Genomic DNA, 70,473 nt, shown 5'->3' with positions numbered 1-70,473 from the left:
TTCCCTAATGATCAGCGATTTGTACCTTCCTTGAAGAAATACCCGTTCAAGCGTCTTGCCCTTTTTTAATCAGGTGTTTGTTTCCTGTGGTCAAGTTGTAAGAATTCTCTATTTATTCTGGACATTAGACCCTCATCTGATACATAATTGTAAATACCTTGTCCCATCCCGTGGGTTTTCTTCCACTCTGTCGACAGTGTCTCTGACGCACAAAAGAACACTGTGTTTGGTGAAGCCTCATTTATCTGTTTCCATTCTGCTGCTTTGGTGAAGCCTCATTTACCTGTTTTCATTCTGCTGCCTGCTGGTATCACGTCCAGGAACTCAGCACCAACGCACTAACAGGAAGGTCTCCTTTGGTTTCTTCTAGAGTTTCTGGTTCAGCTCTCTGTCTAGGCCTTTGACCGTTTGCAGTCCATTTCTGTATATGACGTCAGGTAAAGCTCCAGCTCCTTCCTTCACCCGTGACGTCCGGATTTCCTGGCATCATTTGTTTAGAAAAATCGTCCTTTCCCCGTTGAATGGTCTTGGCACCCTGCTGGAAACCACCTGGCCATCTCTGTCCAGGGCCTGTGCTTCTGGGCTGTCTGTTCTCACCTGTAGGTCTGTCTGTCTGTTGGTCATCGTGCCACACTGCTTGATTACTGCAGCTTTGTAGTAACTTCCAAAAACACTGTGAGTTCAACTTTGTTCTTCTTTTTTTAGATGGTTTCAGCTATTCTAGCTCTCCAGATTCCACATGAGATTTAGGGTAAGTTGTTCTTTTTCAGCAAAAAAAAAGAAGACGCTGTGATTTTAATAGAGGTTGCACTGAATCTGCAGGTCGCTTTGGGTAGAACTGCCCTCTTGAAAATCTTCAGTCTCCCAAGACGTGGACACAGGGTGTCTTTCTGCTTATATCTTTGTCAATTTCTCTTAGCAGCATTTTGTTCAGTGCATGAGTCTTCCACCGCCTTGTGAATTCCTAAGCACTTTAATCTTTTTGATGCGGTCATAAACGGAATTGTTAACTTCCTTTGGATTGTTCACTACTGGTGCACAGAAACGCAGCTGATTTGGGGGTGCTGATTTTGCATCCTGCAAATTTGCCAAATTTATGAATTTTAAAAGAGCGTTTGTGGAGTCTTTACAGCTTTCTACATTTAAAATCATGTCACGTGCAAACAGAGGTTAATTTTACATCTTCCTTTCCACCTCGGGTGGCTTTTATTTCCTTTTCCCCCTAATTGCTTTGGCTGGTACTTCTGTGCTATGTTGAATTGAAGTGATGAAATTAAGCTTCATGACTTGTTCCTGATCCCACAGGAAACATTTTTATTCTTTCTCCATCAATTATGATGTCTGCTGTGGGTCTTCTCATACGGCCATTACTGGGTCACGGTAGTTTAATTCTGTTCCTAGTTTGGCGAGTGTTTTCCTCAGTTAGGTTTTTTTTAACTGAAATATAATTGACATACAATTCTGACTTAGTTTCGGGCGTACAACATAACGTTTCACATTTACATACAAGGTGGTCACCATGAATGTTGCGCGTCTTCACCGAGAAAGTGCGCTGAATTTTGCTGAACACTTTCTGCGTCCATTGAGATGGTCGTGTGCTCCTTTTTCCTTTCTTCACTCTGCTCACATGGTGTATCTTGACTCTCCTCCACAGCAGGGTCGCCTGAACACTGGCCAACTGGGCTTTGCCTCTGGGACCTGAGCAGTGCCAGCATCACAGCCACTCAGAGCACAGTGGTCCTTTCTCCAAGACCAGTCGTGTGTGCCAGCTCTGTGGTCGAGGGGTCAGAGCAGCGCAGAACAAAAAGCCGCAGAGAAACAAGGACATGGGAGCCAGGGCAATAGGAGCCAGGACCAGCGTCAGTCCACGTCCAGAGGAGCACAGACGGGATCACATAACCCTGCTGAGGCGAGCTCCAGAGGGACAGTGCCCTGGAGGTCCAGGGCAGGAGCCACAGAAAGACCCCCGAGCCTCCCCACCCCCAGCCATCTGCACCCTCAGGCTGGGTCAATGCATTCCGGCATCTCAAGAGCTCACACCTGCACAGGTGTGGACCCGCATGTGCCAGTTGGGTGATGAGTGGAGTTTAAAGACATTCCTCAGGGCCCTTCACCCCAAGAGACCCCAGAAGACATCAGATCACAGATGACCCAAGAAAGAGGGCGGGTTGAGGGTCTCATGGCAAAGACTACTTCCAACTGAACTGTTGAGGGAAGTGTGTCCTGAGAGGGGCCAGCCCCTGGGGGCCCGGAGAAGGAGGTGGCCAGCCCCGAGCAGGGCCACGTGGGACGACCCTCGCCCCACCCGAGTCTGGTCCCCGAGAGCGAGAGGGGCACTGTCCACGGTGCTGAGCAGCCCATCTCCAGCTGCAGGAAGTCACACACAGTCGCTCTGTAAAGCCTCGCGGGTGACACAGGGCTGGGAATGTTTAGCGATGGACTCGGGGCTCACAAGGACATGCCAGCAGGGAAAGAGGGGTGCTTCCACAAGGGACAGGGGGACGATGGGGCTCACACAGACGGGGATCCTGCTCAGCCCCCGTTCTCAGGGTCATGGGGGCTGAGGAGTGTAGGCACCGCCCAGGAACTGACGGGACACAGCTGTCTGCCCACAGCCACCAAACTACCAGCAACCCCAAGGCCCTGGCTTCCGTCGCCTTCGGGCGAGGCGCCCATGAGGCCTGAGCTCCAGCGGGGGCAGTGCAGCACTGGACAGAGCCTGAGCAGGGGGCCAGCAGTGGACAGTTGGGGCTTCCAGCCACGTGAGAGGAAGGCCACAGGAAGACGAGCGGTGTGCATCCGTGAGCACTGGCAGCGAGGGCCCAGGGCACTGGGCAAGGAAAGGGGGGCCCCTGGCTGGGCAGCCTTGCTGGGCTTCAGCTCGGGGAACGAAGACACTTTCTGGATGACAGAACTGTGTAGAAACAGACCAGGAGCTTCTGTGAAGGAGCGAGCTGCCTGTCCGCTCTGCAACTTCAGGAGCTGGCAGAAGCGTCCACATTAGGCCGCAAAGAAGGGTGGGTGCCACCTGGAGGGGCAGATGGGCCACGGTGTCCTCGCCCCAAAGTCACCCTTGACCTCTGGGGCCTGCGGCCTGCCTGCACCCCGACCCTGGAGCCAAGGTTCTGCCGCTGTTGACAGGAACAGTCTGCAGCTGTGTGTCTACATTGGCTCTCCAAGCCCAGCTATTTATAACGCCTTCCAAACGGAACTATAAGGAAATGTGTTGGCAATTTTGTCTTTATTTCATAAAACACAGGATGAGGCCAAATGAGAGTCGGTTTCCGAATGAGCACAATTACAGATCTGAAAAATCGAGTTCACTTTTAGCTGCAAATATTATTTAGAGGAAATCTCTTGTTTTGTGAAAAGAAGCTGCGTGTTGACAAATTTATTTGCTCAAATTCTGGAGGGTTTAAAGCTCCCAGAGTCAGGGCTCTACCTTGAGCTTGGGGCTTGCATCCCACCCTCTGGGGACCCTCTCCCCTTTGGGGCTGGCTCAGGGTGACATCACCAGGTCACACGCAGCTGGAAAGGAGTGCTTCTCCCCCCAGCCCACTGCCCCTGGAAGACCAGCCCGTCCAGCGTCAGGTTCATGAGAGTGCTCCTGTCCCCCCACAGCTCAGCCCCCGGCCCCCCAACGCAGGTACAAGCGGCCCCACCCACCACCCGGAGACCCGCCAGCTGCCCCCTCCTTCCAGACCCGCAGTCCAAGCACCCTGCCCCGCCTCCGCCTCATAGGACCCCCGAGGGCCCCGGGGCTCCACGGGCTCCTCCTCTACTTGGGACAAAGGCCCTCTGTCCTCCATCTCCTCATTCCCGGTGGTCCCTCCTCAAACATCACCCCCTCACAGCCCTCATCTGCCGCCTGAGACACAACCGCGCCTGCTCACACCACTGACCCGCCAGCCCTCGCCTGTGTGTTTCCCGCCCCAGGAGCTGCATCCACCCTGCCCATCTCCCCACCATGTCAGCTGCCTGTCCCGGTGCCAGCTGCAGCCCAGGAAGACTTCCTGGAGGCGGCATTTTCAATGTCAACCTAGACACATGAAGAGAGTGATCACCCTCTGGGCTCAGGCTCCCCTCAGTTGTGGGGCTGGGATGCAGTGGCCTGTGGGCATGTGGCTGGACCATCCTCCCCCGTGGACAGAGACACCTGGGGCCTAGGCAGGCGAAGGGACAGTCAGAGGCCAGATGAGAGCCCAAGACTGGAGGATGGGTGGAGCTGCCCACCACCCACCTCTCTGCCAGAGTCAGACCCACCTTCGCAGGACCTGGGACCCCTAGAGCTCCCCAACTGCTTGCCCTCCTGCTGGCCTCGGGGTCCTGGCCTCGGGGCCCGTCGGCATGTGGCCCTACGTGGAATTTGTCTTCAGCACACCCTTGAGGACCAGCAGTGTGTACAGGAGAAAGCCACCAAACACAGGCCCCAGGTCCTCGCTGTGTGACCCCAGGCAAGTCAGTGAACTTCTCTGGGCCTGTCTCCTCTCCTGGAAAATGGTCAGGAGGGCAGCTCTGTGCTGTGGTTTGAAAAGAAGGGGCTGCATGGAAGTCAGCTGGCCAGGTGTCAGGAACGCTGTAGCCCTTAGTCAGGTGGCATGAATTAGCAGATGCATGGGTGGGTCATCAGACAGTGGAGGAGAGGATGATGGGTGATGGATGGTGGGTGGGTAGATGGATGGATGGGTGGATGGATGGATGTGTGAGGCGAGGGGTGGATGGATGGATGGGTGGATGGATGGATGGATGTGTGAGGCGAGGGGTGGATGGATGGATGGGTGGATGGATGGATGGATGTGTGAGGCGAGGGGTGGATGGATGGATGGGTAGATGGATGGATGGGTAGATGGATGGATGGGTGGATGGATGGATGTGTGAGGCGAGGGGGTGGGTGGATGGATGGGTTGATGGATAGTTGAAGTGATGAATGGAGAGATGGATGGATGGGTGGATGATGGGTAGATGGGTGGATGGAAGAATGGACGGATGGATGTGTGAGGCAAGGGGTGGATGGATGGATGTGTGAGGCGAGGGGTGGATGGATGGATGTGTGAGGCGAGGGGTGGATGGATGGATGTGTGAGGCGAGGGGTGGATGGATGGATGGGTGGATGGACGGCTGAAGGGATGAATGGAGAGATAGGTGGTGGGTGGATAGATGGGGGATGGACCAAAGAAGGAGCATCCCACCCCACCACACCGCCATCCCATCACAGCACCGCCCCCAAGAAGGTGCGCTTTGTTCAGAGGCATGAGGTGGCCAGCTCGCCTGTGACCCCCAGGTTTCCACAGCACTGGACACCCAGAGAGCCTGGTCCTCCCGCACAGCAGCCCGCGGGGCCTGGGCTGTCTGCTCTGTCTTTGTTCTGGGGCGAGAGTCTGGTGTCCCTGCCAGAAGAGAGGAGAATGGCCAGATCACGCATACGCACAACCTCACCGCCAGGCTAATGAAAAGTAGCGATTAAATACTTGCAGGAATCAGAGAGAGATGCACAGCTATCCCCAGCTCCAGCCCTTGTCTTTAAAATTATGGTTAGTAATTAGCAGAGAATTTTGACTTAAGAAAAACAAGAGTAATAAGACATTTAATGGTTTCCAAACTAATTACAAATATGGCCATAATTGGAAAAGCAGCTCAGTAACAGTGATAACTTGGCTACAGGAGACACAGAACGTGCGCGGCCCGTGGATGTCAGGCCGCCTTTAATCTCCAGGGCCCAGAGGCTGGATGCCCTCCAGTCCGTGCCCTTCTGCTCCAGCCTCCGGGGGGCGGCGGGGCGGGTAAAGGAGCTTTTAGTACAGGTCTCGTTTTTATACTTAATGGCTTTATTGAAGTATAATGCACATATTATTCAACTCACCCATTTAAAGTGTACAATTCAATGCCTTTTAATATATTTATGGAATTCTGCAACTACCGCCACCTCAATTTCAGAGTATTTTCATCAACCCCAAACCCCACCCCCGGCTCTTGTGAACCACTAACCTCTGCCTCTCATAGAAGTGTCCACTCCGGACGGTTCGTGTACTGACTCGTACAATACACAGTCCTGGGATCCTGGCTTCTTTCCCAGAGCTTATCGTTTTCAAGGTCCATCCACACCGTGATGTGTCGTTATTTCATCACTTTTCGTGGTCGAGTAATATCCCGTTCTACGGCTACACCACGTTCTATTTATCCGTTTATCCTCTGACAGACATCGGGATGGTTTCCATTTTTTTGGCTGTTACAAATAATGCTGACGTGCGAGTTTCTGTGGGCATGTTTCCTCTTCTCTTGGATGGATACGTAGGCGTGGAATTTCAGGGTCATCTGGTAACTTTACATGTAACCATATGAAAAAGGGCAAAAGTGTTTTTCGAGGTGGTTATAGCCTTTGTCGTTCTGATCAGCACAGCGCAGTCTGTGCCTCTGTCCCTAGGTGCCGGCCATCCTCCTGCTTGGAGGTCGTGTCTCTTTGTGGCTTTGATTTGCTCTTTCCTGATGACTAACATAATAATGTTGAGCATCTTTTCATATGCTTACTGTCCGTGTACATATCTTCTTTGAAGAAGTATCTTTCGGATCCTTTACTCATTTTTAAATTAGGTATCATTTCTTGCTGAATTGTAATGGCACCTCAATGATAATAAGGAGAAGGGGAGTAGAGGATGAGATGGTTGGATGGCATCACCGACTCAGTGGAGATGAGTCTGAGCAAACTCCAGGAAGCAGTGAACGACAGGGAGGCCTGGCGTGCTGCAGTCCACGGGGTCGCAAAGAGTCAGACACCACGGAGCGACTGAACAACAAGAACAATGACACTGTATATAATTCTTACGTATTCTAGACACCAGTCATTACCTGATGTGAGATCCGTAAATCTTTACTCTAGTCCTCTGGGTCGTCTTTTTATTTTCTTGATGGGGTCCTTCGATACACAAATCTTTTAGCTTTGGTGAAGTCCAGCTTATCTATGCTTTCCTTTGCTGCTGTGCGTTTGGTGCCATATTTAAGAAACCATTACCTTATCCAAGGTCATGATGATTCATACCTATTTCCTTTTAAGAGTTTTACAATTTTAACTCTTACAGTTGGATCCTCGATTCATTCTGGTTTAATTCTTGCATGTGGTCTGAGGTAGGACTCCACATTTATTTTTTGCACACACATGTCCTGTTGTTCCAACACTATTAGTTGAAAAATGTTCTTTTCCTCCCAGGACAGGTCTCGGCACCTGTCAAAAATCAGTTGACTTCCAGGGTAAGGTCTTTTTAACATTTTGGTTTTTTAATTAATGTATTTAGTTTTGGCTGTGCTGGGTCCTTGCGCTGCGAGAGGGCTCTCTCTGGTTGCAGCGAGCGGGGGCTGCCCTCCAGCTGCGGGTGCGGGCCTCCCGTTGCGGAGGCTTCTCCTGCTGTGGAGTGCCGGCCCCGGGCACCAGGCTCAGTACCTGCGCTGGACGGGCCTACTGCCCCCAGCACGTGGGATCCTCCCAGACTAGGGACTGAACGCGTGTCCCCTGCATTAGCAGACAGACTCTAAGCCCTGGGCCGCCAGCAAGCCCACCATGAGCTTCTCTGCTGTTTCTGGCTTTCGTTTGTCTGTCCGCACGGCGGCGCCACGCTGCCTCGTTCACCGCAGCCTTTAGTAAGTTCCGGGAGATATGACTGAAGTAAGGCGTATCAGGAGATATGACTCCTCCAACTTTGTTCTTCCTTTTTCAAGATTGCTTTACCCTATTCAGGGTTCCTTGAGAGTCCATATGAATTGTAGAATGACTTTTCTGTTTCTAAAAAGACGTCAGCTTAGATTTTGGTCGGCATAACAATCTGTAGATCAGTCTGGGGGTATTGCCATCTTGGGCTTCGCTGGTGGCTCAGGTGAAGAATCTGCCTGCAATGCGGGAGATGAGGGTTCGATCCCTGGGTGGGGAAGATCCCCTGGAGGAGGGCATGGCAACCCACTCCAGTATTCTTGCCTGGAGAATCCCATAGACAGAGGAGCCTGGCAGGCTACAGTCTGTGGGGTTGCAAAGAGTCAGACACAACTGAGCAACTAACACTCACATTGCCACTTTAATAATTTTAAATTTTCTGACCATGAACACGTCTTTGCATTTATTTAGATCTAATTTATTTTAACAATGTTTTATAGCTTTCAGAGTACAAGGTTTGCTCTTCTTTTGTTAAATTTATTCCCAAGTGTTTTGTTATTTTGATACTGTTATAGGTGTAATTGTTTTCCTAATTTCATTTTCAGTCTGCTCAGTGCTACAGTGGAGAAATACAATCTCCTTTTGTGTTTGGCTCCATGTCCTGCAGCCTTTCTGAACTTGTCTGTTAGCTCTAATAGATCTCCTCCCCGTCTGTCTGTCTGTCTGTCTGCCAAGCCGCCCACCTCCTCAGGCATCACACCCAGCCTGTGAGGCTCAGCTGATGCTCTGCTGCTTTCCCTGCTGGGTGGTAGGGCACTCAGCAGATAATGCAACTGAATCCAGGCAGGGGCGATGCTCAGGCAGTCTTTGAGGTTTGCTCTTGCTCTTTCCATGGTTCCTTCTAATGGCCCATGGGGTAGTGAGTGCTATTAATTAAGAAGAGTTACTCTTTTCCAGTTGTCAGAGGACGCCTTACAAATAGCTGTGAAAAGAAGAGAAGTGAAAAGCAAAGGAGAAAAGGAAACATATACCCATTTGAATGCAGAGTTCCAAAGAATAGCAAGGAGAGATAAGAAAGCCTTCCTCAGTGATCAGTGCCAAGAAATAGAGGAAAACAATAGAATGGGGAAGACTAGAGCTCCCTTCAAGAAAATTAGAGATACCTAGGGAACATTTCATGCAAAGGTGGGCATGAAATGGTATGGACCATTATAAAAGAGATGGCAAGAACACACAGAAGAACTATACAAAAAAGATTTTCACAACCTAGATAATCATGATGGTGTGGTCACTCACCTAGAGCCAGACATCCTAGAATGCGATCTGGGCCTTAGGAAGCATCCCTATGAACAAAGCTAGTGGAGGCGATGGAATTCCAGTTGAGCTATTTCAAATCGTAAAAGATTCTGTCAAAGTGCTGCACTCAATATGCCAGCAAATTTGGAAAAGTCAGCAGTGGCCACAGGACTGGAAAAGGTCAGTTTTCATTCCAATCCCAAAGAAAGGAAATGCCAAAGAATGCTCAAACTACCGCACAATTGCACTCATCTCACACACTAGTAAAGTAATGCTCAAAATTCTCCAAGCCAGGCTTCAGCAATACGTGAACCATGAACTTCCAGATGTTCAAGCTGGTTTTAGAAAAGGCAGAGGAACCAGAGATCAAATTGCCAATGTCTACTGGATCATCGAAAAAGCAAGAGAGTTCCAGAAAAACATCTATTTCTGCTTCATTGACTGTGTGGATCACAACAAACTGTGGGAAATTCTTAAAGAGATGGGAATACCAGACCACCTGAGCTGCCTCTTGAGAAATCTGTATGCAGGTCATGAAGCAACAGTTAGAACTGGACATGGACCAACAGACTGTTTCCAGACAGGAAAAGCAGCACATCAAAGCTGTATATTGTCACCCTGCTTATTTAACTTATATGCAGAGTACATCATGAGAAACGCTGGACTGGAGGAAGCACAAGCTGGAATCAAGATTGCCGGGAGAAATATCAACAACCTCAGATATGCAGATGACACCACCCTTATGGCAGAAAGTGAAGAGGAACTAAAGAGCCTCTTGATGAAAGTGAAAGAGGAGAGTGAAAAAGTTGGCTTAAAGCTCAACATTCAGAAAACAAAGATCATGGCATCTGGTCCCATCACTTCATGGCAAATAGATGGGGAAAAACAATGGAAACAGTGGTTGACTTTATTTTTGGGCTCCAAAATCACTGCAGATGGTGACTGCAGCCATGAAATTAAAAGATGCTTGGTCCTTGAAAGGAAAGTTATGACCAACCTAGACAGCATATTCAAAAGCAGAGAGATTACTTGGCCAACAAAGGTCCATTTAGTCAAGGCTATGGTTTTTCCAGTGGTCATGTATGTTTGTGAGAGTTGGACTGTAAAGAAAGCTGAGTGCCGAAGAATTGATGCTTTTGAACTGTGGCGTTGGAGAAGACTCTTGAGTCCCTTGGACTGCAAGGAGATCCAAACAGTCCATCCTAAAGGATATCAGTCCTGGGTGTTCATTGGAATAACTGATGCTGAGGCTGAAACTCCAATACTTTGACCACCTCATGCGGAGAACTGATTCATTTGAAAAGACCCTGATGCTGGGAAAGATTGAAGGCAGGAGGAGAAGGGGATGATGAGATGGTTGGATGGCATCACTGACTCGATGGACATGAGTTTGGGTAAACTCTGGGAGTTGGTGATGGACAGGGAGGCCTGGCGTGCTGTGGTCCATGAGGTCGCAAAGAATCGGACATGACTGAGAGACTGAGCTACTGAACTGAACTGATCTTTCCAGAGGCTTGAATTGTCACTCACTCTGTTTCAGATGAAGCTGGTTCCCTTGGGGAGCCTTTGGTGCAGTCTTCTCGAGGGACCCCCTCTCCCCTGGACAGTCTCTCGGCCACACTCTGGGCAAGACGTGACCTGTGGGCATCAGGCTGGCTTCTCATGGAAGCAGGGGTGAGAGCGGTCCGGTCCCCACCAGTCAGCCCTCCACAGCTGGCGCGGACCCTCCCACCTCCTGGCCGCCCCCCAGGAGTGGATCGTGGGGCGTCGTGGAGCTGAGGAGTGGGCGTGGGGGCTGGCGAGCTGCAAAGGCCTGGAGCGGCCGGGGGCGAGCCCCTGCGTCCCGGGCTTCACCTCCCGGAGCAGTACTTCCGTCAGGCCGGGCTGGGGCCCCAGCTCTCGGAATTCTCACCAAGTTTTAGTAAATTTTCCCGAGTAAATATTTCTTCGTTTGCTGTACACCCCGAGGACAATTTCAACACACTCTAAGTGGGTTTTCTAAAGAGTCCTGCGAGCTTGGCCTGCTCTGCCGGGGGCCGTCCATAGAGCTCCTTCAGCTGTCACCGCAGGAGTGGAGCTCCTTCCAGCATCAGTTTCTAGATTCCTGGTTCTGGCTCAGACCCCACCTATGCACGCAGCTGCCTCTTGGTAACCCTGCCCTTGGGTTCTTTAAGGACCATACATCTCCTAACGTGCCGCTGCCCAGGCTCACTGTCCTTAAAGCCTCCTGTGCCCCCAAGGAATGTGAGGTCCCCAGCAGCCTCTGTCTTCATGCCACGCCCCTCGTCCGGGGGGACAGTGGGGGGGCCCGGCCTGCTCCTCGCCAGCCCTACCTGTCCCGAGGCCCTGGGAACCTCAGGGGCCCTGGGGACAAGGACGCAGAGCTGCGCCTCGGCCCGCCCAGCCGGACGTCCTCTCCGTCTCAACATCCAGGGATGCTCGCTCCACGTCCAGCTACGATCTCAGACCCCCAGCCACTTGAGCAGGTGGGAGCCCCCCATATCAGGAACCCCCTCGTCCCCGCCGCACCCCACACCAGCCGCCCGAGGTCCCTGCCCACACAGGGGTCGACCTACTTGGAGTTGGGTCCCGCACCCTGCACCGGGGGTCTGCGGACAGGGCACCCGTGGAGGCCGCAGCCCAGGGGAGGGAGGGGGAATGACCCATCCCCTGAGGGGTTCCAAGGTTGCCCTGGGGGCAGGGGATCCGCAGGGGTCGTGGTAGGGGTCGAGACGCCCGCCGGCCGGTCAGAACCACACCTAAAGCCAGCCCTGCTCTGCTTCAGAGACACGGTCCTCCCCACTCCAGGCTCTGCAGCCTAAACTCTAAGAGGGGCTTCCTGATACCATGCAGGGGAGGCAGCCCCACAGGGTCTCAGCAGATTCAGGTCCCCCTGCACCCCCACCCTGCAGTCTGGGTCCCACCCATTGGCTTGGTGTGAGGGTCTCCTGGGTCCACAGCACCCCGCCCACCTGCCTGGTTAGAAATCACACACAGAACACACCCCGTGTGAAGACCCAAGGAGCCCGTGGGCCCCACACCCTACCAGGAGCAGGTCCCCCACCCGGCTCTCAAACACGCCGTTAATAAACAGTGGGGTACGGATGTGACATCTGGACTGTGAAGAAAGCTGAGCGCCGAAGAACTGATGCTTCTGAACTGTGGTGTTGGAGAAGACTCTTGAGAGTCCCTTGGGCTGCAAGGAGATCCAACCAGTCCATTCTGAAGGAGATCAGTCCTGGGTGTTCATTGGAAGGACTGATGCTGAAGCTGAAACTCCAATACTTTGGCCACCTGATGGGAAGAGCTGACTCATTTGAAAAGACCCTGATGCTGGGAAAGATTGAAGGTGGGAGGAGAAGGGGACGACAGAGGATGAGACGGTTGGATGGAATCACCGACTCGATGGATGTGAGTCTGAGCAAGCTCCGTGAGTTGGTGATGGACAGGGAGGCCTGGCGTGCTGCAGTCCATGGGGTTGCAAAGAGTCAGATGCGACTGAGTGACTGAACTGAACTGAACCCCTACAAAACCCAGCAGAACGTCCCAATTCTGCCCAAAGCTACTACTTAAACTTTCCCTGTTTCATATTTCACGTTCGCCCTCAGACTTCGAGTTCACAGGAATGGGTCGCGGGCACTGCCCTGGTGGCTCGGTGGGGAAGAATCCGCCTGCCAGTGCAGGGGGCAGGGGTTTGATCCCCGATCTCGGAAGATCCCACGTGCCAAGGGGCACCGACGCCTGTGTGCCACAACTGCTGAAGCCCAGGAGCCGCGGGCATGCTCACCGCAACTGCTCATGCAGCAGCAGGGCCCAGAGAACACAGAATAGTAAATACATAAAATTTTTTAAAAAAAGAAAAGAAACGGGCTGAGGTTGGTGACAGCCGGAGCGGCCTGGCCAGCAAAGAGCACTTATGCCACCTGGTGGCCGTGTCGGGGATGACACCAGCCGCGGGAAAGCCCAGCCCCGGGGGAACCGGAACCCTGCAGACAGGGTCCTCGCCCCCAGGCGGCGGCCAGAGAGCAGGACGCCTTAGACGCCGCAGGAAACACCTGCTGAGTGCCACGCTCCCCTGGGGCTTGAGTTCACACTCTGCAGCCGGTCCCCCCTCAGCCTCCCCGCTGTCCCCCTGAGCCCAGTAGGCACGGAACAGATCCTAGAGAAGAGGACCCTGGGCCCAGCACCGGCTGGACAGGGAGGAGCCTGGGCCGCCCAAGACCCCCAGGGCAAAGGGCTGGAAGGGAGCGGGCTCGGCTCCTCCGTGGGCAGGGCCACCGTCAGCACCCACCTCCGCTTCAGCCTCCCCTGAAGGCCCCAGGTCCCAGCGAGGTAAGCGAGGGTGAGAGCAGTGCCCACAGACAGCACCTCTCCCCGGGCCTGAGGCCAGAGCCCAGCCCGGGGGCCGTGCTGGAGAGTGGGGCACATGGCGCCCGGTCAGGGCGCCAGGTCAGATCGAGCGGGAGGGGCCGGGGCGGGAGGAGAGGGGCCCACCCCGTGGGAGGAGCTGAGGGGCCCAGGCAGGAAACTGCCCCACCCTCCACTCAGGAAAGCCGTGCTCCCTGCAGGGGTCACCCTGACTTTCTTTCCTCCTTTATTCTTAGATCAGCCACTTCACGTAAATTCAAGATCCTAAATATTATTTAATGCATTTTCTTGCTCTTAAGTAAAATTTATTTTTATTAATAAAAATCACTGTATATGCACTGCAATTAAGAAAACCCTCCTTATAAACAGACTCTGAGCAATTTTACAGTTTGTTCTGGGAAACCCGCCTCTGATAGTAAATGGCCCGGGGGTCCCACCCGGAGCTCAGAGAAGCCCTGCCCTCTTGACACCCCGCCTGCATGCATGTATGCAGAAGGTGACTAATGTGTGTCCTTGGGAGGCAGGCTGAAGTGGGCAGGGGTACCCTTGGAGGGTCAGTCCTCATGGACCCCAGGCTGACCTGGGCCCCGGGAGCAGCTGGACAGTGAGACCTCGGTGGGGGCAGCTTCTGAGGGCTTCACATACCTGAGGGGCCCCCGAGGGGCCAGGAGGACGGGAGGGGCAGGTTGCAGAGGCCGCTCGAGTCCAGGTCCGAGAGGACACCTGCCCCACGGCCCAGCCGCAGGACTCAGGGTCCCGTGGCGTCACGTGGCATCCTGAGGGGATCTGAGGAGCACCCCCCAAGCCCTGCTGAACTACGAGCACAGCGGCGGAGCGCTCCGCTTCCTTGGACCCCATGGTCGCCGCAGGGTCACTTAGAATGGCAGCGTGCTTCAGACAAGGACAGGTGAGCGCCGTCCTGTACCTGCGGCCGCTGCACAGGAGCTGAGAAACTGAGACAGCGGCTTGTCTGTAAAACTGGACCAGGACTATTTACTGGGCTTTCGTTTACGATAGAGTCAGACGGCTTCTTTTAAGTCCCTTCCAAGCATTTTCTTGGGACGAGCGAGGGGCCCCTACTGAGGCCACCCCTGGGGATGGATCAGGGTGACGGGTATGAACTCGAAGGGAAGCAAATTTCTCCACCTCCTCAGAGATTAAGATCTGTAGGTTAAACACGCATCTGGAAAGACCCCCGAGCCGGGCTCTTCTGACTCTGTTTTAAAGGTGAGTGTCGGGGCTTCCCTGGTGGCTCAGTGGTAGAGTCTGCTTGCCAACGCAGGGGACACGGGTTCGACCCCTGGTCTGGGAAGATTTTACATGATGGGGAGCAATGAAGCCCGTGCACTGCAGCTGCTGACCCTGTGCCGGGGGACCCGTGCTCTGCAGCAAGAGAAGCCCTCCCACCACGACTAGAGGAGAGCCGCACAGCAACCAAGACCCAGAGCAACCAGAAATAAATGAGTGATTTTCAATGCACACGAATGCTGCACATCTGGGCTTTGAGCCTGACAGGTAGCGTTGGCCTCCGAGGAGCAATGCTGACGGTTGGGTGGTGATCAGGGCTCCAGGAGGAAATCGCCCAAACAAGCTGGTGCCCAGGAAGCCGTGCCGGGCCTCCTCCTGTCTTGCCCCTCCAGGCCGTGCTTGCCCCACGTGGACAGGGCAGAAGCACGGGGCCCGTAGATGAGCTGGCAGGAGCTCCTTGGAGAAGCGGAAAAGACTCAAACACCCTTCAGCTTGAGCAGCGGGTCTCACACCAAGAGCGAAAAGAATGGAGACCAGCCTCACATGAAGCTGTGGCCTGGGGCCTGCGAGGGCTGCCCGGTGGGGAGGGGCTCGACGCGGTGCCCACCTCCTCAGAGGGGGACCAGCCTCATATGAAGTTGTGGCCTGGGGCCTGCGAGGGCTGCCCGGGTGGAGAGGGGCTCGACACGGTGCCCACCTCCTCAGAGGGGGATGGCCGGCACACTGCCCAGGGTGGAGAGGGGCTCGACACGGCGCCCACCTCCTCAGAGGGGGACCAGCCCTCATATGAAGTTGTGGCCTGGGGCCTGCGAGGGCTGCCCCGGGTGGAGAGGGGCTTGACACGGCGCCCACCTCCTCAGAGGGGGGTGGCCGGCACACCAGACCATTCCCAGAACCCGGGGAGTCAGCTAAGATGCTGGGCACAGGCAAGGGCCAGCTGGATGGCTGGGTCCTGGGTGGACGGCTGGGTGTTCAGGGGGACCCCTGAGACACAACCAGGATGCCTAGATATTGAGGTGGATGGCTGGGTATTCTGGGGGACCCCCAGGATACAACCAGGAAGCCTAGATATTCAGGGGGACAGCTGGGTGTTCGGGGGGACCCCTGGGACATGACCAGGATGCCTAGATATTGAGGTGGATGGCTGGGTGTTCAGGGGGACCCCCGGGACAAGACCAGGATGCCTAGATATTCAGGTGGATGGCTGGGTGTTCAGGGGAACCCCCGAGACACAACCAGGAAGCCTAGATATTCAGGGGGACGGCTGGGTATTCGGGGGGACCCCAGGACATGACCAGAATGCCGCGGCCCATGGTCCTGGGGGCCCTGGAGGCAGAGCATCCATCAACATAGCTCGCACCTCGGGATCCGCCAGTGTCAAGGTGGGGTGGGGTCTCAGAGCAGACCTTCTCAGGATCCTCCCTGCGCAGCTTGGCTCCCCCAAGAAGGGGCCCTCCTTCTGACCAGCAAGGCCCTGGGTGGCTCAGGAGGGTCTCCATGCCCGGGAGCGCAGCCACATGGCAGCTGCCCCTGTCTCTACCCGCCCCAGCTGGGCACCAAGACTCCGCTCTGAGCTGCAGCAGAAGCAGACAGAGCAGACCTCAAGGCTGCTTTGCGTCTCCCGGGGACACGTTCTCTCAGGTTCGTGCGTCTGGGCGTCTTTATTCTGTCTTCAATTTTGAAAGATATTTTCATGTAAAGAGCTCTTGGTACCAGTATCTTACTGCAATACTTTCATAATGTTGACCCACCAAGTCCTGCTTGCTTATTTCTGAGCATAACTTAGCTGTCATTCTTATCTTTGTTCTCCCTGCATGTGGGATGTTCTCTTTCAGTTCAGTTCAGTTACTCAGTCGTGTCCGACTCTTTGCGACCCCATGAATCGCAGCAAGCGAGGCCTCCCTGTCCATCACCAACTCCCAGAGTTCACCCAAACTCATGTCCAATGAGTCGGTGATGCCATCCAGCCATCTCATCCTCTGTCGTCCCCTTCTCCTCCTGCCCCCAATCCCTCCCAGCATCAGGGTCTTTTCCAACAAGTCAGTTCTTCTCATCAGGTGGCCAAAGTATTGGAGTTTCAGCTTCAGCATCAGTCCTTCCAATGAACACCCAGGACTGATCTCCTTTAGGATGGACTGGTTGGATCTCCTTGCAGACCAAGGGACTCCCAAGAGTCTTCTCCAACACCACAGTTCAGAAGCATCAATTCTTCGGTGCTCAGCTTTCTTTATAGTCCAACTCTCAGATCCATACATGACCACTGGAAAAACCATAGCCTTGATGAGACGGACCTTTGTTGACAAGGTAATGTTACTGCTTTTTAATATGCTGTCTAGGTTGATCATAACTTTCCTTCCAAGGACCAAGCGTCTTTTAATTTTATGGCTGCAGTCTCCATCTTCAGTGATTTTGGAGCCCCCAAAAATAAAGTATCTCACTGTTTCCCCATATATTTGCCATGAAGTGATGGAACTGGCTGCCGTGATCTTAGTTTTCTGAATGTTGAGCTTGAAGCCAACTTTTCCCTCTCCTCTTTCACTTTCCTCAAGAGGCTCTTCAGCTCCTCTTCACCTTCTGCCGTAAGGTGGTGTCATCTGCAGATCTGAGGTTGTCTCAGCACTCGTTTTAAGCAGTGTACTGTGTCCTTTTCCTCGTGTGCTTAGATGTGTGGGTGGACGGGTGGATAGATGGATGATGGGTGGATCGTTGGGTGGATGGGTAAGTGGACAGACAAACAGAGGGAGGGATGGATGACCCTCGACATCACCAGAGCGTGCCCGGAGTTCATCACGACCCTGCTCAGTCCTGAGCCTCCTCTCACCTGGCAGGTTGCCACAAATCCTCCCGGGCAGCTGATCAGCCACCTTTGAAGACTCACGGCTCAAGATCTCCAGCTCCCTCGGTGCAGTCCCACCCCCAGCCGTGACACACGGCCGCCCACAGAGTGGAGGCAACAGCCCTGAGGACCGCGGCCAGTCACTGGCCCGGATTCTGCACGTGCCTCATCACTGACCCGCTCAACCACCCGCCCACACCCGTGGGCCACATTCTGAACGCGGCCCCCTCGCTCCAAAAGCCCCTTGAGGGGTGTCCTCACCGCAAAACTTACTCACCCCTCTTGTGATGCTCGTCCGCCTTCAGCACGTCTGCTGCACGCAGCTCCTCTGCCCAGGCAGACGAGCAGCAGACACAAGGACGGCAAGCTGAGACTGCACGAGGACCTGGAACCCCAGAGAGGAGGTCCCTCACTCGGGAGAGGGAGGGGGAGTCCAGAAGGCTGCCTGGAGGCGGTGCGTCTGCACCCGCCGGCCAAAAATGAGTGGGAAAACATGTAGCTTCCCATCACTGAGTATGGTGCCGCCTGTAGGTTTTGCGGATGTACAAGCTGAAGAAGTTCCACTCAATCCCTATTTTGCTAAGAATTGTTATCAGGAAGGAGTATCATATTTTACCAAAGGCTTTCTTTGTATCAATTGATATAATTCTGTGGAACTTTTTCTCTAGCCTGTTGACGGATTACATTAATTGATTTTTAAATGCTGAACCAACCTTGCCTACCTAAAACAAATCCCACTTGTTCGTCATCACAGTTCATTCTTTTGATACACTGTCGGATTCGATTTGCTAATACTTTGTTGAGAGCTTTTGCACCCTACGTTCGTGAGAAATACCAGCCTATAGTTTCCTTTTCTTGTAATTAATTAATTAATCTTTGTCTCGGCCCTTGAGCGATAGAGCTTCACAGAATGAGTTACAAGATAGTCCCTCCGCTGTTTTCTGGGACAGCTTGTAGTGAACTGGTATAATCTCTCCCTTAAACGTTTGGCAGAATTCCCTGGAGAAGCCGTCTGGGCCTGGTGCCCTCTGTTCAGGAAGGTTGCTGTGTGCGTGCTCAGTCTCTCCGTCGTGCCCGACTCTTGGCGGCCCCGTGGACTGCAGCCCGCCAGTCTCTTCTGTCCATAGGATTTTTCAGGCAAGAATACCGGAGTGGGTGTCCATCTCCTCTTCCAGGGGATCTTCCAGACCCATGGTTTGAACCCAGGTCTCTTGCATCTCTTGCATTGGTAGGCAGGTCTTTACCACCAGTGCCATCTGGGAAGCCCCGTTTGGGAAGGTTACTAATTGTTAATTCAACTTCTTTAGTAGGTGTGGGCCTCTTCAGATTGCCTGTTTCTTGCATGAGCTTTGGCAGATTGTGTCGTTGAAGGAACTGGTCCATCTGCCCTAGATTATGAAACTGGCGGCATCGAGTCGCTCACGGTGTTCCCTGGTCTTGCCGTTTCAGCATCCGTGGGATCTGTAGTGGCGGCCCGCCTTTCTGACATTACTAATCGGTGTATTCTCTCTCTGTGTGTTTTTGGCCTCGATGGAGGTTTATGACTTCTGCTGCTCTTTTCAGTGAGCCAGCTGCGAGCGTCCATGCCCGTCAGTGCCGTTCCCGTCTCCCACCTCGTTGGCGTCTGCCGTTTCCTACCCCTCTTTTTCTTCTTTCTTTGGATTCAACTTGTCCTTCTGCACCTAGTTTCCTAAGAGCTTAACGACCGGCTCCAGCTCTTTCTTCTTTTCCAACACACCCATTCTTTTGTAAATTCCTCTGTAAGAGCTACTTTTGCTGCATCCTACCTATTTTGATAACAGTTTTGTTTTCATCTACTTCATAATATTTTTCAACCTCTCTTGAGCCTTTCCTCTGCCCTTCGTGCTGCTTCTTCCGCAGATAGTTGGAGGCTTTCCAGCCATCTCTCTCTTACGGATTTCCCGTTTAATTCCATTGTGGTCTGAGAGCGTGTTTTGTAAGATTACAAGGCTTCTGAGCTTGTGAAGGTGCGTTTTGTGGCCCAGAATGCTGTGCGCCCTGCGCTGGGGGCAGCTGTGCACAGGTGTCGGCCGCAGGAGTCGGTGGACAGCGCTGTGAGCTCAGCTCCATCTTATAATCGCCTCTCTGCCCCTTACTAACAGGAGCCCAGGCCGTCTGTCAGTGGGCTTGGCCGTCTGTCCTTGCAGGTCTAGCAATCTTTGCCCGCTATTCAGACGCTCTGTTGTCGGGGCAGAGACGGTTACCTCTGCCAGGCGGTCGGGGGCACTGAGGGGGAAGGGCAAAGGCTCTGGGGGCTTGTCTGGGCGGGGGGGGGGGCGGGCCACACCAAGGGGAGGGAGCCAGGCCCAGGCCAGTTCGGCGAACCCGGCGAGAGGAGCCTAGACTCACGGCAGACAGACACGGGGCGGTCCCAGGCCACCCACGTCCTGCTGGCCACCCTATGTGGGCAGGACCCGTGACTCACTTCTGAACAAGGGAACGCATTACCAGTGAAGGCACCCATGCCCTCCTCATGGGGGAACCGTCTCCGTGGACCGGGCAAAGCAGCCACGTTAGGACAGACACACACAGGATGGAGGGTGGCCTCTGGCCAACAAACAGCCAGCAGAAAGGGAAGCCACAGTCCTACGACCAAAGGAAGCTGGACAGAGCCAGCCGCTGGACTGAGCTCAAAGCACCGCGGTCATGTGCACCACGGCTGCAGGAGGCCGTAGCGGAGGACCCGGCGGCACCAGCCCGCCCGCAGAAACCGCGGGTGAGGCCCCTGGCAGAGCTCAGCAGCACAGGGGTCACCACAGGTGGTTCCCAGGCCACGCCCAGGAGCCCAGGGGACGCCACCAGCAGCCCCACGCCCACAGTGCTGAGAGCCGAGCTCAGGAAGGAAGCGGGGCAGAAAGTGGGGAGCAGCAGGCGCGGGTGGGCAGGGGGGCCAGGGGGGTCCCGCGAGGCTGGGGTACATGGCCCCCCACCCCAGCCAGCCCCTGGCTCCAGCTCCTGGCTCCCAGTCCAATTCCCTGGGGATGGTCAGCGGAAGTGAGGAAGCGGATGGCATTAGTAAGGAGCTGTGATGAAGTGCTGACGGCGGACCTGGGGCCGTGTCGGGGAGGGGCAGCGCCTGGCGGCCCAGTGTAATATATCATAATTCACACAGTTTGGGGAGAATTACCATATTTTTCAAATGCCTTCAAACTTATTTTCCTTCCACGGTCCCTAAGTTTCTCCAGCCCCATTGCTGATTAGTTCCAGCTAAATCTGCCTTTTCTCATCAAAAGAAAAGATCATGCATTTTATTTTCAATTAAGTTGCAGGAATCCATCAGGAGTAATCCAGCCAAACCTCATCATTCACAATCCAATTTCTCAAACTGCCAGGAGCCGGGAGGGGTGAGGCAGGGTGAGCCTGGGGGTCACCTTAGGGGGGGCACGTCCACCCCCTAGTCTGGGTCGGGGCTGCAGCATGCCCCGAAGAGTGGGTGGCAGGGCCTCCATCGCCAACTGTGCCCAGAGCCCCTCAGGGCACCCACGGACCTCACTGGCAGAACTCGGGCCCTGGCCGCCCACTGGGAGGGCGGCTCCCGGACCCCGGGGAGCTGCTGGCAGGGGTCTGGACCCCCACCCCGGCCCCCCGGCAAGACTGGAAGCAAAGTGGCCCCGAGGCTTCCCATCCCACATCCCAGGGGCGACCGGTGGGGCCTATGGGTGGGCTGTCTCCCCGCGTGGCCTGTCCTCCTGTCTCTCTGGCCGTGACCTCGCCTGCGTCCCAGGTCCCCTCCGACCGGGCACCTGTGCTTCTCAAGGCCAAAGAAGCCTTGTGGCCCTCCGAGGCCCCCGTGTCCACAGACTGCACTATCCTGGGTGGGACTAGACGGTGGGCCTGAGAACAGGCGGCCCCGCCCCGGCCCCGCCCCGTACCGGCCCCGCCCATGCCCCCCGCCCCGGCCCCGCCCCCGCCTCACCCCGTACCGGCCCCGCCCCGGCCCCACCCCGGCCCCACCCCGGCCCCACCCCGTACCGGCCACGCCCCGGCCACGCTCACGCCCACGCCCCGCCCCGGCCACGCCCCTGTCGGACCCGCCTCCTCGGCGGCTCCACCGCCCCGCTGCATCGAGGCGACCTCGCCAGGGTCCCAGGGGCCCCCGGCTCCCTTCCAACCCCCTCGGCCACCCCACCCCCCCTCTAGAAGCTTCTCCACTTGGTGTCCAGGACGCCTCCCTCCCTGGACCCTCCTTTCGCCCCTCCCCCTCGAGACCACTCTGCTCTGAACACACCCACTCTCTGGGGACCCTCCCTCTTTCTGAAGAATTCCTGCCCCGCCTTCTCCAGCCCCCAGGGCTCCCCGGGACCCCCAGCTCAGGGGTCAGCAGGCGTCCCGCGGTTCCCCGCCCGCAGGTCCCCCGCCCGCTGTCGCTGACCTGCAGATCCGCCTGCGCACGCGGCCCCTCCGCCACCTCCCCGCAGGCGAGCCGCCCCGCGCGGCCCCAGGCCCTGCACTCAGAGCCGCAGCCTCAAGGGCCCCCGTAGCTCGGATGGCGTCACCCACCGGGCGACCCGCAGGCCTTGGAGCACACCCCCAGCGTCTCCTCCTCCTCATTTGCCCTGGCCTCGTGGCCCCTGCCCGGGTGCCGGGTCTCTGCCCTTGCCTTGCCCTCCACCCAGGACCCGCCAGGTAACAATAAGCAGAGCGCAAAGGCCCCGGCTCAGAAAGAACCGGGAGCTGAGACGCCCGCCCCTCCTGACACCACGCGCTTCTGTGCCATGTCCTCAGAGCCCCTCTGCCCGGAAGCCCCCATGGGCGCGACTCCGTCCACAGCCTCAGACCTGCCTCCTCTACAGCTCAGTCCAGCCACGTCACGGCCTCCACTTCACCCTTCAACGTGCACAACTGTCCGGCTAGCGTGGTGGTACCCCTAGCTAGCTAACATGGTACCCTTGTCCAGGTGGCGGTCTTACGCCCCTCCCCAGGCCTCTCAGGGGCGCCTCCAGAAAACAGCTGTGGACCCAAGTAGATACATGCACAAAGGTGGGGGAGAACAGATGGGCTAGAGGAAGGAGGCTCAGTAACCAGGGGGCTCGAGGAAGACCCAGAGGAGGAGGCTGAAGGGAGAAGGGAGGCCAAGGAGGCCGGGCTGGGGGGCACTGCCCAAGGAGGGCCCTGCCAGGCTTGCAGCCCAGGAGACAAAGGCCTGGGGTCTGGAAAGCAGTGCAGGGGGCTGGCAGGGGTGGATGGGGAGCTGGTGCATGCCCAGCAGGGCTGCCCCAGACCCAGATGTGCCGTGAGGGCTGTCTCTGTGCAGAGGACAGAGAAGGCCTGGGTCTGGTGGCAGTACTGGGGGAGCCACGGTGGGGCCCCAGCACCCCCAAACCAGAGGCATCTCCCTCCCGGGAGGCCATCGGCTCCCCAGGGCCCCCCTCAGCAGCAGTGGCCGTGGAGTCCGGTCATCATCTCCTGTGGACCGAGCCTCCTGCCCCTGCTGGCTGGGTGCTCACAGAGGCGTGAGGAGTCCGGTGGGGAGGACTTACTCGGGGGCCACCGTGCGTGGGTCAGGGGCATGTGGGGCTCCCAGGCTGGGGTGGGCAGCTGAGTGCGGGGAGTCAAGTTCCCAGGTCCACACCAGCCCCCAGCCCTGAGCTGAGCACCTCTGGGCTCCGGATTGCTTAATATTCACAGAGGCCACGATCCACTGGGTGCGCCAGCAAAGTCGCAGCATCTGCTACGTACAAATTAAAACAAATCTGCCGTCTCTCTGAGGACATGCAGCCGTCACAGGCGCGGCCGGCGCATGTGCGAGACACACGTGATTTATGTGCAGAAAGCACAGAATCACCAGCACAGCCAGGGAGCCGCTGCTGCGGGGGCCACGGGCCAGGCTGCCCCCCACCTGTAGCCCCCACCCCAGGACCACCAGCTTCACCCCCCGGCAGAGCAGAGCAGGATCGGCCTGTCCTCAGACCTTGGTGGTCATCCACTGAGGCCCACCCCCACCGGGACAGGTCACGGAAGCCAGGCTCACAGAGGACACGGAGGGGCAGAGGGAAGAGGAACGGAGGGCGCCACTTTCCAACTCAGTTCAACTCAGTTCAGTCTCTCAGCCATGTCCAACTCTCTGCGATCCCAGGGGCTGCAGCACGCCAGGCCTCCCTGTCCATCGCCAACTCCCGGAGCTTACTCAAACCCATGTTCATTTAGTCAGTGATGTCATCCAACCATCTCATCCTCTGTCATCCCCTCTCCTCCCACCCTCAATCTTTCCCAGCATCAGGGTCTTTTCAAATGAGTCAGCTCTTCCCATCAGGTGGCCAAAGTATTGGAGTTTCAGCTTCAACATCAGTCCTTCCAATGAATATTCAGGACTGATTTCCTTTAGGATGGACTGGTTGGATCTCCTTGCAGTCCAAGGGACTCCCAAGAGTCTTCTCCAACACCACAGTTCAGAAGCATCAATTCTTCGGCGCTCAGCTTTCTTTATAGTCCAACCTTCACATCCATACCTGACTACTGCAAAAACCATAGATTTGACTAGGCGGACCTTTGTTGGCAGAGTAATGTCTCTGCTTCTTAATATGCTGTCTAGGTTGGTCATAGCTTTCCTTCCAAGGAGGAAGAGTCTTTTAATTTCATGGCTGCAGTCACCATCTGCAGTGATTTTGGAGCCCCCCAAAATAAAGTATCTCACTGTTTCCACTGTTTCCCCATCTATTTGCCATGAAGTGATGGAACAACATGCCATGATCTTAGTTTTCTGAATGTTGAGTTTTAAGCCAATTTTTCACTCTCCTCTTTCACTTTCATCAAGAGGCTCTTTAGTTCCTCTTCACTTTCTGCCATAAGGGTGGTGTCATCTGCATATCTGAGATTATTGGTATTTCTCCCGGCAATCTTGATTCCAGTTTGTGCTTCTTCCAGCCCAGCGTTTCTCATGATGCATAGAAATTAAATAAGCAGGGGGACAATATACAGCCTTGACGAACTCCTTTTCCTATTTGGAACCAGTCTGTCGTTCCATGTGCAGTTCTAACTGTTGCTTCCTGACCTGCATACGCGTTTCTCATAAGGCAGATCAGGTGGTCTGGGATTCCCACCTTCTGAAGAATTTCCACTGATTGTTGTGATCCACACAAGGGTTTGACATAGTCGATAAAGCAGAAATAGACGTTTTTTAACTCTCTCGCTTTTTCGATGACCCAGCGGATGTCAATTTGATCTCTGGTTCCTCTGCCTTTTCTAAAAGCAGCTTGATCCTGGCTTGGAGAATTTTGAGCATTACTTTACTAGCGTGTGAGATGAATGCAATTGTGTGGTAGTTTGAGCATTCTTTGGCATTGCCTTTCTTTGGGATTAGAACAAAAACTGACCTTTTCCAGTCCTGTGGCCATTGCTGAGTTTTCCAAATTTGCTGGCATATAGAGTGCAGCACTTTCGCAGCATCATCTTTTAGGATTTGAAAGAGCTCAACTGGAATTCCATCACCTCCACTAGCTTTGTTTGTAGTGATGCTTCCTAAAGCCCCCTTGACTTCACATTCCAGGATGTCTGGCTCTAGGTGAGTGATCACACCATCGTGATAATCTGGGTCGTGAAGATCTTTTTTGTATAGTTCTTCTGTGTATTCCTGCCACCTCTTCTTAATATCTTCTGCTGGCTCCATGGCACTGGAGCGGCCATGAAGAGATACCCCACATCCAAGGTAAGAGAAACCCAAGTAAGATGGTAGGCGCTAAGAAAGGGCATCAGAGGGCAGACATACTGAAACCACAATCACAGACAACTAACCAATCTAATCACATGGACCACAGCCTTGTCTAACTCAATGAAACTAAGCCATGCCCGTGGGGCCACCCAAGACGGGCGGGTCATGGTGGAGAGGTCTGACAGAATGTGGTCCACCGGAGAAGGGAATGGCAAACCACTTCAGTATTCTTGCCTTGAGAGCCCCATGAACAGTATGAAAAGGCAAAATGATAGGATACTGAAAGAGGAACTCCCTGGGTCAGTAGGTGCCCAATATGCTACTGGAGATCAGTGGAGAAATAATTCCAGAAAGAACGAAGGGATGGAGCCAAAGCAAAAACAACACCCAACGTGGATGTGACTGGTGATAGAAGCAAGGCCCGATGCTGTAAAGAGCAATATTGCATAGGAACCTGGAATCTTAGGTCCATGAATCAAGGCAAATTGGAAGTGGTCAAACAGGAGATGGCAAGAGTGAATGTCGACATTCTAGGAATCAGCGACCTGAAATGGACTGGAATGGGTGAATTTAACTCAGATGACCATTATATCTACTACTGTGGGCAGGAATCCCTTAGAAGAAATGGAGTGGCCATCATGGTCAACAAAAGAGTTCGAAATGCAGTACTTGGATGCAATCTCAAAAATGACAGAATGATCTCTGTTCATTTCTAAGGCAAACCATTCAGTATCACAGTAATCCAAGTCTATGCCCCAACCAGTAACACTGAAGAAGCTGAAGTTGAATGGTTCTATGAAGACCTACAAGACCTTTTAGAACTAACACCCAAAAAAGATGTCCTTTTCATTATAGGGGACTGGAATGCAAAAGTAGGAAGTCAAGAAACACCTGGGGTAACAGGCAAATTTGGCCTTGGAATACGGAATGAAGCAGGGCAAAAGCTAACAGAGTTTTGCCAAGAGAACACACTAGTCATAGCAAACACCCTCTTCCAACAACACAAGAGAAGACTCTACACATGGACATCACCAGATGGTCAACACCAAAATCAGATTGATTATATTCTTTGCAGCCAAAGATGGAGAAGCTCTATACAGTCAGCAAAAACCAGACCGGGAGTGGACTATGGCTAAGGTCATGAACTCCTTATTGCCAAATTCAGACTTAAATTGAAGAAAGTAGGAAAAGCACCAGACCATTCACATATAACCTAACCTAAATCAAATCCCTTATGACTGACTATACAGTGTTAGTGAGAAATAGATTTAAGGGCCTAGATCAATAGACAGAGTGCCTGATGAACTATGGACGGAGGTTCGTGACATTGTACAGGAGACAGGGATGAAGACCATCCCCATGGAAAAGAAAGGCAAAAAAGCAAAATGGCTGTCTGAGTAGGCCTTACAGACAGCTTTGAAAAGAAGAGAAGAGAAAAGCAAAGGAGAAAAGGAAAGATATAAGCATCTGAATGCAGAGTTCCAAAGAATAGCAAGGAGACATAGGAAAGCCTTCCTCCGCGATCAATGCACAGAAATAGAGGAAAACAAGAGAATGGGAAAGACCAGAGATCTCTTCAGGAAAACTAGAGATACCCAGGGAACACTTTCCAACTATGGCTGTTTTATCTGACTCAGTGGACATGAGTTTGAATAAACTCCAGGAGTTGGTGAAGGACAGGGAGGCCTGGTGGGCTGCAGTCCATGGGGTGGTAAAGAGTCGGACAGACTGAGCTGAACTGGTTAATAACAGCAGGAGGGCCTGGGGCTACCGCCCACCCCCTACCCCGACCCAGCCCGGGTCCAGTGCACAGGGCCGCCCACCAACCCGGACACGACCACGGCCCTCAGACCTCTCTGTACGTCTACCCTGGGGGCCTCCTCTGGTAGGGCAGGTGGAGGGAGGCGTGAGGGCCTGGAGGGTCTAGGCTCCAGGGTGGGAGTTAGTACTACAAGAGACGCTTTTCATTTGCAACAAAAGAAGCACGTTAATGAGATAAGGCAACAGAACGCCGTCAGACGGATTTCCCAAGGAGTCTCTGCCCTCCGTGGTGTCTCCCCAAATCTGCAACAAAGAGCCCAGGCCCCCCACTCCCAGCCACCTTGACAAGTCACCCCCTTGTGTCTCGGTGAGCCCGATGGAGTCTTAGAGCACTGATGAATTTTTAATTTTCAATATCTTTGTGTATATTGCTTTTTAAGACCAAATAAAATAAGTCCTCCAGGACAGGTAAGCATTTATTTTTAAACACAAGTCTCATGTGTCAAGTGGGGTGATAACCATGGGACTGGGAGTGGAAGCTGCGGGAGGGGCGCTCTGTGACAATCTAAAGGGTTGGACGTGGGGTGGGGAGGTTCAGGAGGGAGGGGACGTGTGTTCCTGTCGCTCATTCACGTCATTTATGGCAGAAGCCAACGCAACAGTGACATGAGGTATTTTAAAGTGAGAGTCTGGGTTACAAACAGCGGGGCCCCCAGCGGGGAGGAAGCACACGAGCCCCGAGGAGCCCCCAGCCAGCCAGTGTCCCCCGACCCGAGGCCAGTTCCCGCAGCCCCGGCTGCCTGGCCGTGGAGCAGAGACCTTTTACATGGGCACCAGGAGCAGCTGGACACCGGTTGGTCCTTGTCGGACCCCAGGCTGGACCCCCGCCCACCCGGCCTCACCTGGAGGGAGCCCCTGGGCTGCCTGGCTCCGGGCCTGCTCCGGGGATTGGGGATCGGGTCTCTGCATGTAGTCCCCGCAGATGCAAGCGGGCACCCCCTCTGACCCAGCAGGGCACACAGTGTCCACCCTCCCCCGTCAGGGGTCAAGGCCGTGAGGACCCCCGTGCACTGTGTCTCTGACGGCCCCCCCGCTCCCTGCCTGTGGACGTCAAGGGCGCTGCCAACCGTGGCTCTTCCCAGATTCTGCCGCCTGGGAGAGCGCTTCTCGCGGTGGACACAGCTCACGGCTCGTCACTCAGGCAGCGTCGGGGCCGGAAGGGCTCCGGCCGGATGACCAGCGTGGGGCCCGACCGGCTCGGCGTGGCGTCCTCCAGCCGCCAGGGGCACTCGTCCCGCGCCCCGTCTTGCTTCTCTGCCCTCCCGAAGGTTTAAAATGGCCTTTATGGCGCCTCTGTAATTTGCGTTTCTATTACTATGCGTGAAATTCAGCATTTTTTTCAACATGTGTAGAGCCAATTGTACTTACTTTTCTGTGAAACGAGTCCACCGTTTGCCCGTTTTTTTCTGTCCTATTGGTGAACTATCGGGCTTCCCAAATGGCACTTGTAAAGAATCTGCCTGCAATGCAGGAGGAGAATACAGGAAACTCAGGTTCGATTCCTGGGTTGGGAAGATCCCCTGGAGGAGGAAATGTCAACCCATTCCAGTATTCTTGCCTGGAGAATCCCATGGACAGCGGAGCCTGGTGGGCTACAGTTGATGGGGTCTCAAAGAATCAGACAGGACTGAAGTGACTTGCCACAAACACACATCACATAAAGTCTTCAGGATTCATGGTATTGACGAAAAATTAATCAGTCAAGCTACATAAGAAATGGAACATTTCATTTGAGCCAAATTTGAGGGTTATAACCCGGGAAGGACGTGTTGGTAAGCTCCGAGAACTGTCCTGCCCATTACACGTCGAGGCACAGTGAGACAAGGCTTTTGAGACCTTATACCTCAACCTTGAGGGTTGGACATCAAATGACGTATTATTGACAGTTTACATAACCCAGATGTAAGTGTCATCATGGCCCCTCAGGAGATTAAGAAGGAATTTATCTCTAAGGAGTTGTCTTGCTGACACTGGGAGAGTATTGGTTTTCATGGCTGAGCAGGTATTTCTGCCAATGGGGAAAGCGTGGTTGCTGCATATTGCAGATGCCCCACGCAAGGCACAGCAGGGGAAGAGAGTGGGCCAAAGGGTGGAGAACGCTTTTGTACAAACTTCTGTCTTGCCATAAAATAGGAGTTGCATTTCACAAAAGGCAAACTCTGTGCTTGCACCAGAGACCCAGGCTCCATCAATCTTGTGGTTCTGCCACTCTCCACAGGACCCAGAATGGCTGCTCTGGCGCCAACCACCCCATCCACATTCCAGCCAGCAAGAGGAAACTCCTCCCACCTGGAGGACACTTCCTGGCAGTGGTGCTCCCAGTTACTTAGCATCTATCTGGTCCCCAGGCCTCACCGAGCTGCAGAGGAGCCTGGAGGTGTGGCCTTTATTTCAAGAGGCTTCATTACAACACACAAGCAGAACGCGGTGGGGGAGGCCGGCTGATATCTCAGCAGCAGGCACTATAGCAGAGGCCACTCCCCACCCCACAGAACTCGGTTCTGGAAGCCTGGGGCTCAAGGATGAAGCTAGGGGCCTCAACTGCCCATGGATGGTGTTCCCTGGGGGGGGTCCCAGGAGGGGCTGGGGTCTGAGTGAGGGTGGCAAGACCTGACCCCACAAGTTCTCGGGGTGAGGGGGGTGTGAACAGTCTCCCCAGCCTAGAGTCAGCCCCTGGTTTGTGGGGAAGGATTTGGGGGACCGCTGATCCCTCCTCCCCCATGAAGCCAGATGTACCTGGTTCAGGAGTGGGGAGTCCACCATACCCACAGAGCAGGCCTGGAGGGGGGCCAGGAAGACACATCTGGAACGGAGGGCCCCACAGAGGGCATGCAGGGAGACGCAAGGATCCCTGCCCTGCTCAGTGCCGCCCACAGGACTAGGGGAGCCGCACCACTGGGGGGCCCTGTGTGAGGGAACAGGTCGGGAGCCCCAGCCCCGTTAACAAGCACCGTCTACACTGCCTTCAACACAGAATGCCCCAGGACAGGCTGGGAGCTGGACACCAGGGCCACGCTCGGCGGGGGCGCAGGCTCCTCTGCCTGGCCCAGGAGACCCGTGTCCAGTCTCTGCCCCTGTGGCCTCAAGTCAGTAGGGCCAGGGCCCTGAGCAGAGAGCACACGGGGTTAGCTGCAGAAGCTGAGAGACCAGCCCGAGGGCCCCCAGCCATCTGTGCAGACCCTCACACACAGAAACTGCCCCCTGCCCACTGGTCCCCCAGGACCCATCCTCTCCCCACACAGCCCCTGGGAAAACCTACTCCCCTCCACCAGCCCCGACACTGCCCACCCGAGGCCTTGTCTCCACCAGGCCCAGGACACCTCCGTATGACCCAGGGCCAAGAGACCCCAAACACAGGTGCCCGCACTTTAAACCACCCTGCGAGGGACAGAATTCAGACTATCGACGAGATGCTACACCCTGGCCAGAGACCGAAGTGCAGGAGGACCCAGGGAGCAGTGCGCCCAGGCTGGCCAACACCCCCAGCGGGCACACACCACCCCACACCCACTCCAAGCTCTCAGCAGCCCGCACTGTACTCCTGTCTGAAACAGAGATGGGGAAGACAGATGAGCTGGAAGCAAGAGTGGGACAGGCTGGAGTCGGGCCCCAGGAGACTGGACTTTGGACAAATCTTTCTCTCAACCGTGAAACATCTGCATCCTGGAGCCCCAGGGCCCTTGGGGCATGATCCAAGCTAAGGACACAAGGTGCCCTCGGCCCGGGCAGGGGTCCGCCAGCAGCCCCACCCACCACGCCCCTGCCCAGGGTCGGGGGCCAGGCCGTCAGCCCTGGGCTGAGGGAGCTTCCGAGATGGGGGCTCCCTGGGGCTGCCTCCATTAGAGGAGCCGCTGCCAGGCTGGGCGCGCCCGGTGGAACCTCACAGCAGAGCAAGCAGCGGCAATGCCAACGTCCGTGCCTACACCACAGAACCTGGGCAGACTGGCAGGCTGCACTCGGGCAGGGCCAAGCGGGCGGCCCTGAGAGGCGGGGCAGCCCCAGAGCGGAGGTGCAGGAGCCCCCACCCCACCACGAGCACAGCCCTGGGCGGGAGGGCTCTGTCCCTTTCGTCCCCCCGGACCACGGCCAAGGCCGCACCACGGCAAGGCAGCCCCAGCAGGCCGTCCACGGGGACCCGGGATGCCGGCAGAGAGAAGGCGGCCGTCAGACACGGGACAGAGCTATCCAAGGAAGATGTTTATTTTCAAGTTTCTATGGAAATGTTACAAACAATGGAAACTGAAAAGAAAAAAACATTTAAAGTTTCAAGCTACCATTTTAAAATAAAAATATGATTAGGTGAAATAATAAATAACGACACCCCAGAACACGAGAGATGAAGGCGGGGCACGAGCCAGGGGCAGGCGCAGGCCGGGGCGCCCTCCCCAGCCCGGCCGCCGGCCGCTCGGCGTGCTAGGGAGGCAGGAATGAAAGGGCCACACCGTCCAAATCTTGACTTTATTTTTTTTATATAAAAAATGCAATTTTGGAAACCCACCCTACCTTTTCCCCTAACATAATGCTTTTACCTCTTAAAAATAAAAATAAAGTACTAATCCTATGTACATCACATGTACCATAAAAAACGTATCCAAAGTTTCTATTGCTACCAAAGTGTTCTAAATTAAAACGAGTTACAGAAAGCCCCTCATTGTAAACAAAAGATTACAAGTTACAAAATCAAAGCACACACAGCCAGAGTCATTTATACAACAACCACATCCTGCTCCCAAAGCAAGTTGAATTTTTATGTGCCTGTATAAAAATGCATATCAATATACTTCTGCAAATTTATTTTTCATTATAAAGCAAATGAATACACTTTCTACAATAAATAACCCGCTGGGAGGCACACCGTGGGAGGCTGGCAGGTGGGCCAGGCTGCAGGGGAGGCCCGGGAGGCCCGCCCCGGCCCTCACGGAGGCGGCGGAGTGTTTTTGGTGATTTGCGAGTGATGCACGCGGCATAAATTTATTCTCCACCTCTTTCCACAAAGTACCATTCAAAATAATGTCATTTTCTTTCTTAAAATACACATTTGTCATTGTAAATGTACATCCCGTCTATTAAATAGTGGTACTCTGTGTAAAGAGTATGATTTACAAAATTATTAAACATTCAAAAGTCTTTAAAAAAAAAGAGAGAGAGAGAGAGCGCTACAGATGGAAGAAATGACGCCAGCAGCATCCGGCCGGTGCCCTGTGAGGGGCATGGAGCGGCGCCCGGGATGCGCCCACGCCGTCACGGCGCCAGATGGGGATGGGTCCTAGAAAACCGGAAAAGAAAACCTCCCCCTCCCTGGGAGAAAGAACTCAACTAACCCTAAAACTCAGAATAAGTTAAGTGGTGAACAATGTACAGCATGTACAGCTCTGCACACTGGGCGGCCGCCCCTCAGTCTATGTCGCTGAGGTCGCTGGCCGGCTCCCCATGCACGCGGCTCAGGTGGCTCATGGCGCGGTCGAAGGCGACCCTCACGGCCTTGCGGATGCTCGAGTTCCTGCCCTCCATCATCTTCAGCTTGTCTATCGTCTCGTCAATGCCCAGAGGGACCATCTTGGACTTCGGAAGCCACTGCCTTTGAGGAAGAAAACAGAATGTGAGGCCCGAGCGCACCGCCTGCCCATGGCGACCCCGCACACGCCCGGCCTCCACACCCCAGGCAGCGCCTCGGAACCCCAGAGCGCGGGCCCTGCGGGCACTCCCACCGCCCCCGCCTGACCTCCAGGCACACCGCTCCCCAGCCGGCGGAGGGCAGGGCTGCCCAGCGGAACTCAGCAGGGCGGCCGGCTGGGGGAGGCAGGGTCAGCAAGACGCCCCCCACTGACCTGGGGCACCGCAGGCCCCGCACAGGGTGGTCGGCCTCACACAGGCCTCGGGGCGGGGGCTGCGGAGGAGAAGGCCGTGCAGCCACGGCAGGAGCAGCCCTTGCAGAGACAGGGGTCCAGGAGCCTGAGTGGGGCCCGCAGGGTGCACGTGGACCCAGGGGCCCAGCGCCCGCATCCCCGCCCGCCACGGGGGAGGCTGAGCGCCTGCTCGCGCTCAGCGGGGCCGCGCTCACCAGCTCCTCTTGTTGTCGAAGAAGAGCACGAGGAAGAGCTTCTCGTCGGCCTTGGTCTGCATGTGCTCGCCGACCTTCAGCACGTCCAGCGGCGGGGCGGGGATGGTCACCCCGTTGTGGTGGCCAGGCACGCGCGGCATCTTAGGATCAATGATCTGCACAGAGCGGGGCGCGAGGTCACAGCACAGGCTGCGCGGCCAGAGAGCGGTGGGCGGGAAGGGACGCCAGGCACACCCGACCCCGAGACCCTGACACCCCGACACCGTGAGACCCTGACCCCGAGACCCCCACACCCCGACCCCAACACCCCAACTCCCCAACACCGAGACCCCGACCCCGACACCCTGACTCCCCAACACCGTAAGACCCTGACCCCAAGACCCCCACACCCTGACCCCAAGACCCTGATACCCCAACACCCTGAGACCCCGACCCCGAGACCCCCACACCCCGACCCTGACACCCTGACTCCCCAACACCCTGAGACCCCAACTCTGAGACACCCACACCCTGACACCCCGACACCATGAGACCCCGACCCTGAGACCCGGACTCCCCAACACCCTGAGACCCCAACTCTGAGATGCCCACACCCCGACACCCCCACTCCCTGAGACCCCGACTCCAAGACTCCAACTCTGAGAACCCCACACCCCGACTCCCCGACACCCTGAGGCCCTGACTCCGAGTCCCCAACTGAGACCCCCACACCCCGACTCCCTGATACCCTGACTGCCCAACACCCTGAGACCCCGACTCCACGTGGGGTCTCCCAGGACACCTGTCCAAGCGCTGCTGGGGTGGCCCCAGGCCCAGGAGCGGGGGACGCGGCCCCGAGGCTGGGTGCCTGCACACCCTGACCCGCCCACCGCACTCACCAGGGCCGGGTACGAGGGGTAGCCACTGCACTTGGCCCACACGACCTTCAGGGGCTCGAGGACGGAGGCGGCCGCGTCGGTGGATATCCACATGCTGTTCTGCCCGACCTCTGGGGAGAAGAGTGGGGGAGAGGGGAGTCACGGCAGGGCCCTCAGGACCCGCTGGGCCGCGCACCTAAGATCACCTGGACACCAGGACCGGGGGACTTGGGTGGCCCAGCGTGGTGTCGGAGTCCTCTGCAGCTGCGCCCCGCCCCGCTCCGCAGCCCCGGGCCTCGGGGTTCCGGCACCTCCCGCTGCGCGCAGGGCTGGTGGGCACACACTCACCAGCAGCAATGCGCGCTGCCTTGGCATAGTTCCCGTTCTCGATGCAGGATATCAGCTCGCTGCGGCCCTCCAGCGTGTGCCTGCGGACCAGGGCCGGCTTGCCGCGGCCGCACTTCGGTGCGCTGAAGCTTCAGGGGGAAGCGGACAGACTGTCAGCACCCAGAGCGCACGGGTGCCCGGCGTGGGGGTTGTTCAGGGGAGGCGGTGTGGGCTACAGCCACTTTTTTTTGGCTCCACCACGTGGGATCTCAGTTTCCCAACCAAGGACCAGCCTGGGCCAGGCAATGAGAGTGCCAGGTCCTAACCACAGGACGCCAGGGGCTCCCAGCCATCGCCGCGACAAACCAGGCTGGGAAGCCCGTATGGACGCGGCCTGTTCGTCCGCAAGCTGTGCTCAGCTCTCACACGGTGCCTTCCCCACCGTGAGCTCCACAGAGCGGGTGGCGGGGAGCAGGCACACCCGGGGCCCACCTGGCGTCGCAGAGCGGGCTGCTGCTGGAGGAGATGCTGGACTCGGAGGCGCAGCGGCGGCGTGGCGCGGCGGTCCTCCCCGGGGCACCGCCCAGCTCCTGCTCGCCCCGCGCGGCCCCAAAGCCATTGGTGAGACCTGAAAAACAAGTGTGCGTGCAGCCCTGAGCTCACCAGCTCTCTAAATCGGGACAACACAGACAAACGCACCCTGCAACCCACACCCACGCGCCCAGTACAAGGAGACGCAAGGAAGGGGGGAACTGAGTGGAAACACAGATCCCACGAAGGCAAAGAGACACCGGCTATTCCTTCCTGGACGCTCCCGTCCCACTGACCGAGGCCCTGAGCCTGCGGGGTGGGGGTTGGGTAGGCTTCCAGGGGATCTGCACGTCCCCAGCGAAGGAACATCTTCTTCCAAGACAAAGCACGAGCAGGGTCCCCAGCCCTCCAGAGCCTGAGACCCAACACAAGCGTCTGGTCCGCGTGGGACCCTTGTGTCTGGAAGCCACTCACACCGAGCCTGCCACAGCACACAGGAGGCCAGGAGGCCCGAAGAGCAAGCGGCCCACAGGCCCACGGCATCAGGCCGCAGGTCGAGGAGGACCTCAGAGCCAACCTCAGGTCCTGCCCCAGAAGTCCACGCCAGCAGGAGGCAGGGAGGAGACCAAGCGCCCCACCCGCCGGGTCACGAGGTGCCAGGAGCCCGAGGCGTGTCCAGCGACGCCCGGCCCGGCCCGGCCCGGCCCCTCTGGGCGACGGCTGCAGGGTGGAGGTGCCTTTTCCCCCAAAAGAATCCCATTCCTCATGCTTCAAAAATCTAAAAATCTATTTCTTTAAAAATGTTTTGAAGGAACTGGCTGATTACTGGTTTTCTCATCTGCTGTACATACTTCTCTGTAAATAAAAGGAGACATGGAGACCCTTTACCAGACAGCCTCAAAGATGCAGGAAGACAGCGCGCTTTCTGCTGCCCCGCCCACAGTGAGCCGGTCAGGAGGCTGCGGCTCTGCCGGACGCACCCCAGGCCTGGCACTCTCTCTCTCCTACCAAGTCTTATTTACTTATAAGTAGCAGCCACAGGTAGTCAGGGGTGTTACACTCATTTTTGGAACCTGGACCAAACCACCCAGAGAAAGCACGTGTCTCGTCTCAGCCCAGGGGCCAGGTCCCCGGGCAAAAGCCCTGCAAAGGGAGCTCTGAGACCCCACCCACACCCCCAGGAAGCCCCCAGACAGACCAACGCGGGGCCAGGCCCAGACACGCCCTCAGGGACAGCAGGGCCAAGGGTGCTCAGCCACGGAACCAGAGCTGGGGGCCGCCTCCCCCCGCCCTCCAAGCCGCTCAGCTGCCTTTGCTGGCGGAGAGGAGGACCCCGAGAGGGTGACGGGCAGCCTCACCCCCACAGGCACCCGGCGCCTGGGAAGGGCTCGGTGAGGGGTCAACGGGGCCTGCCGTCTGCGGCCCCAGCACACGGCGGGAGGCGGGAGCCGCCCTCCCAAGGCCGACAGAGGGCGGGAAAAGGGGGAGACGGGCCAGCCCCAGGACCCTGAGCACATCCCGGGGAGACGGCGCCGACAGCCCTGCCCATGCCCACACTTGGTGACGAGCGACACCAGGGAGAGAGGGCCCGGGGGCAGCTGGGGACACGCCCACCCGGGGTGACGAGCGAGTCAAGCAGTCCTCCACATGCTACCCGCTGAGCGGCACACAAGCCCAAGGGCATGAGGCCCGGGGCTGGAGCAGGGCCAGGCTCTGCCAGCTGCCCCACGCCGCCCAGAGACCTCGCGGGGCCTGAAGTGACACTGGGCAGGAGCTCGCACAGGGTCCCTTTGAAACACCAGGAGTCAGGTCAGGGCCCAGTCAAAAGTGGCTTTGGGGACAGGCCAAAGCCCCCAGGTTCCCTGGGAATCAGAGCCAAAGCCTCGGATGACAGAGGCACCCAGGATCTCAAACCCCCTTCTCCATCCCAGAGACTGACACGCCGAGTGGGGAGCCCTGGCCCAAGTCAAGACGCCGGTCGGCGGGGCCACAGCAAGCGTCCTGAACCCTCACACCACGGGGACAGGAGGCCCCTAGAGGCTCCCACAGGTGCGCTGGGCACCAGGCCCACACGCCACAGCCCGCCGGGCACGCGCGGGGCAGCAGGGGCCGCAGCCAGCCTCTGTTTTGGTTACAAGCTTTTATTTTCAGTGTTGCGATGGAGCTGCATTTGGGGTTGTTTCTCCACCTTTCAATGAAAACACAGATGCACAGCAAGTAGGATCCCGACTCCCTGCTCGTGCCCAGACCAGCTCCAAGAAGACGCAGCAGCAGGAAGGCCAGCGGGTCCCCCGTCAGCGGATGCCCACGCCAGGGGACAGGACGTCCGCTCCCGGCAGCAGGCATTTGGCGTGGTGACAGAGACAGAGCCATGCATCCCGGGGACCCGGGGGCGACCAAGGCACCGGAGAAGCAGGGGCGGCAGACGCCAGGGGCCAGCACCAACAGCAGACAGCGAGGGCGGAGGCGCTGACGCCACGCGGCTGGGCAGCGCGGTCCTTCCTGCGCCGGCCCCAGCTCCACCCCAGGTCCTCCAGAGCCAGTCCGGGGCCGGCCGAGCACAGGCCAGGTCTGTCCACGTCAGTCGCCTGTGGAGGCAGCGGCTCTGAGGGCGCCTCAGCCCAAGGCTTCGCTCTGCACGGCCACCCCGGGCGCAGGGAGGCCACGCGACGTCCCAGCCAGCTTGAGCGCCTGCGGGCGGCCGGACACCTGACGGGGCGGGCGGGGTAGGCGGCCTGGCTCCTCCAGGTGCTGTGTGTGGGCTTTGTGTGGCGCTTCCAATGCCATCCACAAGGACCGGGTGACACGCAAGGATGAGGGGTCCTTCCGCTTCTCCCGTCCAAGGTGAGCGAGAGAGAACAGTTAGGGTCCAAAGAGTGAGTTAGCCCGCATGTTAGTAGCTAAAACGAGGACCTGGAAAACAGCGAAACAGCCGTTTAGTCTGACTGAAGGCCAGACGCTCCCTGAGCAGCGCGCATGCCAGGAGCCACGTGGCAGGTGTCGCGACAGGAGGGGCTGACAGCTCGGAGCCCGGCCTGGGCCAAGAGTCGGCGGGCACAGAGGAAGCAGTCAGACAGCACGGGCCCCGGAGACGTGGCTCTGGGACCAACAGCCAACGCGATGACCCCCGGGGCACCTGCAGCGAGAGGCCCGCGTGTCTGGAAGGAGGAGGCCTTGCCGCGTGCAGTGGACGCCGAGGACTTCCTACGAGGCACAAAACGGCTCTCTGGGAAAACTGCAAGGCTGCGAATGCCCATATCCTGAGACCGCAAAGTCTGTGGCTTGGAGCCACGGAGCCCCGCCAGACGCCCGGGTGAGGCCACACCAGGACCGGGGACCAGGCCGGTTGGTGCCAAGCAAACCCTCAGGACAAACCGCGCGTGGAAGACGGAAGACACCGCTGTCTGGAGAGGAAGAAAGGGCTCTGCCTGAGCCGGGCCGCAGGGCCGGCACCTCCAACACACCCAGCCCACTCGCAAGGCCTCCAGAACCGCCTTCCAGAGCTGCCACCACCCGAGAACCTGCAGCGTCCTTGGCTCAGGGGTGGCAGCAAAGAAGTGACGTGGTTTCCACAGAGACATCTTGGGAGGGAGCCCAGAGGCCCCAAAAGTCCAGCAGCCGGAGACCCACAGGGCGGTGTCCGACTCGCCTCCCGGCAGCAGGGGGCCTGCTAGGAGAATCCTAGCAACAGAAAACCCAGCGGAGCGCCTCCCACTAAGCCTAGCTGAGAAAGGCCCCGCCACGAAGGGACCCATCTGAACCTGGGTCCTGGGCACTAACGCAGCCCAGAGCTCAGAGTCCCAACAACGCACCAACAATTACCCACTTGCTATCAGCTCATCAAAACAAAGCACTGTGCTTACTGGAAAGTGTATTATCTAATAGAACTAATTAATGGGCACAAGTTTACTCTGGCGACAAGAAGACCGGTCTATCCATCAAGGCACCGGAGACACACCTCCGTGAAAGCTGGGCACCCACCCACCCCGCGAACCTGCGCTGCGGCTCAAATCCAAGCAGCAGAGGGGAGGACGCACTTCTCTGCGTGGCTGTGACCGACGCACCGACAGCTCACGCCACGGCTCTGGTCCGCAGCCAGCACATCTCCATAGACACCCGCAGCACAGCCACGGTGGAGCGGACGCGAGGGTGACCCACCGCTAGTTTACCCACACGGAAACCCCGTGCCTCCGCCGGGAGGGCTGGGGTTCAGCGCAGGCTGAGCACAGGGGCGCGAAGGTGCCCGGTGTAAACACAGCCCGGGGGCTCCTGAGGAGCGCAGGCACGCGGACGGGAGTTCACCAGACAGACCTCAGCCACGAGAGCTTCGTGATAAACCAGAAGCACATTCGCACTACCTTAGCAGCAGACGGCTCAGTGCACGTGACCCAACCAAGCCACACAGGACAGAGCACAGGCGGACGGCACGCCGCGTCCACCCGGGCCCGCAGGCTTCAGAAGAGGGGCCCGCCGCCCGGCACCCACGCGCCCGCCAGTCGGGAGCCTCCCGGGCCCAGACTCCCCGGAAGGGACCAGCAGGGCCCCCAGGCCAGGCCGACCCCAGCCCTCGGCCACCCTGAGGTGCTGCCACGTCAGGCCTGCGACTGGGTGCTTCTCCAAAAGAAACAGCGTCTGTCTCCTCCCGTGGACGCAAAGGGCAAACGCCGGCCCTGGAGGCGCCCCCACCCGACTCCGCCCGGGACTGGGGGCGCACGGGTGGCGCTATTTACCTGTGTCCAGGCGCTTTCCCGGGGACCCCTCCTCCACCTCAGAGTCGCCGCAGGTGCTCCGCGACCTTTTTCTTGGCTGCAGAAGAGTCTCCAACCTCGGAAGGACTACAGACAAAAAGGTTTTGGTCCCTAGCTGAGGAGAAGTTGGCTGGGTTTCAGTGTTCTTGGCAGACTTTGGGGGGCTTACACTTTTCGATTTGCAGAAGAGAACAGAAGTGCGTCTGTTTACATCGCTCGATGGCTCCGCCCCCGGCGCAGCACCACTACGGGCGAGGGTGGGCTCTGGAGAGTGTCCGCTTAGCAGCGCGCTCTGAGTGCAAGTGCTATGTGACTCATTACCAAATGTGACTCTTTTGGACAGTTTACTCTGCTCTGGGTGGAGTTCTACTGGGTTGAGGGTTGGTGGTTCTGAGTTAGGCTCCGAGTTTGAAGGAAGAGGTAATGCATCTGATGGTTCAAGTTTAGGGGGAGATTTATCTCCTGAAAAAATTATAAATAAAGTGATTTTTGAAAGCTGATAATTATTCAAAGCTATCATAAAACTTACTATAATTGTGAAGTCCACCAAAACACTAATTCAGTCAAGGAAACACAGCATCACACATAACTGTCTGCAAGCAGCCACGGCCACACTGTGCGCGCCCCTGACGCCCGGCCGGCACCTGCACCCAGGGTCAGAGGCTCCTGAGACCACCGCACATGCGCCAGCCCAAGACACCATTCGAGTTCATGACAGTCGCTGCAATCGACAGTCACTTACCTTGAGGAAGAAAAATATGTCACGTAACTAAGGGGGTCTAAGCGGGCATTCCCACAGTCCTGACCTGGTCCACAAGGTTAGCAAACAGAAGGAAACAAGCATGTGAATCTGATTTCTGACCAGGGCATTCTAAGTTGATGTCAAAAAACGGAGCCGTGAGTGGCTGCAAACGCGCCAGGGAAGCCCCCCATCGGCTCTCAGACCGTGCCGCCTTCAGAAACGTTACAATCCAAGCTCGTTATTTTAAATCTGACTTGAAAGATAAAAACATAATCTTTGGACAACGACTATCTTAGCCTCTTTAGAAAGGCTTTTAGAAATTACAAAACAAGACGCCTGAGAGCCAGTGCATTAGCCCCGGGCCCTGGGTAGCTGGAGAGACCTGTCCTTGGAGGACGGGCTGGGCACGTCCTCTGGGATAAGCCACTGAGGTTTTCCTCCAATCGAGGCTGAGGCTGGCATCAAGACGTGCAACACAGAGGAAGTGACTGCGCAGCACACACGGCCACAAAGTCGTCTCTAGTGGACGAAGCCTGCAAACCTCCCCACATCTATCTGAAACAGCACAATGTTAAAGTTTTCAACTCGAAGTCATTTTGAAAGTGAAAAGCTACACGACTTCCAAGGTTCACTTATGTCTCGGAGCACGTTTTGTGAATTCTCCCCACTGATAGTGAGATGGGCCAGCCAGGCTTGGCGCCCAGGAGGGCGGCAGCGGTCAGGCTCCGCCCAGAGCTTTCAGACGCCACTCGAGCCTATGAAGGCTCGTGACACGGCTCGGAAAACGAAGAGAAAGCCTTTCCTTGACCAAAGCCGTTAGAAACGTCAGTGCAAACACACGTGCAAACTGGAAACACGTGTGCAGCTGGCAGGGCTCGAGTCCTGCTGACGGCGTGTGGCTGGTGACTGGTGACGAAGCTCCCACCCGCTGCCCGTGGCTGTGAGGGACACTGACCCGTTGGGGAGCTGCAGGCGGGCAGAGTGAGCACTGGACGCTCCCTGGGAGCAGGCCCCCCTCGTTCCCCAGAGAGGCCTCCTCTCCCCTCAACCTGGGGCCCCACAGGGGCTCTCGTGCTGACCTGATACCCGAGCTGCCGGCATCTGCCTCTGCCTCCACCTGGGCAGGGGACCCGCACTGCCCTGGAGCCGCCCCGCCCTCCATGGAGGACACCCCTCCCTCCGTGGAGGACGCCCCTCCCAAGGCCCCTACTCGGCAGCAGGCCAAGACGATGGCCGCCCCCACCCCAGGCCTGGGCACTCCTGCCAGGGCAGCTGCCCCCAGCACACAGGCCCTGAACCCGGCGGCACCCACTGTGCCCACACTGCCTGCACCAGCCACGAGGGGGGCTCGTCTTAGGGGCGCCTCGCTCCTCCTCCCAAAGATGACGCTATGGCTCAGGGCTCTGAGTTTGCCAGCGCGGCTCACAGACGTATCCCGGGTGTCCACAGCCTCACAGATGGCGGGGATCACGGCAGAAGGTGCTCAGGTGACCCAGTGCAAACCATCACCCCACCAGCTGTGGGCCCCTCATGGGCCGCGGACTCCAAGCCTCGGTGTTCTCATCCGTCAGGCGGGAACAGACAGAACTGTGCCCGCCATCTGGCGGCCCACAGAGCAGGTGCTGGCCAGGGACGCTGGGGCCTGCCCTCGGGGTCGACACACTAGACCGACCTCCCCGCAGTCACTGGCTCTGGGGCCTGCCCTCGGGGTCGACACACTAGACCGACCTCCCCGCGGTCACTGGCTCTGGGGCCAGCCCTTGGGGTTGACACACTAGACTGACTTCCCCGTGGTCCCTGGCTCGGGGGTCTGCCCTCGGGGACCACACACTAGACTGACTTCCCCGCGGTCCCTGGCTCGGGGGTCTGCCCTCAGGGACCACACACGAGACCGACTTCCCTGCGGTCACTGGCTCTGGGGCCTGCCCTAGGGGTCGACACACTAGACTAACCATCCCCGCGGTCACTGGTTGCTAACACACCACTCAGCTGCTCGGGAGAAACATTCCGGGAACATCTGGAATAAATGACGTGTTCGCGGCATAAACGAACGCAGAGCCTCAGGACGCACCAGCGTGAAACCTGGCATCTGGAGTCCCACTTGAGGGAACTCACGACGCACAGATCAGCATGGGCCCTGCCCAGGGCACCCCACGCCACCATCCATGCCCCGGGCACTGACCTCCCATGAGATGCTTCCAAACCAAAGCTACACATGGACCAGGGACCCGGCCTGGCGCCTCACTCGACACCGTGCCGCCGTCTCTCCCGAGTCAGGGTGCCCCCACCCAACTCGAGCGTGACCTCGTCATCCAGCCTCAGCTGCAGTGGTCCCGGCAGCCCCTACCCCTCTGGGGAGGGAGAGGACCCAGTCCTGAGCCGCGAAGACAGAGCCTCACCCTGAGACTAGACCGCAGTGTGGCAGCGGGAGGCAGACACCCCCTTGAGGCCCACGGCCACGCCCTCCTGACTGTTTGGGCCCCCACTGCTCAAGAAAACCAACCTGGAAACTGAAGACCTGCCTGCAAGGCTCCCCGCTGACCATGGGAAGGTCCCAGCTGCCACCCCTCCGGCCTGCCCCACATCTCCTCATCAGGGTTTCCAGGGGAAACCCCGTGAGCATCAAATGACAACTAAGACGTTGAGAAACCACTGCCCTTTCAGGTGTGATGGACGATACTGCGTGATTTCCGTCCCAGGACCGTGTTCCCAAGCATGTTCCTGCAGTCCTTCACACGCGGCCGTCTCCGCGGTCTGCACCGACCACTGTTCACAGACACCCCCAGCGCTGATGTCTGTCGCCTCACAGGGGGCACCCCCACCCGTGCCGCTGGCCAGCCACCTCCACCACACTGCTCCTCCCACACGTCCCTTCCAGCCGGCCCCACTCAGACCACTGTGCTGGCTTCCTCTAACGTGGGCCCAGCCCCAGAAGCAGCATGAGGGGCCCGCAGGGACACCCGCATAGCGGGAGAGCTCAGAGAAGCTGCTCTGTGGATAGTAAACCAACCTGGTGACCCGTTCTCCCCCAAGAAGGGAGACGCACGCCCTCACCCTGAGGGGCAGCGGGGGGCAGCAGAGGTGGCTGGCAGGAGGGGCCGCCCTGCACCCTGAGAACCCCGAGGGCACAGGGGAGCACAGCCAAGGAGTCCAGCGAGACCCGGCTGCCAAAGGCCCCCGGGAGAAGGGCTACTAGGAACCAAACCCACAGGCAGGGCCAGTGTGCTGATGGCAGGGAGGCCCTGGACTCTACCGTCCAAGCGTGAGTCCCGCCCCCGAGCAGGGACACTCCAGAGCCTGCAGCTGGCACACGGCCCCCCAGGCAGAGGGCACCACGAGGGGCCCCGCCCCACCACACGGCCACCTTCTCCCAACAGAGAAAGCTTAGGGATCCAGGTCCTACCCGCTGCTCCTCAGGCAGCTGGACCCCAGGACACCACTGGAACAGAGCAGCCCACCCGCCCACAGGCACCACAGAGTCACGGCATCACCGCAGAATACGGCAGGGCCGCAGGCCAGCACACACCCGCAGAGGCCACGGCCCTGTTCAAAGGGTGAGCAGCAGGACGGCTTTCGACGTCCTTTCATGAACCGCTTTGTTGTTCTTATTTGGACAAAGTGGTAAAAATTCAGAAAAACCACACACAGCTGCTAAGAGCCGTGCAGGGAGGGAGCCTGACCCCACGGCCTGTGCTGCTGCCTGAAACACCCAAGTCCCAAGTGAGGCGAGAAGGGCAGAAGGGGGGGACCCTCCACCCGCCCGAAGGGCACCTGAAGGGCACCTCCAGGAGCCCAGGCTGAGCCCGGGGCTGTCCCCAGGGAGGGGCCCCCACGGCGCGCGTCCCACCCACAGGGGCATGGGGCCACTGGAGGGCCCTGCTACCTTACACGCCCTGGGAGGGGGGCTGAGACAGTCCTCCCCCCGAGCAGCCTTGCCGGGTTACCCGGCACCTGCTGGGAGACTCTGCTCCACGTTCCCACCCCAGCACACGGCCGTGCCTGCCGGCACACCGACCCTTCACCCTCCAACCGCCCTGCAAGGCTGTGGACAACCTGAACCGCGCTCGAGAAACAAATCTCATTTCACCCCCAACGTTTTTAAGTGGCCAAACTCGGCGCAGACAGGACGAGACCCCGGCCTCAGCCCGGAGCGTCTCCGAGCGCTTACCTTCCTCCGCGGCCTCCTGCCCCCGCGGAGCACCGTCCTCTTCCGAGCCTGCAGTACCTGACTCCACGGCCGGGGGCTGGCTGTGCTGCTGGCTCAGCTTGCTCCGCAGGACAGCAATCTCCTTCTTCAGCAGCTTGGCCCGCTTGCTCCGCGACCCGCTGGACTTCATGGCGCACGTGAGGTCCAGCATGTCCAGCAGCTCCCTCAGCTGCTCCTCCAGGACCATGTGGGCCCTGTTGGCCGGGTTCAGCAACCTGTCCACTGGAGGCAGAGACACGGCCATCAGCCGCCACATGGGCGCCGCCCACCTGAGACCCTCACCAGGGGCCCCAGGGCCCGCCTCGCATGGCGCCTGCTGGCTGGGTGCCACTGGCAGACACGGGGGCCGGGGCCGCGCCCGGGGACGCTGAGCTCTCCCACCGAGACCAGGTGCCCAGGCAAAGAAGGGCCGGAAAGAGGTCCAGACCAGCCAGGGGTGCCAGCTCGGGGCCAGTGCATCTGAGCCCAAGTCACAGTCCCAGGTGGCTATGTGGCTTTTTTTAACTGGGCTGCAAAGTTCACAGGTAATCCTGTGTTTGGGGCATATTTATAAGAAAAATCCTTAACGAATTCTCAATTTCAGCCAAACACCAAAACGTATAAAGTGACTACCCTGAGTCAGTGAGAGGCGGCTAAGAAACTAAAGGAGTCTACAGAACCCCCTGCAGACAGACCTGGGACAAAAAGCACGGCAGCGCGGCCATCAGTCAAGGAGACGCCCTTGCTCCACCGGCAAACCTCTCCCTAAAGCGCCCACCTCATTACGAGAAGAGCAAGAAGCCAGTGCAGGGAATCGAGTAACAGCGCGTCCTAACAGGACGCCACAGATGGGAAGGCTCACAGCAAGAAATCCTATCTCATCCGAAAGCCTTGTAGCATCTGGCCTGCCCTCGGGCAGAGGACACCGTGGGGAGGGGCCCGGGGCTGCCCAAACGCAGAGGGGACACAAGTGCGCTTCTCGCCCCAGTCCATCCTTCGTGAAAACCTGGGCGCGGAAATGGATGCAGAGACTCACAGTGACGCGCCCGGCTGTTTCCTGCACGGCTGGCGCCCCTTCCCGACCCCGAGCGCTCAGGTGGGGGAGGGGATAGGACCTGGGAGAGCCAGCGCACACAGGACGTCCCTCTGGAGGCCGCCTCGTGAGGTAGGCAGACCCCAGCAGGGAGGGCCTGCACCTGTTCCCTACTCCCTCGCCAGGGGCTTCCTCTGCCACAGGACGTCCTCACAGGCCCCCAGGCCCACCTGAGCACACGGCCCGAGCGACACTGCTCCCTGGTCTGTATCAGGGCGACCTGCTGTCCCACTCGGGCCACGGCTCATGTGTCTCTCAAGTGGGCACCTGAAACGTGGATGCTCTCAGCAGAGATGTGCTGAGTGTAAGATACACACCACACGGCAAACAGAGAAGAAGCCAGTGAAAGCGACCCTCTATGATTCCTGTGTCACTTACACATTAAAATCACCATACTCAGGCATACTAGGTTGAAGATACGACGTGAACACAAGTCCTCACGAGGCTCCTAGGAAACCTCAAGCCAGCGTGCAGCTCGCATCCCGCCTCCTGAGCCTGCACTCCAGCATCAGGGAAAATGCCCCCCCACCCGCTCCTGGATGGCCGTGCTCACCCTCGTCCCAGGAGAAAGGCCGCCGGGGGCTGGGGGCGGCCGCTCGGGCAGGTGCATCCCCGAGGCCTCGTCGAAGCCGACACTGTCCGCCTGGCGCCGGGCCTGCCTGAGCACCACACCGCCCTGGTCGCGCAGCCGCACGGCGGCCCGGTAGAACACCGTGTCCTTGGCGTTGTACTTCATGCAGTTGTCCACGATGAGGTCAAAGTCCTCTTCCAGCTCCCTGAGTGTCCGGTACCCCTGTGCTTCTAGCCGCTTCCGCATTGTGGCAAAGTCCATGGGGCGTTTGATGTGATCCAGATAATCCGGGACCTGATTTCAGGGAACAAAGCAACTGTTTACAGACACGACCAGAGTCACACACTCCACATAACCAGGACACCCGTCATGTACACACACACACAGGCGCACTCCAGGCTCACGCAGCACCGCGGGGCAGCCCAGGTCCTCTGGCCAGACACGCACGCACTGGGAGGGGTCGTTCCACATCCCCTGGGCCACTGCAGACCCGAGGGAGGCCGGCACAGGAGGCCAGGACACCTACCTCCTTCAGGCTCACTGGCTGGGCGAATATGCGGGCCGGGTCCTTCTCCTGCAGCTGGTCGAGCACCGAGCGCAGCAGCACAGTGAGCGGGGTCAGCCGCAGCTCCAAGGCCATCTGCTCCACCTTCACCTGGGGGCCAGGGCACCAGGGCTCAGCGCCCGAGGGGACACTCCCTCTGAGGAGCCACCTCCCACCTCGAGGGCGCAGCACCGTCCAGGGGCCAACGGAGGTCCACATTAAAGGCGCAAGCGGTACCCTCCTCCTGCTCACACCTCCTGGGACCCGCTGGACACCACCACGATCCCACCCCAGCCAGTCTTCTTCACGGCAGAGATGGGTATCACCCCTAAAGCCACCAGCACCCCTCACCAGAGAGGACCACTCAGAGGAAGCTGGGGCAAGGACTGCGGGGCCCAGCGCAAGCTGCCCCTTCCCGGGGCGCCCCGCCCCTTCCCGGGGCGCCCCGCTCCCGCAGCCTCACCTGCTCCCGCTTGAGCTTCTCGCGCTTGCGCAGAAGCTCGATGAGCAGGCGCGCGCGCTCCAAGTCATGCCGCAGCCGCTGCCAGTACTTGAGCTTCTCTTTGGCAGCTTGAATCTCCTCGTCGTTCTCTCTCTGAGAAGAAGAATGGAGTCGACCTTGTCCCTGACACAGACACGCAAGGGGAGGGCTCCGCGGCTCAGCCCCTCGCCTCCTCCCGGGACAAGCTCGCCTGTAGCTGGTTCATCTCCAGGCCAGCGCTGCGGCGAGGGGTGGGGCCGGGCAGGGAGAGCGCGCGGCCAGGGCGCCCAGCGCTTCCGCCTGCACCCCACCGCCAGTGCCCGCATCCCCGGCCTCGCTCCCCTCCCTCCCCGAGCTCTGCCCAGGACCTGGGGTCCTCAGAGCCTCCTGGAGGGGCTCAGGGCTGCCTGCCCCCAGCTCCCGGGGCCCACCCTCCCACCGCCGCACCTGCTGGCCGCTCAGCACACCTGAAGACTATCCCACCACAGCTCCTCCCACAACCCCCACTAAGCCTCCAGGCGGGAGTCTGGGGCCCTCCCGGTCAAGGCCACCCGGAAGCCGAGTCCGACCTCACGCACGAGGCTCCCCTTCCCTGCCGCCGCTGCCACCATGGACCTGCTCCGGCTGCAGCGGCGCAGGCACCGCTTTCCAGAACGCTCCGCACAAGCCTCAGGCCCTCTTCTCTCCTCAGCCTCTTCTGCCCCTTGGGGCCCACCCCATCCGGAGTGAGCTGTAACAGCACAGCCATGTGGCTGCGTCCGCGGCCCCCAACCCCTATCCCAGTGCAAACCCTGAACCCTGGCAGCAGGAAGCACTCTGCTCTGAGAGGATCGACCCTAAGGCTGACGCTGCGTTCCAGGACCTCAGGGTCTGAAGGCGAAAAACCCGTGGCCAGAGTTGCAAGGCCCCTCTCGCTTTACTGGGGAAGGCAGCAGAGGGGCCCACCCAGGAGGCCGGGCGCAGGGACTGAGCCGGGCCTGAGCCTCCCCTCCACCGGCATCCTCCAGCTCTACTGGATTCCAATCACCGGCTTGTTTTTACGTTATTTGAAATTCTCAGGCATCAAACAGGAGTTAACAGTAACATCAGCTGTTTAAACAAGGCCAGTAAATACATTAAACAATGGGTTCAGAAAACCAAATTCCCCGAGAGCATCTGAAATGATCTTGTTCGTCAGTTTGAAACAGACACTGAAAACATCAGCTCATGTGGTGCCCCACATGAGACAGAGGACAGCATTAAGTCCCCAGAAACCCGATGCCCACCTGCTGTGCCGACCACTGGCTGCAAGACCACAGGCCCTGCCTCCGACACAGTGCCCCCGCCAAGCAGGAAGCTGCAGGGAGGACGTGACCAAGCCCCACGCCTCTTGTGTACAGAAGGGCCTGCCTTTCTGACTCCACATGAGCAGTCTTTAATTGATGCTGCTGCTGCTGCTAAGTCTCTCCAGTCGTGTCCGACTCTGTGCGTCCCCATAGACGGCAGCCCACCAGGCTCCACCGTCCCTGGGATTCTCCAGGCAAGAACACTGGAGTGGGTTGCCATTTCCTTCTCCAGTGCATGAAAGTGAAAAGTGAAAGTGAAGTCGCTCAGTCGTGTCCGACTCTCAGTGACCCCATGGACTGCAGCCTACCAGGCTTCTCCATCCATGGGATTTTCCAGGCAAGAGTACTGGAGTGGGGTGCCATTGCCTTCTCCACTTTAATTGCTACGTGAAACCAATCCTGGAAGGTTGCATATACTGGGGGAGTACTACAGTCATTTCTGGTTTCAAACAGCTATCAAGAGAGCTCTGAGAAGACTGCAACCCAGCCATCGTTCACCCGTGGAAGGAGGGGAACACACCCAGTGCCTAGAAGTGAGACGGACAGAACCCCCTCACCCCAAAAGGTCAACACCAACTGGGTCAGACCAGCACCCCAGCTGCGGACAGAGCAGACCAGCTCTGCAGCGTGAGGACCCCGCACACCAGGCCGACTCCCAGGACACGAGCAAGGGTGGGAGACGCTGAGGGACGGCCGTCTCGCCCCGCCCCGCCCAACCAGCAGCAGCAGCAGTGCGGACAGCAAGAGGCCCTGCCCCAGCTCAGCAGGACAACCAGCTGTCCGAAAGCCCCCGGAAAGCGAATGGGGGACGCCCTCCCACCACAGGACGCATCAGGGGGATCTGGCGGACGTGAGCACTCGAGGGCGGGTGGGACAGGAGCCGCACCCTCACGCCCAGCAGGCCCCCAGCCTGCTCTGCAGGATGGAACCACCACGGGAACCTACAGAGGCCAGGGTTCCATGGGCCCAGGAGAGACCACCGAGGGGCCAGACCACCAAGGAGGCAGGGGCCAGGAGCGCCCAGCAACCGCAGCGCCTCATCCCGTCCAGCCCAGCTCATCCCATCTGTCCGTCCGTCCCTGACTGGAAGGTCTGCCATGAGAGAGAAGGGCTGCACCTAGCCTCTCCCAGGGCCCAGCTCAGGGCAGATGCCCAGACACACAGACTAGTGAGTCAGGTTAAACTCTGATACCAAACATTTTTCAAGTTTCAAAAATCATCAAAATCACACCAAGCGTTCGACAGTCCATGTGGAACATGAACGGGTTGCCCCCAAAAGCCAACTTTCACTAGGATGGGTGGGAAGCCAGAGGTAGTGCAGCCCTCCCACCTAGCCCGCGATGGGGAGCTCCCGGCCATGCCAGGCTGGCGGGGGGCAGGCAGACCCCCAACCCGTGGCCCTGCCCACACAGGCTGCACCACTGAGCTCACCACCACCGAGGCAGGACTGGCCCCTGGTCAAGCCCAGCTGCACCTCCCGTCTGAGTCTCTGTGGCTCCTTGCAACTCCTTCAGCCAAGAGGACCGGCCCTTCTGTTTCCTGTGCGTGGACTCTCCTGTCATTACGAATTCCCCATGCGTAGCAGGACGTGAGAAGAACATGACTGCTCTCAAACCCACATGCTGACCCTGGGAATGCGTGCTCCCCTGAGGTGCAGGCAGGCCCCTCACGCACCCCAACCTCGGCCCAGGTCCCGCTCCCCACTCGATTCCCCACGCCAGCCCAGCCCCAGACCAGACTCCCAGCTCTGCTCTCTCTGCACCTCCCACTGCTCCGCCGTCACCGGGCTGAGGACAAAGGCCCCGTCCGGCCTCCCTGCTCCCATCTCGAGATGCCCTCTGCCTAACTCACCAGCCCCAAGGTCCAGCACCCTCTCCGAGCACCCAAAGGCCCTGTGGGCTCTGCCCTGCCCTCCTTCCTGGAGCTCCTGAGGCAGCACCAAGCCAAACAGCCACCCTCAGTCCCCAAGGTTCCAGCCCTGCAGCCCCAAGGACGCTCCCCCAGCCCACAGCCAGCCCTCACAGCCCACAGGCCCAGGTCCTGACACAGCCCTGACGGAGACAGAACCCCGTGTCCAGTGGGGAGAAGGAGAGCACACGGCCTCCCCAAGAAAGGCCCAGGGGGGCAGAAGGCTCAGGACGAGCATCCCCGCCCCAGGGCGGGCAGCAGGACTCAGCCGTCAGCAGTCCTGCCGCCGCACGGAGCCGGCAGGAGGCGGGAGCCGAGCACCTGGCCCTGTCAGCCCCTCTGTACGCGTCCAGGGCGGCTCCAGCCTGGTGCGTGGGGCTCAGCCTCCCCAGCGGGCGGGGGGGCAGTGTTGGTGAGCCTGCACATCTGTGCCCGTCTCGGGGGAGGGGACTCAGACGGCACTGCAGGCACCAGGACCGCCGGGCGGGGGGACCTGACCTGCCTGTCACACCCCGGGAGCGGCAGGTCCAGGGAGCGGCCCCGCGGCCGTGTGCCACCTCCTTCCCTGGAGATAGAGGAGGGTCAGGGGCACGGCCCACCCCACAGTCGCCCAGAAACGTCACACTCCTCTGGATTTCAAAAAGCATTAGAGAGATAGCAGAATCCAAGCTTCTCTTTTTAAACGAGCATTCATGTGTGTGCAATGCTGAATGACCTGCCATCAGCTCTGCAGGCCTAAGGAGGTGAAGGCCTAAGGAGGTGAAGAGGTAGAGCTCCGTCCAGGCCGGGCAGCACACAGCCTGGGACTCGCACAGGAACCACGGGAAGAAGGCACACCGAGCGGGGAAGCGGCGGCTCTGGGGACCACGCGAACGAACGGGCGGCCGCCGTCACCCGCCGTGGGACCAGCGACGGGAGCCTCCAGCCAGGCAGCCCTGCCCGACTGGAACTCGGCAGAGGGCTCCCACACCAGGGAAGTCCCCGCCAGCCCAGGGGCACCGTGACCCCTGCACCCCCTCGGGCATCGTGGCTCACGGAGCCTTCCGGACAACGTGCTGGGCGGCCCTGCTGCACGCGGGCAGTGGGAAGAGCAGAGTCCGCTCAGCCCTGAGGCCCGCCCTCAGCTCCAGCAGCGGCCAAGCCCCATTTATCTGTGACAGCTCATGAAGTCGGTGTCTCCCTTCCTAAACCCACCTTTCAGAAAAGGACTCTGAACGTCAGCCGGCCTGTGAACCTGCGTCAGCTACTGAGAGGAAGGCGCACGTCCCGCCCCGGCTGCCCCTCCTGCGCACTGGTCCCTGCCAGAGGCCCCGGCACACCCACCCCCTGCTCAGCTGGCAGAGGCTCCCCCGCGCGCCCCCAGTGGGCGGGGCCAGGAAAGGCCAGCACAGAGCGGGGCTGAGGGGCACCTCGGACGGAGGCTCCGCCTGCCGCCCCGGCCGAATGCCGCCTCCCGGCCCCGGCGGGCCACGTACCTGCTGCGAGCTCCTGTGGGACTGCAGGCTGGACTGGAGTCTGCGCAGCAGCGGGGCTCCGTTCCTGGACAGCCTCTTGAGGAGCCAGTAGCTGTGGGCGCGCTCGACAAACTGCTTCTTCCGCTGAATGGCCACCTGATTTGCAATCCTATTTAATCTAGAACATGGAAAAACTCGGGGTTTAGCTATGAAGCAGGACGTGGACACGTTATCACGGAAACTAGAAACAACAGCGTTACAGTTAACAAACCGTGTGCGGCCCCCGCCTGTCCCCCGCCCCCCCCCACCACCACCTGCCTCCTGGCCCCGTCTGTCTGCGGGCCGCGACCTGCCACTGCCACTCAGCTCACGCGTCCAGGGACCCCGGGTGCCCCCCGCTCCGAGCCCTCAGCTCACGCATCCAGGGACCCCGGGTGTCCCCCACTCCGAGCCCTCAGCTCATGTGTCCAGGGACCCCAGGTGTCCCCCCTCCGAGCCCTCAGCTCACGCATCCAGGGACCCCGGGGTGTCCCCGCCTCGGAGCCCTCAGCTCCTGCGTCCAAGGACCCCGGGGTGTCCCCCCCTCCGAGCCCTCAGCTCATGCGTCCAGGGACCCCGGGTGTCCCCCCCTCCGAGCCCTCAGCTCATGCGTCCAGGGACCCCGGGTGTCCCCCCCTCCGAGCCCTCAGCTCATGCGTCCAGGGACCCCGGGTGTCCCCACCTTCGAGCCCTCAGCTCAGGCATCCAAGGACCCCCAGTGTCCCTCCCTCCAAGCCCTCAGCTCAGGCATCCAAGGACCCCGGGTGTCCCCCCCTCCAAGCCCTCAGCTCACGCGTCCAGGGACCCCGGGTGTCCCCCATTCTGAGCCCTCAGCTCACGCGTCCAAGGACCCTGGGTGTCCCTTCCTCCGAGCCCTCAGCTCATGCGTCCAGGGACCCCAGGTGTCCCCACCTCCAAGCCCTCAGCTCATGCATCCAAGGACCCCGAGTGTCCCTCCCTCCAAGCCCTCAGCTCAATCCGTCCAGGGACCCCGGGTGTCCCTCCCTCCGAGCCCTCGGCTCAGGCGTCCAAGGACCCCGGGTGTCCCCCACTCCGAGCCCTCAGCTCATGTGTCCAGGGACCCCAGGTGTCCCCCATTCTGAGCCCTCAGCTCACGCGTCCAAGGACCCTGGGTATCCCCCCCTCCGAGCCCTCAGCTCATGTGTCCAGGGACCCCGGGTGTCCCCCCCTCCAAGCCCTCAGCTCACGCGTCCAGGGACCCCGGGTGTCCCTTCCTCTGAGCCCTCAGCTCACGCGTCCAGGGATCCCGGGTATCCCCCACCCTAAGCCACGCATGCTCACGCACCAACCTCCCCCAGGTGGGAGCGGCCCTGCAGGATGGCTCCTCTCAGGGGGCCCCGGTCCCCGCCAGACAAAAAGCAATGGGACAGCTGGAGGCAGAAGCTGCTGGGGGTGGGGTCAGCTCCTCGTCACAAAAGTAAGCACAAGCGTCTCCAGGCCTCGTGGCAAGACCATCGTTTCAGAGACTGTAAAACTCGAAGGATTTTAAGAACACTCAAGGGCACACCAAGGGCTTCACACCCTCCAGGCTGGGTTCTGGCCCCTGCCTCTGCCCGTCCTGGGAACCGCGCCTCCTGAAGACAACAAATGCAGGCTGAGGACCAAACTCCAATGGGACCAGGAGGCTTCCTTCCGGTACACAGGACATCAACATTTCAGGGCGGAGATAAAGGAATTTTAAAAGGACATCTTCTGAGGAGTGTGATTCCTAATTCATATGTAACTGTGCTGACACCCTCGGCTCCGCTGAGTCCAGAGCCACAACGCTCCTTGGCTCCGCTGAGTCCAAACCCACAACGCTCCTCGTCATTAAGGCAGTGGCTGCAGCTCAAGCCTCGGGGCTGAAGGCCAAGTGCCGCTCAGGATGGCCCTGCCCGGGGCCTCTTCTGGCGGCCGAGGAATCCAGCGAGGGGCAGCTCCACCCAGGCACAGCGGCCCGGGCAGAGAGCGAGCCCCAGCCCAGCGCGTCCACAGGCCCGCCCGGTTACACGGTGCCGGCTCCAGCGGCAGCCAGAGCATCCCCACAGCCCCTCCACGGCTCCAGCAGAAGGCACTGGGGACCCTGGGCCCCCGCTCTGCAGAGAGGCTGTGTCTGTCCTGGGCACCTAGCAGGCGCCCTTCTGCTGAGACCTGTCCTCACCCTGTGACTGCCACCTGACTCAGGACCAGCAAAGAGCAGGCAGCTTCACACACAGAGCGCACGCAGACGTGTGCTCTCTCACATGCTCGGCTCCTGCAACGGTGAAGGGTGGCACCAGTAAAAGGTGGACTCGGCGTGCAACACCGACTGAGGCCACCAGGGAGGAACATGAGGCAGGCACAAGAGTGTGGGAAAACCTCGGCAAAACCAGAACCGTGCTAGCTGAAAAGACTAGCAAAGAAGCAAACGGGAGCAGAAAGCAACTAACAGTGAGCCTTGTGCCTTTAAAACAGCACTGTTCACAACAGCCAAGACACGGAGACAACCTCAATGCCCGTCAACAGGAATGGCAGAGAAGATGGGGTGTGTGAGAAACAGCCACAAAAAAAGAAGGAAATAATGACACAGTAGCAACAGGGATGGGGTGTGTGTGTGTGTGAGAGAGAGAGAGAGAGAGAGGGAGAAAGAGGGGGAATATCACTCGGCCATTAAAAGAAGGAAATAATGACACAGTGGAGACTCCCAGGACAGCGGCGCCTGGGGGGCTGCCGTCTCTGGGGTCGCACAGAGTCGGACGCGACTGAAGCGACTCAGCAGCAGCGCACAGATGGACCTGGAGACGGTCACGCCGAGTGAGCCAAATCAAAGACAAACACTGTATCGCTTATGCGTGCAATCCAAATGGCACAGATCAGCTTACGTACAAAACAGAGACCCACAGGCTTGGCTTAGAGACCAGACTTACAGTGACCAGGGGACAGGGTTGGGGAGAGATGAATCAGGAGTTTGGGATTAATATATACACAGAACTGTACGTAAAACACATAAACAACAAGTGGCTACTACGCAGCATAGGGAATTATAGTCCACGTCCCGTAATAAACCACAATGGAAAAGAATATGAAAAAAACAACCGTGTAACTGTGTCACTCTGCAACACACCAGAAATTTGACACTGTTCAGTCACTAACTCTCTGCAACCCCGTGGCCTTGCTGCAGCAAGCCAGGATTCCCCGTCCTTCACTGTCTCCCGGCGTTTGCTCAAACTCACGTCCACTGAGTCAGTGATGCCATCCAACCATCTCGTCCTCTGTCACCCCCTTCTCCTCCTCCCCTCAATCTTTCCCAGCATCAGGGTCTTTTCCAATGAGTCAGCTCTTCGCATCAGGTGGCCAAAGTATTGGAGCTTCAGCATGAGTCCTTCCAATGAAGCAGAAACTAACACTTTCTAAATCAATCAACCATACTTCGATTAAAAAAAAAAAAAGTATCATGAAAACTGAGATGCCAAACAAACCTGTAGAAAAATGTAACTGGCCAAATCTGAATTATGAAAAAACAGAAGAAAACTGAAATACATTCCTTTAACAATTACTCTAGAAACTGAATGAACCGTTTAAAAGTTTTCTTACCACCCCCAAAAGAAATAAAAGGAACCCATTTTTCAGAGGAGGTTCACTATCAGAAAAGAAACTCAGGCCAACCCAGCCCCGCACTGACTGCAGGAAGGCGAGGACAGGCGTCCAGTCCTCCGGGTGGGCGTCCCGACCAGGCGGGACAGGGGGGTCAGGCCAGACGCCACACGCACAGACACACCCCAGGGCCTGGGGTCCACGGCCACGTGCAGGAGGCCAGTGGTCTAGAGACCGAAGTCCCAGAAGCACCACTCACACAGCGGAGACCAGACTGCGACCCCCCCGACAAAAGAAAAGGGGCCCTCGCACCCTGCGATTTGCTCCTGGCGCACTGGGAGGTGCCCCTCGAGAGCAGCCCCCCCAGGACCCCCGCCAGGGCTACGCTCACCACACAAGTGGGCACACCAACCATGAAGGAAGACGGTCACAAGACACGCGTGAGTGACAGCAAGGCCAGAAGTGGAGGCACCAGTGAGGAGGACAAAAAGGGACACGCAGGTCACCCCCAAACCAACCTGAAATCCCAAGAGCCTGACGGATGACCGGGGGCACACAGGAGGCAGGCAGGCACGGCGCACAGGCTGGCCGCACAGACACCCCCGGGGCTGGGTGGGTGTGAGTCTCGGGGAGGAGGTGTTTCATGGACGAAGCGGGCAAAGCAGGCAAACGGCTGCACGGACGCCGGTGCGTGAGCACGAGGGACGACAAGCCTGCGACGCCTCGCCTCGGAGCCATCCTGACCCGGGAGGCCAGCAGTCCAGGCCCCAGAGGTCCCGTCAGTGCCAAGGCTGCGGGGCAGGGGGCAGGAGCGGAGGGATAGCTGCAAAGCTTTCAGAAGAAAACCTCGAGGCCCTCAGGAAATGAACGGTTAAGTAAGATGTGACATATACAAGCCATAAAATAGATCAAAAATACACATTAAAGGCAGCCGGTGATCCCTGTGGCGGGGCTGCCCGCTCTCGCCCGTCAAACCCACTCGGGCTAGCAAAAAAGAAGACAGGAAAACCCGAAGGAGGGAAAGTCCGCCCAAACCGTCACCTCACACACGACGTCCAGAGAACCTAAGGGAGGGTGCAACGCACAACACCAACGTAAAGCCCTGGATCTCACCAGCACCCAGACACGCCGAGAGAGCACTGTTTCTAAGACTGAGGTTTCCATGGACGTTTTTATGGAGAAAACCGTGAACTTTCAACAGACGCTGGAAAGGTCGTAGTGAGCAAAAGGTGAGCCACGCCCGGGTCAGGCTGAAGGCAGGCATGGAGCCGGGCTTCCGAGACGCACATCTCGGGGATGGGGGGCCCTCAGAGCGGTCTCCAGGTCAGGGGTGCAGGGACAGACCAGTGATGGCCCTGCCCGCCAGCGGGAAGGACAGGTGTGTGGGCTGAGGACCACAGGGTCAGACGCCGCGTCCTCAGACCAGACAGACACACGCTGTCCAGACACACCCACTCCAGGGCCGCAGGCACGGCCCAGGCACGGCGAGGCTCTGAAGCGTGCTGTTAGCTGCGCTGCCAAGGCCCCGGGGGACGTCCAGGACTGGGGTGTGCTTCCAAGTGACCCAAAGGAAGGAGCGGGCGAGGGGGCCAGCCCAGTGCTCCCGAAGCTGGGGTATGGGGGTGGCGCTTCCAGCCTCACAAACATCCAGCCTTGACAAGGGCTTTTAAAGATGTAAAGAGCAGGGACGCCGAGGGGGAGACATGCGCTGAGCACCAGCAAACTGCCTGCCAACCACAGGCCAAACCAGGGAGAGACCCGGGACCGCGGGGCACGGAGACCAACCCTGCTGACAAGGCCCAGGCCTGCGCCAGGGGCCTGCGGTCAGAGGGCAGCACTCAAGGCCTGCCCATGCCCGCAGCGGGAGAGCAGCCCACCCCGGCAGGAAGAACGGAAAGGCAGGCCTGAGAGGGACCCAGCCCCATCCACTCCAAGCGGCTGCTGCGACCGCGGCCGGGCTGGTGGGCCTGGAGGCGCCTCAGGAACAAGCGTCAGTCACCGTTTTTTACTACATTTGATAAATCCCTGTCAGCGTCTCTTTTTTTTTTAACTTTCTATATTAAAGTCATGAAAAACAGGGAGAAAACAGCATTAAAAACCATCCCCTGGGACTTCCCGGCAGTCCACTGGCTGAGACTCCACACGCGGGGGCCGAGGTCAGGGACCCCTCAGGCCGCAATCACGAGCCCAAATGCCGCAACTGCAGAGCCCGCGCAGCCAGATTCGTTACTTGGTTTTTTAAACACACCATCCCTCCTCACACACACAGACGCGGAAGCAGGGCCCAGGCCGCCCCGCCGGCATCTCAGGGAGCAGGGCCACCTTCCCTTCCCAGCCACAACAGGCCCTGCGCTTTCAGAACAGCTCAGTCGGAGATCAGGGGACGCAAGAGAAGCCCCCCCACCAGACCCAAAAAGCCCAGAGTCAGCCTCTGGAGGGGCGCAGCTCTGGGCCTTGCTGGTTCCTGGGGCGCCCCCTGCCTGACGGCACAGATCACGGCCGGGACCCCAGGAGCCTGTGCGCGCCTCCCAGCGGGACCCCCACCCCCCAGCCAGGCAGCTGCCTGCGCCAGGCGCCGCCCCTCACAGCCCAAGCAGGCGCGTGACAGCCAGCTGCTCAGAGCCCCCTTTCCTGAGAAACCCCACCAGCGGTGATGCCCCCAGATGCCCACCTCAGCACCCAGGCCCGCTAGGCAGACCCTCCGAAAACCGCACCTCCCTCCATGGCGCTGAGAGGAGAAGAGAACCCCATGGGGTGGGCACGCCCTTCAGCCCTCACAGGGAGGCACAGGCAATCTAAGGGTGACCCCGATCCCGGGGAGGCCAAGCGGGACTCCCGGCCGCAGGCAAGAAGGCGCCCCGGGAGGCCAGCCCCCGCCTGGGTGGTGCCCAGGGGCACATGGTCTGCCCCCGGGACAGCACACTGGTGAGCCATCAGTGAGAGGGGCCTCTGGCTAAGGGGGTGAGGGGAGACGTCTCTCCTCCTACTTCTGCAAGCTTTTATAAACCTGAAGTTATCTCAGAGAAAAACTCGAAACTAATACAGGACGAGACGCGGCGGGATGCCGAGGCCGGTCTCCACGTGCGCCGGGCCCGCCCCACGGTCCACTCCAGGCAGCGACCCCAAGCACAGCACAGAGGAAAACGCCCACGTGTGCCTGCCCCCCTCTGCAAAGCAGACACGGGAGCCGTGAGCAGGGACTGCCAGACCCCAGTCCTCGGCAGATGCCCTAGGGGCCAGGCTCCCTCTGCGCCTCCAGGATGCCCGGCCCACCAGAGGTCCACACGCCTGAGGCACACGGGACGCGCCCCGCTGAACCCCGCTCGGCGCTTGCTTCAGCCCCAGAAACACGGGGGCCTGCGGGAGGCGCTCAGAGATGCCCAAGACATGGCACAGCCACCATGAGGCGCCAGGCACCCCACACTGGGCTTCACTGACTCACAGTGCCCACGGGCTGGCCTGTGCCCAGACCCCACCCCACCCCTGAAGGCCCTTGGGGGCAGAGCCTGGAGCTGGCCGCCAGCCCCCATACCCCACCCCAAATTCAAGTACCGGGAAACCAGCGAAGTCACGGGAGGGTCAGCAGACACGTGGCACCCACGTGGCGCGGTCCCCCAGCCGTGCACTCGCCCAGCGGGGCAGCCGGCTCCCCACACCATGGCCACCGTTCAACCCGCATTCCCGACCTGGGCTCTGTCAACAGCCCCTCCCCAAGGACCCAGTGGGGGGCTGCCTGGCGACACTCACACGCATGGGGCACCCAGAGCCGTGCTCCCACCTGCGGGGGCCACGAGGCTCCCCCGTTGACCCAGGCCACAGCCCATCAGAACTTCAGAAATCGTAGTAAAACTAGCTGCTAGAAAAGAATGCAGGCAAGACTAAGGCCCACACTCCTCGCTACTACATTCAACGAGCATTAAGTGTGTGAGCCCAGCGACCCGAGCCCCCACCGTCCAGCCGGCCCCCCTGGGGTTTCAGCCGCGTCCTCGGAGGGATGAGACGCCGAGCCCCCACCCTGGCAAGGGCCCTGTCAGGGATCGTAAGGCAGCGTCCACAGTAAGCAGCAGTGCGTAAACCACCAGGGCGGCCACGTGGGCCTGCCGTGGCCCCTCCCCACGCCCAGAGCAGCAGCCAGGGCACCCACAGCGGCCTGCAGCTCTGCAGGAGCCTCACTCAGCCAGTGACCCCAGAGACCCAGAAGCTCCAATCCCACACACGCCTTCTCGGAGCCTGCGCCCTGCCGTGACTGCCTCTACCGCCCTCTGCCCTCGCGCACAAGGCAGAGGAAGCGGACGAGGAAACAGAGGCTCCAAGGAGAACAGCGGCCCCGAGGACAAGGGCCGCTTCACCAGAAGGGCGGCACCAGCTCAGGAGGGAGAGAGGAGGGCGAGCGACAGCTCTCTCTCCTTTCCACCTGACCTCACGGGTCTTCCCCAACTTCAAACGTGTCGCCTCTCCATCAGGGAGAAAGTCACTCTAACTGAAGAGCAGGAGAGGGAGGGGACAAGCGGGCAGACGGGCACAGCTCCCGCGCTCGCTGCAGGCTGGGCCCTCACGGCAACAGGAGCGGGAGGCCACGAGGGCCACCCAGGGCAGCGCTCGGCGTTCCCGAAAGAGCCAATGCCATGCCTGGCCGCGCAAGGAGCAGCCACAGGGCTGAGCCTGCACAGCCAGCCAGGCTGACCGCAGGCCTGGGGCCCTCGGACAGGAGGGAGCACATGCTCAGGGCACCCACACCTCTGTTCTGGGGTCTGTTACTAGACAAAAAAAGCGACCTTTGTAGTGTAAATATGCTGCAAGATGAGAAAAACTAAACCATCTGCCTCTTGTTGAGAACAGATGACGGTCTCAAAATTAGTGTGTCTGAACTATCTTTTTCATTTGCAAACAACTTTTTAAACCACGCAAACTACAGAAGCACTCACAGTCCCTGCCACCACCGCCAGCCTTCTCACAGCCAACCCTCCCCTCAGCCGAGTGAGGGGCCCCTCCTCTTCTGAGACCTCAGAGCCCCTCGTGCAGCCAGCGCCTGAGCCAGCTCTGACGGGTGGTTTACGTCCTGGCGGCAGCTCTGTCCTGCGGCTGTGGAGAGCGCGGGGTTACACCCTCACTGACCCCCTCTGGGGCCTGGATCCTAAGGCCGCACCGCGGACCACAGCTTCAGGAAGAGAGCAGTGGTCGTGAGCTTGGGCATCCCAGCCGCCCCAACACCCTACACGCTGGCCTGACGTCAGGGTCTCCGGAGACGCTGGGCAACAGCGACGGCGAGGCCCACGGCCACACACACTCGCCCAGGTGCATCGCTGGGGGGGGGCAGCACAAGGGCCTGTCGCTCCTCCGCTCGGCCCCCATCAGGCGGCACCTCCGACCCCAGGAGCCCGCGCTTCCCCGCCGCGTGCCTGCCCCTCAGGCGGACGGACAGACAGGCAGGCAGTGGGCACCACGTGGGACTGGACAGAGGGCAGCACCTGGCTCCTGGCTTCTCAATTTATAAAGTCACAACTTTTATTTACTTTGATTTTAGTAAACCTGAAAACTTTGGGGTCTTAAACAGAACTTCTTGATACAAATCCTATACTTTCCAACCCTCAGGAAGAAACGCAAGTGAAGTCAAAGTGAATTCGCTCAGTCCTGTCTTTCTGCAACCCCATGGATTCCTGAATACCAGGCTCCTCCGTCCATGGGATTTTCCAGGCAAGGGTACTGAAGTGAGTTGCCATTTCCTTCTCCAAACGCAAGTGAAACTGTCTTAAAAGTCAGACCGACTTATTTGCAAAGAGACGCTTGGTTTTACCAGAAGTCTTCTCCAGATAAGAAGAATGAGAAGTGCTTTCTATTCACTGTCTGAATTTACTGTTATCTACGTACTTTTCTCCTCTTGGACACTCCTAACAAACACCCAGGAAGTGCCTGTTCCTCTAGCACAAGGCAGGACTTGCGAGGCCACGCCTACCACCCCGGCCACCCTGCCGCAGCCCCCTGAACCGCTCTCCCTGCCTTTCTGCCGCTCAACACTAGAGCCTGTGTTTAAGTCTTTCCCAAACCACACGGTGCTCACAAGTCTGCTAAGAAATTCCCCAAGCCACTTACCTGGTGTTCCCAACAAGAGCATTTTTAAATCCAATGAAATAAAAACAGGAAGTCAGTAGCAAGAGAGATAAGCAGAAGGCGGAGAGTTTAGAGACGGGGGTGGCCGGTGGGATCCTGACCCACCACCGGGACCACTCTAGAAAGAGAACCCCACGCTGACCAGGCAACGCTCATCTGAGAGAAAAGGCTGGGAAACCAGACAGCCCGTGCCCCGACAGGAATGAAGCCAGGATCTCCCGCCAGGGTCCCCGTCAGCCCCACTCTCATCTCCACCGTGTCTGCCTCACCCAGCCACACTGCCTAAGTTCAGCAAGTTAAACATCCCACAAGGGGACTCCCTGGTGGTCCAGCGGGTGGGAGTCCGCCTCCCAGTGCAAGGAACACGGGGTCAGTTGCTGGCTGGGGACCTGGGCCCCCACATGCTGCAGGGCAACGGAGCCTGCACGCTCGGGGCCACACGCCACAGAGGATCCCGTGCACCGCAGTTAAGACCCGACGCAGCCGGATAAATAAATGCGTGCGTTTTTTCAGTCCCAAGATCCCCAAATGCTGCTGCGAGCACGGTGAGGAAGGCAGAGAGGGCAGCGAATCCTGGGCGCCCGAGGCGGGGCTGCGGCTGGGCGGGCTCGGCCCCGGGCTTCGAGGAGACCAGACGCACACACACCCCCGCCTCAGACCCGAGTCTCTGACAACAGCCACGCTCCCGCCAAGTGCAGCGGGAACAAGGCCCCGTCAGAGGGGCCGTCAGGGCCGAGCAGACGGCACGTGGCGGGCCCGCACAGACCCTGCGCCCCCTCGCAGCGCTCACCTCTGCGGGGGGATGTAGGGCGCGCACACAGGCGGCAGGGCCGTGCAGGGCTCCCGGGCCGTCTTCTTGGCCTTCTTGGCTTTCTTCCTGACCTTGGAGGTGGACCTGACCGCTTTGACCGAACTCTCCTTCCGACAGACGCCGTTTTTCATCTCCACGTCCCCGTAAATGTTCAGAGGCCTGCGGGTGCAGCCGGGGGGCGTGTGGACGTCACAGTAAGCGGTCTTCCTGACGGAGAAGGTGGCGGCGCCGCCGGCCAGCTCGCGCACGGGCTCCATCTTCATGTAGAGGCCGGCGCGCTGGGCGCACGTCACGTGGAAGGCGGTGTAGCAGTTGGCCTTGTGGCACTGGATGCAGGCGCCCACGCCCTTCTGCTTGCAGAGGTAGCAGGTCAGCTTCCAGCGCGCGGGCGGGATGTTCCGCACGCCGTCGATGGGCTCGATGAACACGGTGTTGGCGAAGCCCACCTCGGGGATCCACAGGGCGCACACCACGTGGCCCCAGCGGTCGTCGTCCGTCTTCTTGAAGGCGCCACCCTTGTTGGGGCAGAGCACGCAGTCGGCCGGCCGGGCCCGGGACTGCAGGCAGTGGCGGCAGAGCCACTGGCCCTCGGGGATGTAGGGCACGCCGTAGCACTCCTGGTGCACGGCCAGGTTGCACATGTCACAGAAGAGGATCGCGTTGCTGTTCTGGCACTCGCCGTCCATGCACACGCAGCACACCGCGTCCTCGTCGATCAGGCACTGCTGCTCCCCCTGCTTCTGCTTCTCGCAGTGTGAGGCCTTCTCGAAGCGGTCCATGAGGAACTCGAACACGCTCTGCGACACGGCCGACACGCAGTCGCCCCTGCGCTTCTCGTTGACGATCTCCAGCCAGGCGTAGTCCTCCTCGTCCATGTCGTACTCCACCTCGTTGTCCAGCTCCTCGGCAGACTTCTCCACGAACTTGTAGTACACGGGGGGCCGCCGCGGCGCCGACGGGGGGCTGTACTCCACCACCCGCACCTTGGGCTCGGGGAGGGCGCTGGCGGAGGCCGGTGCGCCATGGGCGCTGGGCGGGGCGTCGCCTTTCTTCTTGACCCGGTTGTTCTTGTGCCGCTTAGTTCTCAAGCACACGGGCGGCCGCTCGCTGTTCTCCTTGTTGCTGTTGCACTCGCTCATCTCCTGGGCCGTGAGGTCATCTTCCAGGATGATCTCCAGGGGGTCGAAGATGCTGATCCTGTGCAAGCGCCCCTCGATCTCGATCTCCACCATCCTCTGGGCTTGCGCGTAGGTCAGGGTCTCTCGTGTGGGGGAGTGCTTGGTGCTGCCAGGGGAGGAAGGGTGCCTCGCTGCAGCGCGATGACCTCGGCCTTTCCTCCTCATTTGGCACTGACTCCCTGAAACAGACAGACAACACGTGAGCGCCACGCAGAAGACAGGAGAGGCGAAAACCACCAAGCGCACATGGGTAGAACTAACCACCTGGCACTAAATCCAAGCAGACGTCCCAGCTAACCCACCCCTGAGGCTTCCAAAACCACGCATCCGGGACTCACGGAGGTATGACAACCACCACCTACAGCCACTGCTCCCCGCCAAGGACTCCCGGGACCAGAGGAGAGGCAGGCAGTCAGGAGGGCCCCCAGAGGCACACACGGGGACGAGTCCTTCCAGAATGCTGACGCCCACTGCTCACTGGTCACCCTGGATCCACACCCCTCAGGAGTTGGGGTCGCAGTCCCAAGCCCAAGACAGTACGTGCACAGAGCTGCACTCCTGCAGGCTCTGCCCGCTGTCTGACCCCCACTGCTACCCAGGAGAGAGCCCTCAGCCCGTCACTGTCTCCACGAACACACCCTCCACAACCCACAACCGTGTTGAGGCAAAGGCCACCGGCCGCGCCGGGACCCAAGAGGGCAGCCCCATACTGGCCTGGGCAGGCTTCTCAGAAGTGGCGACTGCACGCCAGCCACCTGCCTGCCCCTCGGGGGCCTTCTCGGCTGCTGGCTTGACCACAGTGCTGGGCCATCATCCCGTCACAGTGAGGGCAACCCGGAGACCCCTTCGCCACCCACAGAGTGCTCCTCCCCTCTACCGGGTGCAGCACAGGCTCAGGCGACTTAAGCCTTGGCCACGGAGACTTTCAAGCACTTGCTCTTGTCAGACATCTGCCATCGGCCACCAGCAAGTTCTACTTCCAGTCTCCCTTTCCTGACGATCCCTGACTCTGGTCCACCACCCGCCAAGCAGGGTGACACCTTAGGAACTGATGACAATGCCCTCTCCCCACTCCAAACCACCACACGCCACTGACAGGAATCAGAGTGATGCTGACGAGACTGGCCGACACACATGCCAGGTGGAGCCTGAGGCCCCCCGCTGGACAAGGCCCCCCGCTGGACAAAGCCCTGGGGAGTCGGCCAGGAAAAGCCGCCATGCGGCGGCCTGCACTGTCACACCTGAGAGGAAATCGCAGCAGACCCGAAATGCATTCCTTGAGACAGGTCTTTCTGACTGTGGTTTTCCTTCTCTTTTGTCAAACAGAAACGTTTATGTGAAATCTGACAAGAACGCCCTACAAAGGGGAGCCTGAGAGCCACCACGGGCAAACCAACCCTAACCCCCTGCATCTCCACGTCCCAGGGGCCCACAGCCCTGGATTCCTGGGGTGCAGTCAGCCAAGCTGCGCCCCAGCTGCCCTGGCCCTGCCAGCCCTTCTTGGGGAGAGGGCAAGTCCCCCTGCTGTCAGCACCACAGCCTGCGGAGGGCCCCCAGTGCAGCCTCAGGGGTCCTCTGGGGTGGGGCAGAAGCCACAGTTGGTTACTCAGCAGACGAAAGGCAAACGTGTAATTTTCTCCTCCAGAGCACAGTACCAACAGCACTAACCATAACCGGCTCTTCAAAACCCACACGCTCCTGAAGTGACTGAGGCTTTGTTATCTGGCCACTTGCTATAAGAAGGACAGCAGTTACTGCTCATGGCAGCTCTGCAATTTGAAAGCTCGATGGTGACAGGGACAGAAGGCGCTGGTCACTCTGCAGACCACCTCACCAGCCCACCATTCCCCTACACCCCAGGCTCCAAACCTCCAACCTCCGTCCACCTGGAGCTTCCGTGCAGGACAAAGGTTCCCACGTGGAGACTATCGGCAGCCCCTCCAGACCCTTCTGATAAATGCCCCTTGAAAAGCCGTGTGGCCACAAGAGAGGAACGCGGCACCCAGGGCCGGTTCACCTTCCAACACCGCCTTTCCCGCCTGGCCCTAGGAAAGCCACGAACACCCTCGCGCAGGGGCGGCACGCAGCGCCGCCCCCGCGACCCTTCTCCGCCGGTGGGCGGCTCCTCCAGCGGGGCCCGCCTGCAGCGCGTGCCCCGTAAATTACAACCAGGTCACTTCTTCCTGGGGGCCCGGAGGCCGCCCGCAGCGGGCGCGGGAGGGGGCGGCCGCCCGGGTCCGCGCGGCCCTGGAACAGGAAGTTTCCCGTCCGGGCTCAACAAGCCCAGCGCGTCCGTTACATAACGCGACCCTCGGGCAAACGCTCGGCCGGAGAAGCCGAGCCCCCGGGCCGCCCCCACCTCGCCGGGCGGCCGGGCAGGAGGCGCGGCGGGCAGGGCGGCCCCGGCGCCTCCACAGCCCGGCCTCCCTGCCCGTCCAGCCTCCCGCCCGCCGGCCTCGCCTCCCTCCCTGTCGAGCTCCCAAGCCGCCCGGGCTCTCTCTCCCCGGCCCAGCCTCCCACCCAGGCCTCGCAGCCTCCCGATCGGACCTCCGGGCCTCCCCGTCGGCCGGCCTCCCTCCCTGCCGGCCGCTCAGCCTCTCAACCCGGCCCGCCCTCACTCCCTGGCCTTGCAGCCTCCCGACCGGACCCAGGGCCTCCCCGCCTCGCCAGACCGACCTCCCCGCCGGCCCCCCGGCCTCTCAACCCGGCCGGCCTCCCTCGCCGTCCAGCCTCCCGCCCGCCGGCCTCGCCTCCCTCCCTGTCGAGTTCCCAAGCCGCCCGGCCTCCCTCCCCGGTCCCCCGGCCTGCCGACCCGGCCTCCCTCCCGGGCCTCCGGGCCGCCCTCCCTCCCCGCCTCGCCAGGCCGGCCTCCCGCCCGCCGGCCCCGGCCTCCCCGCCGCTGCCCCCACATCGCGGCCTCCCCCGGCCCCGCCGCCCGCGGACAATGCGTCGCCGCGGCGGCCCCAAACATGGCGGCGGCCCCAGCACCGAGAGGCCGGCGGCGGCGGCGGCGGCCCGCGGGCGAGGCGGCGGCCCCGGCCCCGGCCCGCCCGGCGCACTCACCTTCGGGGCCGCGGCCGCGGGAGCCGGGCGGCGGGCGCGGGGGCCGGCGCGGCCGAGGCGGCGCTAATGGCGCCCGCGGCTCCTCCGCCAACGGCCGCGCAGGCCCGGCCCGCCGCCGCTCTGGGCGCGGGCTCCTGGCGGCGGCGGCCCGGCCCGGCTCGGCGCGGCGGCCGCGGGCTCGCGGGCGGCGGCTCGCGCGGGCGGCGGGGCCGAGCGGAGGCCCGGCGCGGGAGCCCGGCCGGCGGGCGGCGGGCGGCGGCAGCGGCGGGGCGGCGGGGCGCTGGCGCGGGGCTGCTCGGACGCCAGGGCCGGCTTGCTCGCCCGCTCGCTCCCCAGCGAAGCAAACAATGCGGCGAGCGCTCCGCCCGGCGCGCTGCGTGCGAGACGCGCCCCGCCCGCCGCCGCCATGACGCGCGGCCGCCGCCGGGGGAGGGGACGGAGGGCAGGGCCGCGCGCCGACGCTCGGGCGGGGGCACCGGAGGGGCGCGGGCTTCAGGAGAGGGGGCGTCGGGCGGGCGACGGGGATCGGAAACCGGCTGTGGGGGGCATCTGAGGGGCGCGGGCTTCACGAGAGGGGGCGTCGAGAGGGGGCGTCGGGCGGGCGACGGGGACTGGAAACCGGCTGTGGGGGGCATCTGAGGGGCGCGGGCTTCACGAGAGGGGGCGTCGGGCGGGCGACGGGGATCGGAAACCGGCTGTGGGGGGCATCTGAGGGGCGCGGGCTTCACGAGAGGGGGCGTCGGGCGGGCGACGGGGATCGGAAACCGGCTGTGGGGGGCATCTGAGGGGCGCGGGGTTCAGGAGAGGGGGCGTCGGGCGGGCGACGGGGCTCCAGACACGGGCTGGGGGGCGGGGGGGGGGCGGGCATTCCGAGGGGCACGGGCTTCACGAGAGGGGGTGCTGGGCGGGCGACGGGGCTCCGGACACGGGCTGGGGGCTGTCTGAGGGGGAGCCGGGCGGGCGATGGGGACTGGAAACCGGCTGTGGGGGACGTCTGAGGGGCGCGGGCTTCACGAGAAGGGGCAATGGGCGCGCGAGGGAGTCGCGGACACCTGACCGGGGGCATCTGAGGGGGCGCTGGTGCGGGAGCCTGGGAGGGGAGCGGGAAGGGGGTGAGGGGGGCCGGTCTAGGAGTCGGGAGCACTGGATGGGGCAGGCCCCGCTGAGTGTTGGGGGAACCTGGCGGGTAGGGTGCCTGGAGGGGGCCACAGGACTGAGGGAGCCCACAGTGAGCGCCAGATGCACACGTGCTGGGCCAGGCAGAGCGCCGCGGGCAGCCTGGAGGGCCCTGCGCTGGAAGGCCAGGCCTCGCTGGAGACCAGGGTGGGGGGTTGGGGGGGCGCCAGTACTGGCAGGGGCAAGCAGCGGGGAGCCCTGAGGAACTGAGGGCGGGGGGCCTGGATGGGAACACCGTGTAGGATCCAGGTAGGACAGAAGGGACCTGAGCAGCGCTACTTCAGAGGCCTGAGGGTTAGCCTTAGTCTCCACTGGCAGCTTCCACTGTGGCCTTAGCTTAAACTCCAAAATTCAGTGGTTTCATGATAGTTTTCATCTCGAGATTGAATCCCCAAGTGTTTTGGGAGGAGGGAGAGGCCTGGCTGTTTCCCTGAGGATTTGGCCATGAGAGAGCCCAGCCCTGCCTGGGGACAAGCGGCAGATTGTGTGCCACAAGTCTGTGGCAGCCAGGGAGGCCCCAGCGTAGGAGAAGAAACACGCTCCCAGGGCAGAGCCTGGGTTCTTCGGAGCCCCGGGAGACCTTCCTCCAGGTGGGCAGGCAGGGCAGAGGCCGCCGCTTAGGCTGTTCGGGCAAACATCTTATTGGTAGTCGGCTGGCCCTGTCCACCCACGGCTCTGGCGGGGCCTTTCGCTGACCAGAATCTGTGCAGCCAGTGTACACGTTGAAAAGGGAAGGCTTGGCAGGTGGCTGAGGGCTGCAGGCAAGGCCACCCAGAGATCGAGTTCCTGAGCAAAGTCCAACCTCCAGACACATCCTTGGGCCAAGGTGCGGCAGACCCAGCAGTGGGCCCCGACCACGTTTGCACCAGATGCAGGAGCCGCACGCATGTCCTCCTCTCCTGCAAATGTCTGTTGTCTGGGTCCAGATGTGTGGGAACAGCAGTGGAGAATAAACACCCTTGTCCACCTCGGGCAAGCCGGGTGCCAACAGGAAGCTGGAGACAGGAGACAGGAGACAGCCCGGGAGGATGGCTTCTCCACCACCAGGGGATGGCAGGAGGAGGGAAGGCTGTCCTAGTGCCTTCCGGAATTCCGAGGGTGAAGAGCATAGCTCAAAAGCCTTCAGTGGGGAAGGGCTTTCTTTAATCAGACGGAACCTGACTGTCAGTTGGCAAAGGGGTGAACCTGTCAACATTCTTAGAGAACTGAACCTAAAATTCCATACACAGTGAAACTCGCATTCAAGTGAAACAGCAGAAGAATGGTGTCTTCACACCTACAAACATCCACGCACCAAGTGTCTCAAAAAGGACTGAAAGATATGCCCTAGAAAATGAATCCAAGGATAAGACCTTGATGCCGCAAAGAAACCAGCTTAAACTGTTCAGGGAAAATCAAACAACGACTTGAGAGAAAGTCCCACATGAGACGAACACGGCCTATGGAAAGAGGAGGGAGGAGCAGGAAGGAGGAGCACCCAACAGCTCTTGTATCACAACCCTGAGTGCTCACTGGACGGACTGATGCTGAAGCTGAAGCTCCAGTACTTCGGCCACCTGATTCGAAGAGGCGACTCATTGGAAAAGACCCTGATGCTGGGAAAGGTTGAGGGCAGGAGGAGAAGGGGACGACAGAGGATGAGATGGTTAGATGGCGTCATTGACTCCATGGACATGAGTTTAAGCAAACTCCAGGAGACAGTGAAGGACAGGGAAGCCTGGTGTGCTGCAGTCCATGGGACCGCAAAGAGTCAGACATGATTTAGCAACTGAACAAGAAGAAAATTTTAGAATCAAAAGAAGAAAAGTTTGAAATTCCAAAGTTTCCACAAGAAAAATGGAAATAGGACTTGCAGATTTCAAAACAGCCAGGAGAAAACTGAAGTGAAGACAAATTGTGCCAACAAAAAGCAGAAAAGAGAAAAAAAAAAATACATGATAAATGAGGAACACAAAATTAGATGATGGAAATAAATTCAAACACCTGAGTAATCAGAGACATGGTAGAATTAAAAACATCTGTTAGAACAGAGACTCTCTAATTAGAATGTTGACACACTTAAATACTAATTACAGGAAACACACCCCAAAAACGTCACCAAGATTGAAAATAAAAAGGTGGAAAGTATGTATCGTGCGACTTTTGTTCCTCAAAAGACCATAAGGAGAATGAAGAACTGAAAACTAGAAGATATTTGCAACACAAACACCTTGCAAATGATTCGTATCCACAATGATCAGATCAGATCAGTTCAGTCGCTCAGTCGTGTCCGACTATTTGCGACCCCATGAATCGCAGCACGCCAGGCCTCCCTGTCCATCACCAACTCCCGGAGTTCACGCAGACTCACGTCCATCGAGTCAGCGATGCCATGAAGAACCCTCCAAATCCGTTAGAGAAAGACAAGCCAAAAGAATGACGGGCACGTCTGTCATCAGTCTCCTTTCAGAGAAGAACATGGAAAAAGCCAATAACCTCACCGGCGATTTTGGAAATAGAAACTAAAACCACACCAAAGGAGCACAAGCCCTGCTGGCTGGAACTCCAGGTGGTACAATTATCTTGTAAACAATGTGGCATTCTTCAAAGAAACTGGGTGTGTGCGTCAGTTAGCCACTGCCGCATAACAAAGCACCCCCAAACTGGGCAGCTTCAAACAACAGCACTCACTCCTTTCCCTCAGGAATCTGCTACTTGGGAGAGATTCAGCGGCATGGCTGGTCTGCTCCTCGCTGCACCCCAGGTGCTTCCCGGAACATCCAGCACCTGTGTGCCTGGCAAGCTGGTTCCTGCTGTGGGCTGACGGCCTGGTGGGGATGCCCT

The 70,473-nt window shown here is 59.2% G+C and overlaps 1 protein-coding gene across 1 annotated transcript; it reads right to left on the bottom strand.

Annotated features, from left to right (window-relative positions):
* Positions 1–31,313: 31,313 nt before the first annotated feature.
* BRD1 (bromodomain containing 1) lies at positions 31,314–66,516 on the bottom strand. Its single transcript, XM_027540476.1, is given in 14 exon segments — positions 31,314–32,452; positions 32,936–33,090; positions 33,814–33,923; positions 34,141–34,268; positions 34,612–34,747; positions 39,381–39,485; positions 44,309–44,569; positions 45,973–46,008; positions 46,011–46,284; positions 46,517–46,645; positions 46,998–47,129; positions 51,724–51,880; positions 62,213–63,590; positions 66,475–66,516. Coding segments are annotated over 13 exon segments (3,171 nt in total). The 5' UTR covers positions 63,577–63,590; positions 66,475–66,516; the 3' UTR covers positions 31,314–32,268.
* Between the last annotated feature and the right edge of the window lie 3,957 nt (positions 66,517–70,473).

Source organism: Bos indicus x Bos taurus, chromosome 5 (genome assembly GCF_003369695.1).
Source record: "Bos indicus x Bos taurus breed Angus x Brahman F1 hybrid chromosome 5, Bos_hybrid_MaternalHap_v2.0, whole genome shotgun sequence".
NCBI classification, from domain to species: Eukaryota; Metazoa; Chordata; class Mammalia; order Artiodactyla; family Bovidae; genus Bos; species Bos indicus x Bos taurus.
Note: the sequence above shows the minus strand (reverse complement) of the source record. Positions and strands in the feature narration are given on the sequence as shown.